The sequence below is a fragment of the Zeus faber genome (genome assembly GCF_960531495.2).
Source record: "Zeus faber genome assembly, chromosome: 1".
In the NCBI taxonomy this organism is placed as follows: domain Eukaryota; kingdom Metazoa; phylum Chordata; class Actinopteri; order Zeiformes; family Zeidae; genus Zeus; species Zeus faber.
The window spans coordinates 20,855,242-20,927,330 of record NC_137193.1 but is presented as its reverse complement, the minus strand read 5'-3'; the positions used below and the strand labels follow the sequence as shown (position 1 = coordinate 20,927,330).

Here is a 72,089-nt window from a genome sequence, read left to right as displayed (position 1 = left end):
ATGCAATGGCACAAATACTCTGTGTTGTATGCCCAGCATGCTGACAGCACGGGTTAAAAAAAACAAACAAAAAAAATGTCTCCTAGAACCATTTTTCTCTCCATAACTTGAATCTGACAAATATACAGTATCTGATTCACTGAGCTCTCCATAGAAGAGGCGTTATTTGAGTGACAAATATACACACGGCAACCCCCACCCTGACGTCCAGTTTCCGCTCCTCGCTCCTCGCGACGGACAGAGGGGATTGGGGGGGACAGGCACTGGCGGCCATTATACCTGCATTTTGACCATCTCATCATTTTTGATCAAAGGCGATGGCACCTCTTCTTCTTCTTCTTCTTCTTCTTCTTCTTCTTCTTCTTCTTCTTCTTCTTCTGCTGCTGTTTAGTTTAACAGCAGTTGCGTGGCATCCATAAATGTTGCATTAACGCCATCTACTGGAAAGCGCTTGGTCTTGGTTTTGTGACACACACGGCACGTTAGATTCACAAATACATTTCCATTTAAATGTGTTTATTATTTATTCGTTATTATTTCTTGAATGTCCCCAGATGATAAATACACTGTTGTCTTATGTGTCCTTATATTGTATATACATTTTTAGATGTAACAATATAGAGATAAAATCATTTTTGAATGGGGACAATTTTGAACTGTTTTGAATTGGCCAACTCACAATAGGTGAAAATGAATGCATTAGGATAAATTCTGAATCCACTGTTGATGCTCTGTATGATCCCCAAGAAGTTTAACATTCAGGCATTTTGATCATTCATTCATTTCATATCTCTACTGTTCGTATATCTTATCTCAAGTTCAAGAGATTATTTGTCACATACATATACATATGGTCATATCTCATAACTCCTCTTATACCCATGTGTGTGTTCATACTACAGTATTCTTTTGACAGATAATTTAAAACGGAAACGTGTTATTTTACTAGGACTATTAAGTATGAGTTGGTTTTGTTTTCCACAAGGAATCGGGAGACGATGAGTATCATGGAGAACACTCCGACACGGAGGACGAGGTGGACAGTGACTTTGACATCGACGAGGGAGACGAGCCAGACAGTGACCAGGAGGATGACGCACCTCGCAGGAAGAGTCGAGTCGTCACCAAAGCGTACAAGGTATGAGGGGGTGACGGTTCTGGAGCTCGTGGCAGTTCATTTAGTCCCAAATGAATTAACATTTGGTTTTGTGGTCCAGTTCATTTGATGTAACTTTAACGCGGGATACAGACCAGCGTTGGGTGTCTGGATGGATGTTGTGCTTATGTAGTCGTATTTGTAAAAATGTACTGAAATGTAAAAATGTGCTGAAACATAAATCAAACACCGTTATTTTTATTTTTACCCAATGACAGTTTCTTGTCTTATCTTATTTTGTTTAAACAAAGCAGTGAATCAGTGTTTTTTATGTTACATATTTAGTTTAATATAGAGAACGTGTGTTACAGCACTATAAAGGTTATGTATATATAATTGAAGTAATGAAGGGAATCATTCAGTAACTAAATCAAATAATCCAATAATAAATAAAAGGGAATTGTTAAGCAATCAACATTCATAGTCACTTCTCAACCCTAATTATAATAAATGTCTCCATTTTGTGGTTTTTGCCATGAAGATGTTGCAGTGATGTTCTATTGTCTTTTAACAACCCAAGGAACCCATCAAGGTTGCGAAGCCCAAGCCTAAGAGACCCTCTGAAGAGCTAAAAAAGACAGAGAAAGCTAAAGTGGAGCTGAAGAGGAGGATTCCACCAGAGTTCCATGATTTTGCTGAGCGTAAGAAACGTTTTCCGAGCTAACACTGACATGTTCATCCTTTAGACTGTGGAAAATGAACCCTATGTTAAAAAAAGGGAGAACTGCAGCAGCAATTAAAATGTTGTTTTTCTTCACACGGGTCTACGCAATATTGTGGAGCAGACTCAGTGGTGGCAAACGACTTAACCGTACTGCAAATTCTTCATTAGTAACAAAACGGTGTCTTCTTTAGCTCGGAAGTCAGTGCGACAGTCCACCAGCGAACACACCCGAAAGACTAACCTGCGGCTCCAGGAGCGGCAGGACGCGCCCCGGCGACGGCGAGGAGCGCACCGCGACCGGCCGCTCACCCAGGACGAGCTTCTGGCTGAGGCAAAAATAACAGCTGAGCTCAACATCAGGTCTCTAGGTGAGGAAACAGACCTGAATGCTAACATCTCCCCCCTACGTTTGGAAGCACGGAGGCGATCTCCAGGACTACGATTATAATTCTGTTCGGGTTTTCCTGTATTGGATTGAATTTTACGATTTAAAAAATATGAATAAAATAAAAACTTTGTATACAGTATTTGCCGTGTTTCAATAAGAAATATATTGTATTCAAGAAGTTCTTCCAGCCACATAGCCCCTAAAAATAAAGTGCAATAAAAAGAGTTTATATACATAATCTGATGCTGTGAGAAAGAGATGTTTTTAAAACCATACCAGTTGGTCTAAAAATATTGGATTATTATGAAATGAGTAATAAATCAAATCATTTACTCACAGAGGCTAGTTATTTATGTAAGGGGGCTCTAAATGACCTCTAAACAAGGTTTTCTAATGCTTTGGTGAAATATTTTTATCATACTCAAACTTAATAAATCCTGTGAACTGGAATGGATTATTATTTTTTTTTAATTAATAAAAAAAAATTAAAATTCCCTGAAAAAACGTTCACGTTTAGAAATTCTAATGACAAGAAAAACCTGGGATGATGAAAATCTCTGCTTTAATCTCAATTACAATATAATTTGGGATTATGTATTGATGATTTGTTCGTTCAGATGCTTGCACAATGTTAGATTTGAAAAATTCTCACAAATATCTCAAACGCAACCCACGTTAACCCATGTTTTTTTTTTTTATGTCTATTTTTTTCTTTTAAAGAGAACTACGAGCGATTAGAGGCAGACAAGAAGAAACACGTCCACAAGAAACGGCGTTTTGACGGGCCAACTATTCGCTACCATTCCGTCCTCATGCCTCTTGTCTCTCACGCGTTATTGAAGGAGGAAAATGTGGACGTGGAAGGGTAAGGAGGGCGTCTCTCTGTATTTCAGGAGGCTTCATTGAAAATGATCCTGTTATTCACAATTACAGCTGGAGAAAGCGTGTGACGTTTCTCTATGGAGGCCCGGGGCGGGTTTTCTGTGGCCCCAGAAGCCCAGAAATGGCAAAGTTTGACGTCAGCCTGGCTTGCTTAGTGCGCAGAAGCAATGCAAACTGAGGGCCTGCAGTTTGTACCCTTGCCTAAAAAAAACATCACATTTCCAGATACAAAATTCAGATTCTTGTCTTACCATGAGAAATAAGACACATGCTGTTCTCACACTCCCACCTCTATTCAAAAGCACCATCTTTCATTTTCTGGACATTTTGGAGCTATCTTGTTCTATCTTTAGAGGTGAAATTGACAAAAGGTACTCGCAGAGGATCCTGCCTGCAGCTAGGCAACCAGAATGAATGTTCAAAATGGATATGCAAGTGGGCCAGAGATAAAAATGTGTGTGGCTGTCTTGCATATTGACACATAGAGCTGGGATTCCCAACCTGGGGTTCCAGACCCTGACAGGGGGTTTCCTAATGGTCAAATATTTGTGCAAATATCCACATATTTGATAATTGTAACAAAATCCTTGAAAAATGTTATACTCTATTATATGCCCTCAAGGCCTTGCTCTCTCTTCCATGAAAATAGAATAAATTGAGACAAAAATGACCGCGAACCGCTAATAAGTACAATGTATACGTCTCATAAGGTTTGATTTAGGGGGTCTCTTAGGGAAATACATTTGGAACCCTGGCTCTAGGGGGTGAGGCCCTAACTACCTCTTTAACTATTCAAAAATGGAAATAGACTGAAAAAACATCACCTCAAAGATAACAAAACCGTCCTAGAGCGCCACGGCGATCACAATGCAGCAACGTTCACGCAGCGGCCCGGGCCTTCTCCCCTTTTCCTCCAGACTGGACCAGGACGTTCCTCCCTCGACAGCGCCGGCCAACCCCTCCACGCCGTCCCAGCAGCCCACGGGCGGCCTGTGCTCGCGGACGTACATAACGTTCAGCGACGACGAGGCCCTGGAGGTGGCTTTCCCGCCCTCCTCCCAGGCGGGGCCTCAGATGCCCGTCCAGGAGGTGTGCCCCGTCACGCACAAGGCAGCGCTGTACCGAGACCCGGTCACCGACATCCCGTACGCCAACACGCGGGCCTTCCGCATCATCCGGGAGGCGTACCGAAAGTACGTGGCCGCGCACGGGTTCCCCAACACCTCTGGCGGGGCGACGGGACTCGACTCCTCCGTCTCCAAGGGAACACGGCACAAGATGTTCGTCAAACAGAGCGCGGTCGCAACATAGAGCTTGGAGGATTTCTTTCTTTCTTTCTCCCTTTCTTTCTTTCTTTCTTTCTTTTCAGACTTTTTATACTGGATAAAAAATCTTAAATGGACTCTCGGAGAGAGAGACCCGACACACAATCACAAACACCACCACCCGTCGAGCGTAGAACTAATCACTGTAAATCAAGCGGACTGGTGAGCTCGAGCCCTGTTTGACATTTGGTGCATCAACGTTCGAATCCTGTGAATATAACAAATTCTCGGAGGTCAATTTTAACACCTGTATTCATCACATTAGTTTCTAATAAAATGGAGTTCATATGAATACCGATGTGATTACACTGTGCTTCAGGTGTTCCGAGAGGGAGAGTGTTTAATTTAAAATGGATTGTTCTTCACAGGGAGCCTTTTGACCTTGTTTATCAAGTTTTTGGATGTGCTCACATGGAATAAGTGTCAATTGAATTCAATACAAACTATTTTTGCTGCATTAATTGTGCTCTGTCCTGTTAAGTTCCTTTTGGATGAGCTTTATTTCCTCCTTGCGTTACCCGGTGTGGCATCTTGACAAGCTTGTTTCAGTTGGTGTAGCATCACAGATTAATAAAGGCGACCGGATTATACAGAGTTGGTATGCAGGTACAAATTCTGCTCACTGCACGTCGCTCCAAGTTGCCACCGTCCTGTGTTGCATTTCTTGAAGTCAAGGGTTGTATTAGTGCAGCTCGCTTTGCACGGATGCCAGCAATCTGTGTGAGAACAAAGCGTTGTGCTGTGAATTTGGTCCAATGCTACAGAAACCAATTCTAACCAGCAGAGCTGACCAGGCTGCTTTTGGTGAATGTTAGCGATGGAAACAAGACCTTATCAACATCAATTATGACAGCAGCATTAGAACTGCACTGTTGTAGAGTGATATGTATAAGTACATATAACCATATAAATGCAATCTAATACCATTGCATACAAAAATAAAAAGATAACGTCACCTCTTGGAAAAAGATTGCTTATACAGTTCATTGGTTATAATCATCATAAAGCACTAGTGTGTCGAGTTAATGTGGGAATAAAGGCGTTTCAAATGGAATATCTTAAATAGACCGGTATTCATAACTGCTCTGTATTGATAAAGCGGTGGGTGTGTGAGTAGCAGTCCACTGATACATCATTGATCGAGGGATTGACGGAGCGTTGGAGCGTTAAATATGTCCCAGTAAGGCCCCGAGACCCGTTCTTCACAGGGACCTGGACTCTTATGTAATGGGACCTCTGTCCAACTCGCTGAGCTGCTCAGGAACTGAGAATAAAGAGATTTCGATTTTTATGTGCCAAATTGTCTGTTGGGACATTATCTGGCGGACTTATTTCTGTGGGACTGTGCAAATATCAGGATTGAAGGAGAACTGCTCTATCTCTGTCTTTGCTATTTACCCTCTAGCCCTAAATATCAGGGTTGCACAACTATTGGTTTAGAACAGGACAGATCAAACAAATCCGGTTATATGTTTATAAGCATAAGCAAAGATGAGTACATTTATAAAGAAACTTTATTCCTAAGAACTTTGAAATCACAGTCTTGTTCATTGGAAGTATTTCATATTAATTGTAGATTTAATGATTGTGCACGTTATACAAGTTAATCCTCACTCCATTTTAAACAGAATACTAATATATACCACATTACACAAATACAAGCTATTGTTTACATATCCAACATTATAGAGATTACATGAATGTGATCCGATTTCATGGTTATTTTTTAATGTAGCTCTTATCTTTTTGGAATTGTGTATTTTTTGAAGCAGGACTTTCAATTGAAACAACAATAATATGTTGTGTAGCATTATATTAGTCATTACATATATTAGTATTATATAATATAATGATAATAATAATGTACTGTACAATGCACATGATGGCAGATCCCTTCGGAGCGGGGAGAGAGAGGGACTGTATCATCACTTGTTCTAGTGTGGTAGTTGCCATGGTGACGAGTGTAGGTGGTGTAGTCTGTGCTGCACTGTGCTGTGCGCTGCACTCCTTGCAGTCTGCTGTCATCTGCAACACGCATGCACCTTCCATGTCCCCCTCCACCCTGCTCTGGAAAGGGGCCAATAGCGCTTGTTGGTTTTTTTTCTACACAAATCAGGACAGAAAGCTTATTATCCCAGACAAAGCTAAATTAAATTTAGGGAATTTTGATGTCTGCTGTATATTGGGTTTCACAATGTTTCAGTGGGACCCTCGCCGTTGGTTAGGCCACATATTATCACATTAAAAACGTTCCTGGTGTGTGGAAGAGCTGTGCTGTTCATATCTCGCAAGCCCTTTCAGTTTAACGTGTAATTTTAGTTATATATAATTCCTTACATACTTGGTATATGTTTTTCACTCTGCTCTGCTGTTAGCCGCTATTCTTTTATCAGTTTCCATGGCGATGGGGCTGTGTGTGTGTGCGCGCGCGCGCGTGCGTTTTCAGTGAGTGAGGAAGCCAGCTACTGTTTTTGAGTGAGTGTGTTTCGAGGGAATGGTTGAGTGAGTGTGTCTTGTGGCGATTCAGTGCCAGGCCACCATCTCCATCTATTGTTTGGGACGTGGATGTCCTTTTTCTACATCCTACAAATGCACAATAATGCCAAGTCAAGTCACACTTTATATATAAAGCGCATTTCATACCAGGGCAACACACTGTGCCTTACAGTATTTCATTGGAAAAGACTTTGTGACAATCTGCTTTTGCGAGGCTTTGTTTTTTGTTTTTAAATTCAGGATTGGCCCTCCAGATAAGAGGATTACAGCCTGCGAGGTAAAAGCAATTACTCACAGTTCATCGTCTTTCATTGAAGACTTCTGCGTAAACACAAGCATCCTTTGGTCAGATACATGAAAAACCACCCTGATTCATAGGTTGCAATTTCTTAATGTGGGGTTCACATAATACGCTATTAATAAGCTCATATGCATTTATGTAACATGGCTCCATACCAGATCTCAAAGGGAAAGTGGAAAACAACAGAGGAGTAACAAAGGCAATGTTTCTTCTCATGTTATTTCCAATGTGTTGAATACTTCTCTTAATGGCCATTCACACTCCCTCAGTGAAGATTATGGCAATATTTCATTCTCATTATTAAGACCTGCAGGCAGGATTCACATTTGAGCCCAGGGGTCAAAGTAAAAGCCTCCATATCACAGAGTAATTATGTATAAACTATCTTCAGGATAAAGAGACATTTCCCTCGTTTGTCTGTCTTCAATACATCATTCTGAAATGTCAGTTCACTTAAGGATGTTCATTAGGATCTGACGAGAATAAAGCACGCTCCTTTCATTATGAGGGCTGGTTATTATTCAGTACAAAAGCGTGTTTTATTTTTCTGGGGAAAGGGTTGACTACGGTAGGACCAGGCGCAACACAAAACAACTGCATAATGCAACGTTTCATTGAAAATACTGGAACTAAAAAACGGTAAAGGTCATATAGACCGCCCAGTACACTAGATGGATGCTCCAGGTTTTCTTTTCGATTGTTTAAACACTTTTTTTTTTTTTTCGACATTCAACATCCTCATCAATCCCACCTTGTGCACTTGACTTCATACTGTGAAGCACAGCACTATATTCCTCCTGCAATAGGTGTCATGGTTTTGCCCTGTCCTGCTATAGTCATTCTGTCCCTTGCACTCTCTCTCTTGCTCTCTCTCTCTCTCTCTCTCTTGCTCTCTCTCTCTCTAGCTCTCTCTCTCTCTCTCTCTAGCTCTCTCTTTCTCTCAATTCAATTAAATCCAATTCAATTCATTTCAGTTTAATTGGCATGACAGTTATTACGATGGTATTGCCAAAGCTAGAAGGCAAGTAGCACTCAACAAGAATAACGACATTAGAGACAATAACAACAGATTAACCCCATAATAATAACAACAGTAATAACAGTGACAACCAGTATAATTTAACCCCACAATAACAACAACAACAGTGACTATGAACAATAACAATAAAAATAAGAATTTAGTAAATAATAAATAAAAAGTAACAGTTTATACAGGGCAGGTCACAGCTCATTTTATGACGTTCTAAGATGAAGCGTCCAGCTTTTCTTCATCAGACTGACAGGTGAATGGTGCTAATATTGAGTTACACTGACCACACCTGTCTTACACTGACCACACCTGTTTTACACTGACCACACCTGTCCTACACTGACCACACCTGTCCTACACTGACCACACCTGTCGTACACTGACCACACCTGTCTTACACTGACCACACCTGTCCTACACTGACCACACCTGTCCTACACTGATCACACATCTCCTACACTGACCACACCTGTCCTACACTGACCACACATCTCCTACACTGACCACATAATCTTTGCTCTGTAGGCAGCCAAGATTTTTTGTGTCTGCCTTTTTCAAGCTCTAGACTGTGGTCACTGAGCTTGTGCTTGGTCAGGATCTGTAACCGCTTCATATCCCTGACAGTTAATAGATATTCTGCCAATTTATATTCTCTTTTTAGGGTCAGATAGCAGTGAAGTTTGTTTAGTGTTTGGGTTTGATGGTTCCAATGTTCCAGATCGGCCTTTTTGGTTTCTTTGACTGTTTGGTTGACTCTGATATGTGTTTGCAAAGCACTGCTGGTCTGAGACAGAACCATGTTCGGTGTGGGTTTGTCAGTAAGTCTCATGACCGGCTGACTGAGAGGATTCTTTTTGGGGGTTCAGTTCTGGAGTTTGCAGTGCTTCAAATCGCAGTGCGTCTTGGGGACTTGATATTAAGATGCATCCAAAATGTTATTGTTCTTTTCTGAATGTTTATTATTAACGGATATCGATCTAATTCTGCCCTGCATGCATCAGTGGGTGTTTTTCTTTGTGTGTTCAATATACAGTACATCTGCAGAATTGGGCATGCAGAGCCTCTGTAGGATGCTTGTCCCACCTAGTGTAGTCGTGCTGATTGAGTGGAACACACACTTCACTTCCATACAGGGCTATTGATACGATTATACTATAAAATATTTTGGTCTAGATTCTGATTGGTATGTCTATTCGGTGAAATGCTCTTCTAGTTGCGCAAAGGGCTCTACAGGCTTTCTCTTCTAGTGCATTCCCTGCCAGACCAAAGTTTCCAGAGGCACTGATTTTGAGCCCCAGGTAATCCTAGAACTGGCTGTGTTCTAGCGCGATGTTTCCCAGGGTGAACGTGTGTCTGTTTTCCTGAGATCTGGGCTTTTTCTGGAAGATCGTTATTTGGGATTTTAGGGCCCTGTTGTGACAGTATTGCTCCAGCAGATCCAGAATGCGGCTGCAGACCCTGCGCTGTGGGTGACAGCAGCACCAGGTCGTCTGCATAGAGCAAGAATTTCACTTCCTTGATTAGGGCGAGGCCAGGGGCTGCAGATTGTTCCAACAACAGGGCCAGCTCATCAATGTAGACACCCTGGCGAACACCTGGCCCTTGAGTAAAGAAGGCTCTTCTTATTTTGCCAAATTTTATTCCGCACTTATTTTTTACATAGATCGATTTGATTTTGTTGTAAACTTTACCCCCTATACCCCATCTGAGTCTCTCCCGTGTTTGGTGTTTTTCTGCTTGAGGGACGGAAGTATGATCTCTGCGTATCCTGGGGGACAGTGGGTGTCGGTGTTTCTAGCAGTATCACAATAATATCCTTCCATACATCCCGGAAGATCTGGGTTTCTACTATTTGCTCCAAAAGCTGAAGTGTGTAACCCTTGAATGTTCCATGAGCTAATCAAGAAATATTTCATTTCCTTCATATATTGTATAACATAGATCTATGTACAATGACAAGTAAACAATTGAGTTGAAATTAGGATCGGGCAGTATGGTATAAATATTCTATTTATTTATTTATTTATTCATTTGTTTGCTTATTTATCTATTTATTTATTTATTTATTTGTTTATTTTTCTTTGAATAATGGTGGGTTTGTGTGTGTGTGTGTGTGTGTGTGTGTGTGTGTGTGTGTGTGTGTGTTGGGGAGGGGGGGGGTTGTGTGTGTCTGGGAGTGAAAAGTGTGTGCGTTTCTGTCAGTCGGGGTGTGTGTGTGTGTGTGTGTGTGTGTGTGTGTGTGTGTGTGTGTGTATGGGTGTGTAGGCTTTTATTTATTTTTATTATTATAATTATTATTAACCAATCATCTTACATCTCTCTCTCTCTCTCTAGCTGTCTCTCCCTCTAGCTCCCCCTGTCTCTCTCTCTTGCTGTCTCTGTATCTCTCTCTCTACAGAACCTCCCTGTCTCTCTCTCTAGCTCTTTTTCTCTCTCTAGCTGTCTCTCTCTCTATTTGTCTCTCTCTCCAGCTCTCTGTCTCCCTCCACTTCTATCTATCTGGCTCTCTCTCTCTCTGTAGCTGTCTATCTATCTGTGTCTCTCTCTCTCTCTAGCTCTCTCTCTCTCTCTCTCTCTCTCTCTCACTGTCTCTCTCTCTATCTGTCTCTCCCTCTCTCTAGCTGTCTCTGAAAAGAGATGTCTATACGCTTACTGACCGGTGATTTTCCTTCGGGTTGTCTCTTTTTTTTAATAATCAAGTTTCTGCTGCTGTGACATGACTAACTGAAAATAAAGGAACCTTAAAAGTCAAAAAGTCTCTCTGTCTCTCTCTAGTTCGCTCTCTTTAGCTCTCAGTCTCTCTCTAGCTGTCTTTCTCTCGAGCTCCCTCTGTCTCTCTTTAGCTCCCTCCCTCTCTAGCTCTCTCTGTCAAAGTCTCTCTATCTCTGTCTCTCTCTCTCTAGCTCTCTTTCTCTCTATCTGTCTCTCTCTAGCTCTCTGTCTCTCCCTAGCTCTCTCTGTCTCTCTCTAGCTCCCTCTGTCCCTCTCTCGCTGTCCCTTTCTAGCTCTCGGTCTCTCTCTCTAGCTCCCTCTTTCTCTCTAGCTCCCTCCCTCTCTAGCGCTCTCCGTCAAAGTCTCTCTATCTCTGCCTCTCTCTCTCTCCCTAACTCTCTCTGTCCCTCTCCCTAGCTCCCTCTGTCTCTCTCTCTAGCTCCCTCTGTCTCTCTCTCTAGCTCTCTGTCTCTCTCTAGCTCTCTGTCTCTCTCCCTTACCCTCTCTGTCCCTCTCCCTAGCTTTCTCTGTCTCTCTCTAGCGCCCCCTCTGTCTCTCTAACTCTCTCTGTCTCTCTCTCTCTCGCTCTCTGTCTCTCTCCCTAACTCTCTCTGTCCCTCTCCCTAGCTCCCTCTGTCTCTCTCTCTAGCTCCCCCTGTCTCTCTCTAGCTTTCTGTCTTTCTCTCTAGCTCCGTCTGTCTCTCTCTCTTGCTCCCTCTATCTCTCTCTCTAGCTCCCTCTGTCTCTCTCACTCCCTCTGTCTCTCTCTAGCTCTCTCTGTCTCGCCCTCTAGCTCCCTCTGTCTCTCTCTCTAGCTGTCACTCTCTCTAGCTCTTTCTGTCCGTCACTCTGGTTATGTATTCCTGCCACTGCACAACTGACTCCATTCAGCAACCAAGCCAGCTGTCTTCCCCTTCTTCATCACTCCACCTGTATACAACCTGTTCTCTGTTCACTTAGTCCTTGTCAGATCGTTGTTGTATCCACTGCGTCAAATCTACTTCCTACTCACCTGCGGGATAGGTTTGCCTTCACTGAGTGATCTCCTGGTTTTGACCCCTGCCGGTTTCTTTTGCAATAAAACCTTGATCCTTCCCACCTACTAGTGAGCCCCCGTTGTGTCCTGCATTTGGGTTCGCGAGACAGCACTCATGACATTACTGTGATGGAATGATCTGACCCAGTGTTTATAGCTTTCAAATGGTGATTCATCAGGGACCAGCCAGGAGATTCCCCTGCTAGCCACCAGTCTGCTAGTATTAGGCCTGCTAGTCACCAGCATCTTTCTGGGTGCAGGTTTGTGAGCCGGCTAGCCTGGTACTTACCTGTCCTGTCTTGTCCCTGAGGATCCCACGGTAGTCCCCTTTCCTCGGGTCATGCCTCATCATTTTCCCCAGGAGCCCTCAGAGGAGGTCCTCCAAGAGAATGCATGGTCTCAAGGATCCCGAGGCCGTCGGCGTTCTTCGCCGGCCAGCGCCCCAGAGTCTCCACTGCCCAGCACTGTCAGCGCCCAGGGGGGTCTCCAACGGTGGGCCAGCAGCAGTATGGGACCATCCTGCAGTCACTCTTGATGGAGGTGGCCACACTTACTATGCTCATGCGGCAGCCGGTTTCCTCCACTTTCCGGGGTTTCCACCAGCCAGCTGAAGAGGCGGCTCCACCACCGGCTGCCGTCAACCCTGTCCAGGAACCTCACCTCTTGTGGCCTGTTGCTATGCCGTTGGATGACCCTGCCAATTCTCAGCATGTTCCTGTTCCCAAGCCGTCGGCTGCCCCTGCCAAGCCACAATCGGTTCCTGTTCCAGAGCTGTCTGCCGATGCTCCAGAGCCGTCAGTCACCCTTGCCGACATCCATCCTGTGTCTGCCTGTCTGTCCGCTGCACCAACAGCATCATGGCTGTCACCTGCCCTTGCACTGAGGCCACCTCTGTTTCCTGAGCAGCAGCTGCACCTTAGATTCCAGCCTCAAGATCAGCAGCAGCCCACAATCTTCCAGGCTAAGAGACAGCTCAGATGCAGTGGTCACCTGTTTCCCTGGCTCCACCAGTTTCCTGGATGGTCACCCGGGTGACCCTCCAAGAAACTCCAAGCTTTCTCTACCATCTCCTAGCCTCTCGGCCGCCCTTCAAGGTGGCCCCGCCTATGAACCTGGTGGTCCTCTGGAGCAGCTCCGCTCCTCTCGCTCAAGGTCGGGTCGGCCTCTATGCAGTCCTGCTCCAATGCCCTGCCCCCTGGTCGCTCTCCGGAAGGAAGAGGTGTTTTGCTCCCTGAATTGTATCCACTGCCTCAATACTACTGCTTCAAATCTACAACCTGTTTCCTGTAACTTCCGTCCAAACCTCGGCCTGATTCGCTGGACCCTGATTTTCTGCCCGCTTCCTGCCTGATAAGTTTACCTTTCCCTGACCTGGTTTTGACCACTGCCTGTTTTTTTTTTTTTTCCAATAAACCCTTGGTCCTTTGCACATCTCCCAAGCCTCTGTCCTGCATCTGGGTTCACTAGACAGCACTTGTGACAATAAGGACTGAATACAATCCCAATTTTGCAACTGATCATGATTCACACAATATGCAAAAGAGGCCGCCCCAGAAAAACACGGTCTTAACATGCAATTAAAACAGGGTTCCCAAACCATTTTTTTTATTTTTTTTTTTACGGAAAGACACCCTTATCAGACTGGGCTGAGGATCTTAAATGAAAATATACTAAGCAACTTCAAAATTTTAAAATAGAAATATTTAATTTTTAATAAGAATTTCAACTTTGAAATCGTAATTACTACTGCGTACACCCGTGCAGTTCCTTTACGGACCCCTAGGGGCGCCGCGGACCCCAGTGTGGGAAACCCTGAATTAAAATAACCATTGAGGGAGGTGTGACTGTCGCTTAATCGGGGATATATTATTTCAAAGAATTTAAACGTACATACAACAACGAGCGATATTTTCAGATTAAAAACCACAGAGCAGAGGCTGGCGTGGAATACAGGGAGGAGGTGGTGGATGCTGCTGAACGCACCGTGTCTCCGCCCTGCAGGAGCATCTCCTCCACCCCCCAGTTCCCTGCAGCCCGATCCGGAGGAGGAGGAGACACATGATGCCCGATCCAGGAACCACACTCCACTCATCATCCCACTATGAATTCGGATACCTGGAGGATCCACGGGTCCACACCACGGACGCATCCCGGGATTTGTGACTCCGGCTTGGATCAGGGGGCGCGCAGAGTGCGCGTCGGTGTGGACGCAGAGGCTTAGATGCTCCCGCATCTTCTGGGGCTGGATCTAAAGGAGGGAGGCTGTAGGGACTGTGGGATGTGCACGGAACGCGCCGTTGGCTTGGAGACTTGCCCGTGTAGTGTCGTTTAAATGGACCCGGATCTCTGGTCGAATCAAAGCCGAATCATCCATTCCAGCACCACAGAGGAGTGTTTCAATGACTGTTTCAAGTCAGATCAAACCAGTAAGATGACAGGAGTCGCTCTCTGCAGAGACTCTCGGTGTTACCAAGGCAATTGCTTCAGGACCGCGGCGCATTTTTTGGATTTCACCGGAGTTGGAGGAGAAGGAGCCGGGGGAGACGAGGGTGAGAGTAGTGAGAGTACCACCAGGCATGCCCTGTCTCCAGTGACGGAGCGAACCAATCTTATTTAGAGTCTCTTCACCATCCAGACGAGACGATGAAAGGCAACAGGAAGTGACCCGATGAGGAGGGATACAGCTGTGTCTTTCGGAGAAGATAGCTCCGCTCTCAGGTCTGTGTAAATCCCATTTATTTTCATCCTGAAAAGGAAAAAAAAAAAAAAAAAAGTTAACCAGGAACCTCAACCCATTCCCAAGTGCCGTGGACCTCCCTCAGAGTGGCTCTCCATCCCCCAGATGTGACTCCATGGGGAAGTGACCTGGACTCCATCCACTGGCAGCCCTGTGTTTCTGGGTAAGTTCTGCAGCCAAGTTCACAGTGGGGAGGGAGTGGGCTGGATTCCTCTGCACAGCCTTCATTAAGTTGGGCACAGAAATGCAATAAACCAGCATTTGGCCACTCGAGGCCTAAAATCAGTTGTAAAAAATAGACTGGATGGAAGCCAGAGGTTCAGTGCCCAGTACAAATCCCTGCTATAGGAATATGCCCACAGTGCTGATAAGCTGCTAATTTAAACAAGGATTCATTGCAGGCTTTGAGAATTTTTACACAAGGATGCACTTAGATGCAATTTGTCTTTGTGCATGAATGTAAAATTACAAAATGGAAATGAATTATCTCGCAACTGTCAAAATCCGATTTGCTTTTCATCGTATCTCATTTGTTCGCAATTTTGCATTCTTCACGTGTTCCTGCTTTGGCGCTTATTTTGTGTAGGAGCCGGCATGAGCAAATGTTGATGATTTGGACACTGTAATTTGGGGCAGGTACGAGGGTGGGGGCATCTCCATGCACCTGCACCAGTATTGTGCAGTGTGCATGCACCCAGACACACTCTATCTCACCCTTAATACCTGTACATTAATACACGCTTTGCTCTCCTCTGTTTGATGACTATGAAGCTGCTTTGTCTTCGTATCATGGTTTTCAAGGCTGTGGCAAAGTTTACAATATTTGGCAATGTATCCAGTTGTTGAACCACTCACTCAAAGCCAAACATGGCATATAAAATTTACATACGGTAGTCACTTCTCCTAGGAAATTACAAGATCCCTTCCACACATCCTGAGTTTAATGAGTTGTAGAAATTCCTCCACTGATGTGATTGTACCTGAACTCCCTAACTCGCCTTTTTTGTGCTGCTCATGATGTCCCCCTCTTCCTCCAAGAGAGAAATCCCAAAGTAACATACGAACCAGCCAATACCTTTCTAGTGGGAGTCAATTATTTGTTAAGAGTGTGCTGAAAAATGGACGAACGCATGAGTCATGGGCTTGGTGTGGATGTTTTTGGTTCCGTGTCAAGAATCTGGACTCCACCTCACTAACCACGGAGCTGATGCTAGCAACCGGAAGCACACATTAGAATGTATTTTAACAACCCGTGTATCAAATTTAGCCAAAATTTGCTAATTTAGCAGCATTTGGCTCTGGCTCCTGGACATAGCGAATAAGCCACAATAAACCAAAATAGAGCTTTTCCTCCAATGCCGAGGTGCTTCGGCTGCCCTACAGTTAAAGGTGTACAAATATTATTTTTTTATTTAAATGTGGAGTGACAGCTGACGTCTCTCTCAAGCGGGATGGAAATTTACGGCCAACCCATTTGCATTTCACTAAACAGGCCTATGGCAGAATGGATTAAGAGCTTCTAGATTTCAATCCTTAGATGTGAAGGCATAGATTGAGTCAGAATAGGGACCCTGTAGGCAATACGTACACAAATATGGTGCTAGTTCCATTCAGGCTATGTTCTTATTAAAGTGGTAATCCGTAACATTAATCCATAAGACCATCCGTTCAATTTTGTAAAATCCCATGTTTCATGCTTGATGTAGTTAGCGTTATTTAAGAAATAGCCATTTCATATATTAGCATGATGCATGGGCTCCTCTATATGCCGTCTCCTCCGCTGTTCAGGCACACACATTTTACGGATCACCACTTTAACTGGTGGGCGGTTGGGTACCCCGCGGTGTGTTGAAATCAAATTACACCACCGTCCAGCACCACGCCATTCTTCTCTCGCTGACATTTCCTTTCAACCTTTTACAGTGCATGCTTAAGAAAAAACCAGAGTGTTGTCAGCACGTCACCTCCTGCATCCGTTTCCCTCTGCCGCTGGCCTCTTGTTTCCATCCACATTCTGAAGGCCGTGGCGTTCGGCCTCTGGCTCTGGAATACAACTCTCGCCAACCCGACAATTGGGGAGTGTGACAAATTTTCTTCTTTTTGTCCTTTTGTTATTATTTACTTTGCACTACAACTCACATTCAGGCCTTGAAGCAACAGATTGTGATAAGAGTCTTTCTTACTGCACTTAATTACAGGTCAAAGTGCGGATATTCCACAATGCATATTAGGGAACTGTTTCAGAGAATCAGCGACTACTTTTATGACAACACGGAAAATGGAGGGAGCTCCAAAGCGATTGTGGTATATTGATAAAAGATCTGTCAGTATATCAGTCTTAGTAATGACCCGCGACCCTGTGTGCACATCAAAGTGTCCCCACGTGGGGCCACGACCCCGAGCTTGAGAACCCCTGTTCTAATGTCTCACCGTTTTGCAGTTAGTTGCAGTGACACCCGCGCTCAAGGACTTTTCCTTTTCTAGACATTTTCCGTCATGTCAGAACCTCCATTACCCTCCGCTCGGTTTGTGTCAGCCTCCCTGTCATCCTCACTAACCCGCACTTCCACCTCACCCCCCTCTCCCTCCTTTCTCTTGGCGGGAGCCTCCTCGGGGTCGCGCTTCACTAACTCCCCAGACGCCGCCCGGTTCCTACCTCGCCTCCTTCTCCCGGGAGAGAAAAATAACCTGCCGTTTCACCCGCGCTCTTTAGTGCTTTGATGAACGTCCCGCTCTGACCTTTCGGTCGATCGGCCACATCTTTCTTTGCCTTCTCAGGCGACGGACTTCGCCGGCTCAGCGTTTTGGCGCAAAGTCCGTCTTTCTAAAATAAACTGGACAACGAGCTGTCTCCGTTTTCTCCCTCCGTCCTGACCTTTTAGTCCTCTGCGCCGCCGCCGCGGAGCTTGACAGAATAAACCGTCTCCACCGGTTCTTTTTCTTTTTTAGCACACGAGCTAACCCCCCCCCCCCCCCCCCTCGCTGGTCCACCGCGTTCTCACTTCTCCCACAGTTTCATGATGACACTCTCCACATTTCCTGCAGTATTTGGCTCTTTTTGACGCTCACATGAGTGTCAACTCTATCTCCCTCTTTATTACCTCGGTTCAAAGCGACCGTGTCTCTCAAGAGGAAGTGACAGAAAATAATTTGTTTTCCGAGTGGCTTTCTAGTGTTATCGGGACGTTTCCCCCCCCCTTCCTTTTCCGATGGTTCCACCTTTTATGGAAGGAGCTCAAAAAATAGCGCCTATTTTTCCGCTTGATTCATGTGGACCTTCCACACTTAACGTGATGTTTTGACGGACTAAAAATCAAACCCAGCGTTCTCCGCCTCGCGTTTCCGATTCTATTCCGCCGCGTTCTCGGTGTGTTTCCGAGGGCGACTGAACCGCGTTGGCAAAAAATAAAAAATAAAAAAAAAGTCACAACCCTCAACAGCACATAGTTGATGTGGAGAGAGGCACCATGAGAGAGAGAGCAGCATATAAGGTACCAACCACTACGTTCCCATGGTAACTAGGCATCGCTCCCATTGGCTGTGGCCGGGCCGAGGGACCCGCAGGTGGAGAGCGAGGGAGTTGAGGAACAGAGGGAATCACAGAGAAAAGAGGGAACTTTTAAAACTGTTGTGGTGGGTCTGTCACCATCAGGATATTTAAGTTGGCGATTAGTTGTCGTACAAATAATTGATCGTTCAACAACTGAATTGTATTTCATGTTTATTTTATGCCTCTATCACAGCATAAGCCTAAAACTGTGCCACACACCCACCTTATGGTTATCATTGTAACGTAAAACTCGGATCAGACAGTTCATTTCCCTCGACCCACCTGATGAAAAGGAACCTCGTTCGCTTTTCTATTTGTCGCGACATTTTCTAACATCGGTACAAAGTTTCCGTGAAATGCGGATGAAAAGGTGATTGTGGAATCAAACAGTTTTACAAAATGATTATGGAATAACCTTCCTATTACTAGAGGACCTGCTCTACCGCCTGAGCCGCTGCCTCCTCAACGCATTATCCTATTGAGTAAGTGGCCATGTGCTTCATGATCATCATTATCGCAAAAGGACCCCCTTCAGAGATATACACACTTTGCGAGAATGCGCACTATCCCTCACGTAACGGATTCTGAATTTTTTTTACTTCAAACTTGGATCTTGTTTAAGTAGTTTCATTGCATTTGGATCACGTATAAACCCCTTTGTATTAAATTTTGCGGTGGCGCACTCCCGGCCTGTCTGTCAAACTACACGACGCAGGCTGAAACAACACGTCGTCCTGTCTGTCAGCCATGATGCACGCCGCCACCTGTCAGACCGCTGGTCCTCCTCTGTTCTATTCTCAGATTCATATTCTTCACTTGTTCTTCTTCTTTTGTTCTCATCCAAGGGCACCGCTCTATACCCCGACTATACTTCAGCAAACCACCCTGTGACAAAATGGACCCAGTAGCGTCCAAATCACAACCTTAGGAAGTAAAGTAAACCTGTGATGCAGATTCCACCTCCTGGAGCTTCATTTCATCTGCGTAGATGTCGTTGTAGGCATCCCAAATCCGCGACCAGATGCTCCTCTCTGTTCTTGGGTTTTCTCTTAGGGCAGCTTTAGCCAACAGCACCAATGGTTCCGGGGCCTTGGGAAGTAAAATACAAAGTCAATTAGCGAAACGTAATTTCAGCAAACAGACTTTATAAAAGATTTGCATTGTGTGCACATGAGAAATGGATCTTATTATCGATGTGTTTCTTTGAAGGAATAAGTCATTTCACCTGCTGCAGTAAGGACTCAGCCTTGTTTACGGTACTCTCTACCCGATGAGCCACTCTTTGCTTTTTTAAGATGGGTCTTAATCATTTGCCACGTGAATAATGCATAAACTCCATAACCACCTTCCAGCAGGTTTAAGGCTGGCAGCTCCATTTTCTCCATTGCACTCAGTAAAAACATCCCATCTGCCGCCCATTGACAGTGCAGTAACACGGTGCTGTGATGTGGACACAGAGAGAAAGACAAAGTCGTTTTGAATTTGCGTATTTTATCATATTTTGTTATCTCGTTTAACAATGTTTGTCTGAGTAAAATGAAATTGTCTCTGTTGTGGGGTTAGTATTCTCTTTGTGATGTAGTATGGCAATTTTGTAGTCCAAAAGATATTGTGCGCAAGCGTAGAATCACACATGGGATAAAACTATTATGGCTATTTTGCCAACCAGTAGACGTTTGGAGAGAGACTGCTCTGGGATTGTTCTTCTAGAATTTGGACGGTGAACAGCCCATATTGCATCATGGATGCTGCTCGTGCCTCTTTTGTTTTTCCAGGCATCAGGAAAATGGTCACATATAATTGATGCTATGGAATTTATATCCGTTTGCAGACATATTCAACAGACTGTGGCTTTCGTACAGGATGTATTAATAGCCAACCGCCTGTCTTACTTGTAGTACCTATTCCGTCCTGTATAAAGCTTCATATTTTAAGCAATTTCTTGAGAAAATCTTGTGTGTGTGTGTGTGTGTGTGTGTGTGTGTGTGTGTGTGGGTGTGTGTGTATATATACTGTATGCTAAGCACTGAGTATATTTCTCAAACACCCACTCGCAGTCTCTCTTTTTCCCTTTCTGTCTTATCTCTTTTCCTCTGTATCACAGTTCGCTACAGGCTGCTGCCGCCCACACACTCCATCCTGACATCCATTTACATTGGGAATAGCCCGTGAGCACGCACACACACACGCACACATACATCCATGTGTTCCGTCACGGCACGTTGTCTAGAAATAATGTGACTACCAGTGATGTTAAACAGTCCTGTTCCCCCAAATACACCTTTGATGGTCATCCGATTTTAGAATTTCATTTCCAGCTCGTCCTTTGAGAGCGAGCCGCCTGCAAAGACGCGGCGTTGCAGGAAACGGAGGAAAGGGATGATCCCCCAGTGAAACCAGTCCTCCCAGTCAGATTAAAACATGCATCTCTCCAGCCTGCACTGTTTTTCGGGCCTGGTAGAGGTCTCGATCTTTTTTTTTTTTTTTTATCGTGGAGTCCTGTGCCAGTTTCTGCTACAGTTCAAGTAGAAGCCCTTTGAGTTGTTTCCATGGATACCAAACAATTAGCTGGGATTCAGAATAGAACCTGGAGAGTTTACTGTATATTTACAGGCTTAAAGCAGAGCGGACACCAGAGGACAGCATACATATTTTCTGTGTTGCCATCCGACAAAAGAAAAACCCCCCAGCTCATTTAGATATCAAGCCATTTACCATGTTTTACCTAAATGATCAGAAACAAAGAGAAATAAAGAAAAATAACATTCGACACGGAGGGTTCTTTTTTTTTCTTTTTTTGAGGAACCTGGGAGGATCGATACAAAGCTGATTCATAGTTTCTAGACAGAAAAAGATAATAGTGTATTTTGGATTTTGACCCTTTCTGATCATGTTCTTTACACTGTTGTGCGTTTCTAGATCGTGTCAATAGATTTTGGTTCCACAATGGTTCCGGGGAGCTATTTCTTGGTTGAACTTGTGTGATTTACGCATTAAATATAATTGCATTTAACAATGAATACCTAGCAGATGAATAGTTATTATCCCCGTTCCAATCCTTGTGGGTTTCTCTGTGGATTGTGGTGCGGGGCGGGTTAATTGCTAAGTTCCTTTGTGTTTTATTTCGTGGTAATTTAATGCACGGTGTCCAGCGGGAATTAAAGAAAGGGAACAAAGAGCTGGAAACTTTGGCTCCTGACGTATTGTAACATTGTAGCCTGATTTGGAAAGACTACAACCAGGAATGTGTACTCATCTGTAATAATGTGTACTACTTGAAATACTGTGTACTACTGTGTTCTACTCTGTACTACTGTGAAACACTGTGTACTATTGTGTACTACCCTGCACTACTGTGTGCTACTATGTACTACTCTGTACTACTGTGTAGTACTGTGTACTACTGTGTAGTACTCTTCAGGATTCAAGAGGTTTATTCCTCACATACATATACATACTTTCATACATATATGCAGTGAAATGTAATAGCTCTGTACTACTGTGTACTACTGTGAAATACTATAAAATACTTTGTACTATTGTGTACTACTGTGTACTACTGTGTATTACTGTGAACTACAGTATACTACTGTACTATTGTGTACAACCCTGTAATACTGTGTACTACTGAACTACTGTGTACTACTGTGTATAACTGTGAGCTACTGTGTACTAGTGTACTACTGTGTACTACTGTGTACCACTGCATTCTACTGCAAAATAATGTGTACTATAATTGATCTACATTTGGAGCATATATTAGTGAAACTAACAGTAACTAACTGAAACGAACAAACTTAACCGTTGCAATTTTACCCGTTATAAGAACGTTGGCGCGAATTGATTGGTTTCAGAAGCGGTGCGCTTTGTGACATCATCATCCGAAGTTACTGTATATCAGTCCAAGCTTCGTTTCTCGGAAGTCATTCGCATCCAGCCACTTGCACCCTGTGGACTGCATAGTGGTTGCCACACGTAGACCGGTGATACTCAAGCCGCGGCTCATTAGTTGCGGCTCTTTAAAGTGTTATTTCCAATTAAATCAAAAAATTCTAAAAGAGTATTTCAATACATTTTGTCTGACTGCAGTATTCAGCTTTGAGAGAGAACGCGTCTATAGAGATCTGTATCCTCGTAATGATGATCGTGCTGATCAGTAAGGTCATATGCTGATCACATGATTACCACTGGCAATTTTATTATTAATTATTCATATTTAATTATATTATTGCCTTACATAAGTAATAACCTGGAGCTGTAACTTATCACCGGATCAACCGCTCCACGCGAGACCACCGTGTTCAAAGCCTCCATCGACTTCCACGCTACAAGCACCACGACCGCCTCCCTGAAATCGATAAGTAGAAAAAACAACTTTTGTATCAATCCACAGTTTTTATTTAAGTTATTTCATTTAATTAAAATGCGATACTCCAGAGAACACGACATCTATAGACATGTGCAGTAGAGTCCGTTCATCGCTTTCTCTACATAACTTCCGGTTTGCCCTCTCCTGTAATCCATGTGAATGCTCTGTTATTGTGGGAGAAGATCCTTCTGGTAGTGGGAAAACGATCTTAGTAAGAAATAATAATAATATGGTAATGGTAATAATAATAAATTGCAATTATTGCATACATCATGCTTTTCATTCCTTAATAACATATTACTTGTAGCCTTATTTTAAAATGCATAGTGGTTTATATGAAGGAAAAGGATGTTTCAGAAATTTGGCTCTTGCAAAAACGTATTTTGTTAACGTGGCTCCTGAGCTGGGAAAAGTTACCACTTTTAGAGTACCACTGGCATAGACAGACAACCCGAGCCCATGTTGCGTTAAATGGAAACTCTGAAAACTGTAACTCATGCTCTGTTTCACAAAACCCTGAAAAACTATAATCGGCCACAGAAGGCATTTTCGCACCGCGGGGAGTTCTAAGAACCTCGTACGGTGATTGGTCCAGACGTAAGTCCACGTTGATTGGTCAAACACATGAGCCAATGACGCAACGGTTACTTACGTACTGAAATATGTTTAAACGTTGACAGTAACCGACAAAATTAAGATGCTTCATTTAAAGTGAACGTGTCTTTACCACTATTTATTTCCAAAACATAAAATCTACGTAAAAAAAATACAGCATCCCACCGCCTAACCTGGACGTGGACCCAGCGGATTCGGCGCGACCCTCGATCACAACAGATCTTCCTCAGTGTGATGGAACCTGGGAAAACTGTAATACATACCTAACATAACTAAACTGGGCCCAGCGTATCGCTGAGAAAATGACCGCTGGCCAGTTTTTCAATGGCCATAAATTCGACAATTATTACAAATTCATGGTACCGGGTCACATTTACGGAACAGATGTAATGCAAATGTGTAATGTAAATGATAGAATCTCTTCAATAATGATATACCAGTAGCACCAGTAGCTCCTTGTCACAGGAAGTAATGGACCGTCCACTTTTGGCCACCCCGCTCACAGCAGCTGATAAAGTCACCAATACACAAAGTGCCTCAATGCGATCATAGTGGACCACCAATATGAAAGGTTTTAACCAGAAGCTAAATAAGCAGATCTTACTGTTGTTGTGACCTTAATAAGGGATTCGCTACGACGAGGACGGGAAAGGAATCATTGAAACAAGCAGGTGAAGCTCCTTACCAGCTGTAAAATAAGCAGCAACCTCCTCCAACGCGTGAAAAGGTCAGATGATTGGCTGATTGGCCGACCAGATCACATTGATTTTCACCCCCTTTTTTTCCTCAAGGTTCAAACGCGGCCAAATGTCAGTGAATCAAACCCCTCTCATCAGCTGCGGTTGAATGATCATAATGGGGGTTTTGCTGAAAAGTCATTGGCTTCCTGTGTATTAATCCCTCGTTGTTCCGTGTTTTTGTCTGCACAGACCACCCTACAGGGCAGCTTTTGCCCCGACAAGAAAGTCGAGGATGGAAACCCCTCCGAACGCCACGCCCCAGCCCTTCAGACAGGCGGTGAGACGATGCAGCTTCTCATAGCCGACGGCAAAATTCCTGCATTTCTGTCTCGAATAACTTTCATTTTCCCTTTTTGTATTCCCTTCTCTCCGCTTTCCCCTTTCTAGAGTTTCCTCAATCGCAGGCTGAAGGGCTCCATTAAGAGGGCGAAGAGCCAGCCCAAACTGGACCGAACCAGCAGCTTCCGCCAAATGATCTTACCTCGTTTTCGTAGTGCCGACCAGGAGAGGTGAGGGACCGCATTGCACCCGTTTTTCACTCAAATAGTAATTGTTTGCTTTATTCAGATGCGTCTCCAGTCCCAGCGCCGAGGACGATTGCTTGTGTGGTTATTAATAATGGTGTGTATGTGTGTCGTCAGCGTAAGCGCTCTTCAACTTCCACAAAATACAGCGGCTTGAATTTCAATTTAAAGATATTTTTTAGCGTGAATAAATTGACACAGGGGACAGGATGTAACCATCTATACATTCAATATCTCATTTCGGAGTTGATCACAACATGAGCTTGTGTCACGTGTGTGTCAAGAACTTGCATGTGACCTTCTAAAAGAATTATCCAAACCCAACTAACGCTTCACTTGTTATTTAGATGAGATTTCAAATGACTGAGCCCATACGGATGCAGTAATGGTCTTGTGTGTGTGCTGAGGATTTGTTATTCTGATGAGACAAATTAAAAACTGAGGCAGACTCGCTGTTAGAAATCGCACACGACCCACTCACATTTTAAGCAATGTAGTCTAAATGAGTTGCAGGGTGGGGAAGGCCGATTAAACAAAAAACAATCTATTTTTAATGTACACCGTGGGGCTAGAAAGTTTGTGAACCCTTTGGGGTCTTTGAATTTTTGCATAAATAAGTTCTAAAATGACCTAAAATGTGATCAGATCTTCTTCTTCACAAAAATGGATCACTGTACAATATTGCTCAATAAATAAATGAAAAAGTATTATGTTTTTATGTGTTATTTCTTTAAATGGGTTCTCTTTATATATTTCATTACTTTTAAATCGCATTTGTGGTCAAGTTTATGCAGAAATTCGAGATATTCTCAAGTGTTCACAAACCTTCTAGCACCACTATATACTATATATAGAATTATTTATTTATTTGATATTTGATGTATAGTTATTTATTATATGTAGTAGTTTATTTGATTTCACTTTTTTAAACCTCACATTGAAATGGCATGTACCACGTTTGAGTGGTTATTTTCTTGCGAGACCAGTCTGTCAACCTCCCCTCCTCCCTCGTCCCGCCAGGACTCGGCTCATGCAGAGCTTCAAGGAGTCCCACTCCCATGAGTCCCTGCTCTCCCCCAGCAGCGCCGCCGAGGCCCTGGACCTCGTTCTGGACGAGGACGCCATCATCAAACCCGTCCATTCCAGCATTTTGGGACAGGAGTACTGCTTTGAGGTGTGTACTTTCTCACAGCGATACTGATGACTCTGCTCTCCTCCTTTTTATAATTCCACATTTCTTTTTCTCTGTCCCTCGATTTTGCGAATATCACGGACAACAAATGAAATTGACACGGAATGCAGGTCTTATGGGAAATTTTGGGGTATTCTGGGCATTCCTCGCCCTTTGTCATATTTATGTTTTCACAATTTTGTTTGTTTTTGATATTTACTGGGTAGCTTTGACCAGTCCATGCTATTATTAATCTTCTCATAGTGAATAATGGGAGTAATAATATAATTCTCAGTCTAACTTTCTTTTCCTGGATTTATTATTTTATTTTATTTTGTAAAATCATAATTTTATTTCATCACGGTCTAATTATTGTAATTGTTATTGTAATTCGATATTTTTGTGGATCAGGAAGTGCAGCTGCTGCGTGGGTAGTAGCGAATCGAGAACCTTATAAATATAAATAAATATAAGCCAAACTAAAATGAAGCATGCATGAAAAAAATTCTTGATTTAGATTCATTATAAAAGTCTTGATAATAAGTCATAATAATATTCTATATGAATACTACACATAGTACCACATCATTCTATAAGTGGAGATACATGCATAGATTAAATAATAATAATAATAGTGCAGTTATGCCATGTCCAACTTTCCAATGCATTGCATGTTATTCTGATGTCACATCTCACTGATTTGATCTCATATACAGTAACATCTGTGTTGTACTGTATTCGGCCAAAGTGAGTTGTGTAAAAGGTAGATTGTAAATGGCAAATCAACATATTTTCAATATTGTAAAGAATATCATAAAGAGTTATTGTCTATTGTCTATCTATAGTTTTTGTCTCTCTTTCCCAGATTCAGAATCGAAAGACAATACCAATTTCGTCTCTGTGTGTCCAGTACACAGATAGCACGGGTGGCATGCTGACTGTGTTAGCTCAATGCAAGGCTGCAGGTGGGATCGACTAGTGTAGCTCCTGTGAAATGAACATAATACGCCTTCCAGCATCTGAAAAGCTGAGTTATTTAAGCTATACTTCTGTGACAAGAATGAAATTGGTTGGGCCTGAATCTGTGTAAAGGACGAATAGGGAATTTCCCCTAAAAACTGAAAGCGACTGGAAAATGACCTTCTTAGTTAGTATTTATCAACAGTGCTTGATCAGCAGAGCCATCAAGCAGCATTAACACCAGTTTTACTGGTGTTAAATTTAGTAATATAATTTAGTGATATAACTTGAGCGTTTCCTCAAAGCGGGGCCAGCCGCTGGCATAAACTTTGGGGAGCTGCACCATCAGTGTGGTGGGGGCCACACAATCATAATTAAGTGAACTAAGCATCCGCTGCCCGTCGCCGTTTTATTTCACATCTCTTTATTCTCCTCCGTTTCCTAATTGAATGAAACAAAAATAAAGACTGAACAAAAGTGCGTCCTGTGCGCCCCCTTCCCACCTCCCACAGGCTGGCCCTGCCTGAAAGCTTCACACAAAAAACAACATAATCAAACACAGAAGTGCATCGTAAAGTGTAGATGAGCGTGAAAGACTATAAAGAGGAGCCTGGATCCCTGAAAGCGAAGGCAAAACAGCGGCTTGCTGTCAGGCGGTGGAGTCCAGCTCCGGCGGAAGCAAACCCTCCCGTGCGACAGAAGGACGCCGGCTCGCTGCAGCCGACTCCGCCGTGTTTTTTCGGATGCCCTTCGGGAAAGCTCGGCTCACCTTGCGAAACGCACGCGTTGCTTCTCTGAATGTTTTTTCCCGCGTCCGCAGGTCACCACCAATTCAGGGACCAAATGCTTCGCCTGCCGATCGGCCTCAGAAAGGGACAAATGGATTGAAAATCTGCAGCGAGCGGTCAAACCCAACAAGGTAGAAATATATATATATTTTTAAGTTGATTATATTTGAAGTGTTTACGTTTTTAATGTTAATAAATGTCAGTTGGGCTGATACTTGTGTAACTGAGGTCATTTAATAATGACTCTAAATGAACTTAATAAGTTTTAAGGAAATACGTCGTGCAGCCAAAAATACTAATATTTAGTGAATATACTGCACCCTCCAATCATGACCTCTTTTAGGACTCAAAGGGATCAAAGTCATTGATTTTGCGATCTCTTTTCCTCAGGATAACAGCAGGCGGGTGGACAACGTGCTGAAGCTATGGATCATCGAGGCACGGGACCTGCCCACGAAGAAGCGCTACTACTGCGAGCTGTGTCTGGACGACATGCTCTACGCCCGCACCACCAGCAAGCCCCGCACGGACACCGTCTTCTGGGGCGAGCACTTCGAGTTCAACAACCTGCCGACCATCCGAAGCCTGCGGCTGCACCTGTACAAGGAGACGGACAAGAAGAGACGCAAGGTGACGGGGTTTAGGAAGTCAGTCATCCAAAAATAACCTCTGGTGTTCGGAATTCTGGCTTGAACGACGCCATAGTCGGCCAAAATTTTTAATTTGTAGCTTTGAAGTCAGTTTTATACTGATTAGTATTACATTCCGCTTATATAGACTTTTTCCTCTACTTTTTTTTCCACCTTTTTCGACCTTTCACATTGTTTGGCGTGTTTTTCCCTGTTTTGAATCAGTTGAATTGGAATTCTCTCCCTCTCTCTCCCCCAGTTTTTCCTGTCCCTCTTCATTACACATAAAGGCAAAACTCGAAAAAACAAAGGCTTGAGGCAGCACTGTTAAAATGATGTCCAATCATCCATCTTGAAGCCGACTTTCCGATTCCTCTTACGGAGGCCTGAAGCTGTCTCCTGAATCTGATCAAAAATATGAAGGTTATTCACCGGCTGTTTGTCTTTTATCACCGTTAGGAAAAGAGCACGTACCTCGGCCTGGTCAGCATCCCCATCTCCAGCATCACGGGCAGGCAGTTTGTGGAGCAGTGGTACCCGGTGATACAGTCCAGCGTTCTGGCCAAGAGCGGAGGGGTGGGAAGCGGCAAAGTGATCAACGCCTCGCTGCGGGTCAAGTCCCGCTACCAGACCATGAGCATCCTGCCCATGGAGCTGTACAAGGAGTTTGCAGAGTACATCACCAACAACTACCGCACGCTGTGCGCCGTGCTGGAGCCGCTGCTCAGCGTCAAGAGCAAAGAGGAGGTGGCCTTCGCCCTGGTGCACATCCTGCAGAGCACTGGGAAGACTAAGGTACAGTAATACAGTTCACAGCTTTGATATTATACCTATAATATACCTACCCTGCTACTGAGCATACCAGCTGTTTTTATTTTATTTTATTTAATTTTTTTTTCACAAAAATATTGTTTATTTTTATTATTTTTAACGATTATTGAATACTGAAAATAATAGTTGGATCCTAGTTTAGTCTTATTAGTCTTTTTGTCACATTTTAGTCTTAGAGTGTACATTTTAAGTAATTTTCCCCTGGGATTATTAAAGAATTTCTGATTCTGATTCTGATTCTGATTCTGATTCTGATTAACTGTCTTCCTCTTTAATTTTTATGTAGACTATAATGTTTTTGTTGCAGTTTACAATACAAGAATATATATCGGATGGATAAAAGTAACAGAAAATATTCGGTGTCCAATGAAGTTTTAAAATTGGATCAAATTGACTTAACCCATCATGCCTTCTGTTCTGTCTCTTCCCTTTGAAAAAATGAACTTATGTATAAAAGGTAGAAATTGCCATTTCTATTTTTATGTCTTTAAAAGAGCGCCCCCTATTTCATCGGATCTCTATATTTCTCTTTATATATCTCTACATTTTTTTCTGATTGAAGTCATTTCATCATATTCACTGATTTGCATCCAGCCAATCAGATCAAAGCATTTCATCAGAACGCTAGCGTTACAGGAACTTTTTCAACTTTGTACCTGTCAATCAAAGGACAACTCGTGAATAATAATGCGGGGAAGCCAATGTTACTGATTGGTTTGTAAAGCCTTGTTTATGTCTTCTCAGGAATTCCTGTCTGACATGGCCATGTGTGAAGTGGATCGGTTCATGGACAGAGAGCATTTGATTTTTCGGGAGAACACCCTCGCCACCAAGGCGGTGGAGGAGTACCTCAAACTGATCGGTCACCGATACCTCAAGGAAGCTATAGGTAAAAAGTACATAGTGGTACCACCATATGTCTATAATGACTTGGAAATGCATTTGCAGTAAGGGAAATTTCTGAGGCGGAAGGCGTCCTCAACCCACTGGGTTTTGTCCCTTTGAAACCTGTAGCTGACCAGCTGACACCTGAGCATGTTTCTGTTTCCCTCTTGCTCATAAGCACTTTGCATTCAGGGAAGGTCTTTGCTCTGTCATACATAATTAAGGTCAACTACACAAGTATTATCGCTCTCTTCTTTTTTTTAAACCAAGCTATTCAAAGGCTTTTGTAAACGCCAGACTTAGTTGTGTTTCATCTCCTGTCTTCGGGGAATTAAGGCTTCACAGTTTGGTTTGAAAGAGAAAAAAAAAAAAGAAGAAATGATGATGATGATGATGATGATGATGAAATGATGATGATGATGATGAAATGATGAGTGCCATCGTGTCCCGTTGGCCCGCTGGCAGATTGACCCACATAAAAGGTTACAACCTCTGTTATTCTGTGGATAAACCAGTGAAGTCACACACCGGGGGACGACACGTCCAGATGGTGGGCGATGGTTTCTTAAAGCTATCGACTGACTGAACCCAGCGGGCTGGAATTATGTCATTATTTAATGACATTATTTAATTATTATGTATAGGTTTTGCCCAATTGAATTTATATCCCAATTTATATGTCCACCAAATGTGATGATTAACAGATGGATTGAGTTTACTACAATATCACTGTACTTGTCCATGTTTGAATAATATGATTATCTGACTATGTAGTTATATTATGTAATTATATAAGCATTATCTTTCCTGTTTTGACTTTGAAGTTATTGCATTTTTTACCAGAACTTCTCTGAAAAACATGAGATGTTTTAACTGGCAAGATAAAAACATAGTATATTAATCTAAAATTGAAAGGCCCTTTTTTTCCAGATATTTAGTCAATTTTAGTAAAATTATTTAGTAAATAAACATCAAGTCAGGTCAAGTTTATTTATATAGCCCTTAATCACAGTACGGTCTCAAATGGCTTCACAGGCCCACATTTCAAATAGATATAAATAGCATCCTGTAGTCTTTTATGCATGTACAGTATATAGATACTAAATATCAGAGGGCCAAGTGCAGAACCCTGAGGGATACTACAAGTGACATTGCAATACTCAGGTCACATTGCTGTGAAATACACAGTATCACCATTTTCAAATATGGTAATGTTAGTAAAATTTTGTAGAGTTGTCTCATGTCTCTTGATACTTGGCCATATTAATTTACTGTTTATATCGTGCTGTCTTGAATCTTATCAAAATATTGCATTTCACAGCCTTGACATAATGCACTATCAACATATGAGTACGTATCTTATTGCACTAACATACCAAAAAGATATTTATTCAGAAGATAACACAACTTTTATTCTGTTTCCTTAAAGCCATATTGCACGTGTATCTGGTTGCATTTAGAAACTGGTGCTCAGGCACATAAATTCGAAGTTGCTCCAATGTCTGCTTTGATTGTTTCTAGCCTCTCATGCAAGTCGCTTTGGACAAAAGCATCTGCTAAATAAATAAATGTAGATGTAATGTAATGTCCTGCATTAATCCCTTCACCTGTTCAATGTTAAAGCCAAACTTCTGATTCTTCTGTGCACATAAGCATTCAGATTCAAAATGTACTCAAGCATGGCTATAACTGTGTGTTGATAGAAACTCTTCAGGTGACATCTTATACAGTTTAATAGACATACTTTCCTGTTCGTCCCTCCCAGGCGACTTCATCCGAGCCTTGTATGAGTCTGAGGAGAACTGCGAGGTGGACCCCATGCGCGTCCCCCCATCGGTGCTCGCCGACCACCAAGCAAACCTGCGAATGTGTTGTGAGCTGGCACTCTGCAAGATCATTAACTCACTTTGGTCAGTAGTCACTAAGTCCCGTTTTAAAAATTTGTTTCTCCTGTGAAAGAATATTTAAACCAAGATGTATTATTAGGGGTCCACCACTATTGTTATTGTTCAGATTTTTATTATTATTATTCTTCTTGGCATTTTTCTGGCTAAAAGTGTCTGGAACACGACAACCCCTGGACCCACGGAGGGGTACAGCGGGACGGTTGAGGTCTCGTTTGGACCGGGAAGCCTCAGACATCTCGTGGCTCAAATTTCGTCTATATGGATCTACAGTCAGAGCAGGAATTAGTGAAAAACCGATGCAATCTGACCGGAAGGAGCCGAACGTTTGTGCATCGCCGATACGCCAAGGTTCTAAAACTTCCGGTTGGGTGGTGGAGAGAGATGAGTTTGTTGAGTAGGATGCTTTCTGACATCATCAGCTCATGCATTATATACAGTATGTGCAGGTTGGGGCTCCGGACGCCCATTTGCATCGTGCGTGCTGTGTGGTGTAGACTCCATCACTCTGTAGTTGTTACAAACTGCGTGTGTGTTGGTGTCTGTGTATCGTCTTACCTGTTTGACGTTGGCAGGGCTTTTCGTTTGATATTTCTCTTTTCTTATTTCTATTCTCTTTTGCTCTTTTTGTAAATAAAGGCATTCTGTTGGCATCTAACCAGTGTTGGGTGCAGCGTTGTGTCCTTTCTTGCTTTGCGGGTTTCAAGGAAGTCGTAATATACAAACTGCAGGAGTCCATGAAGCGTTTCATGTTCTCGAAACGCATCGTCCGTCACTGAGAGCTCTATTTCCACAGACGGTGTGTTATAACAATGAGAAGTTCTGGTTTACAGGCAAACATAGTCAGTTGTTTTAAAGACAGGAGGGTTGCTGTGTAGACTGCATAGCGGTTGCTCCGTGAGACGAGCAACCAGGAGAAGACAGACCGGGTGGAGCCGATGTGGCGTTCATGTAAACTTGAAAAGTCGTGCTGCGTTTCAGAGAACCCAGGAACTAGACCCAGTGTATTGCTGCCTGCAGCTTTCTTCATTATTATTATTATTATTATTATTATTATTATTATTATTATTATTATTATTATTATTATTAGTAGTAGTAGTAGTAGTAGTATTATGATTATGATTATATTATTAATAATAATAATAATAATAATAATAATAATAATAATAATAATAATAATAATAATAATCATCATCATCATAATAATCATAATAATAATAATAATAGTGGTAGTAGTAGCAGTAGTTATAGTAGTAGTAGTAGTATGTAAACGTTATTATCAATATTATTATTTTTATTATGATATACAGTAGAATATGATATCTTTCATATTATATTGTTGTATTAGACTATATTATATTTTATATTGGTATTTTACATTCCTTTCTGTCTATCTGTCTGTCCTTCTGTCTGTCTGTCTGTCCTATTCTTTATGCAGCATATTTCCTCGGGAGTTAAAGGAGGTGTTTGCATCGTGGAGAGCCCGGTGCGCTGAGCGTGGGAGGGAGGATCTCGCCGACAGCCTCATCAGCTCCTCGCTCTTCCTGCGCTTCATGTGCCCCGCCATCATGTCCCCGTCCCTGTTCAACCTGACCCAGGAGTACCCCGCCGAACGCACCTCCCGAACTCTCACGCTCATCGCCAAGGTGATGCAGAACCTGGCCAGCTTCTCCAAGTGAGTCCAGAGTCCCGGTTAATTCACTAGTTCATAGCAAGGTATTATTTCTATCTCTATTTCCACAAGTGGGTAAAAAGGGTCTTTAAACGAAGCCTTATTTATTAGAATATTTGGTTTTGGGTTATATTAATTTATTAGGATTTCGGAGTTTCTGACAAATAAAAACTGGGGTGAATGAAGTATGTTTGGAATAATTTTTTTCTCACTTTTAAATACATTTTTATCAAGATTATTTTGTGTTTGTGTTCTCTATAATCAAATCATAGTATGATTATAACTCGATGCACTACTTTTAAAATAGAAAAAATCTTTCTTTTGGGTCAAATCTGAGTTAAATTACAAATGTATATAATGTGATTAATCGCGAGACATTATTTAATTGTTTGACAATCCTACATATACTGTATATAATACAAGTAATGAATCTGTCAGAATACTTCACATTATAGGGCAATAAACAAAACATTTTTCTTGGACCGCAAGTGTACCAACTTTAAATCCTTGAGATGAATGTATGCAACATATTCTGTCCTTCCTAATGTGCAGATTCGGGCCCAAGGAGGAATGCATGTATTTCATGAATGAGTTCCTGGAGATGGAGTGGGGCTCCATGCAGCAGTTCCTTTATGAGATTTCCAACATGGAGACGGGAGGAAATGCTGGAGGGTTTGAAGGCTACATTGACCTGGGCCGCGAGCTGTCCATGCTGCACAGCTTGCTGTGGGAGGTCATGGGTCAACTTAGCAAGGTAACTGAAGTCGAAAACCCCGTTGAAATGTGAGAAATAAGTTGAAAAAGAAAAAATGATTTCAAGAAAAAACAACAACAATGAAGTAATACTTTAGAATCAGAACCTGTTTATTTTGGCAAGTACATTTTTATATACAAGGATATATTTGTCGTGGTAGTGATTGGTGCATTGTCGTACAAACAGCTTAATTGTGTGAAAAAAAACAGCAAAATATGCAAATTATAGACAATGAGACAAAATGCGATGCTTATTGCTCTTATTGCTTCTTGAAATACAAGTTTGTCAAATTGTTTGGGGGCAAACCATGAATACATTTTTAAGCTTCATTTATTTCCACATTATTTATACAATTTGATGATAAATATAGAAGTGGAAAATGCACTCAAATATTTAACCAAAACACTGCGCACGAACAAAAAGCAAACACTTATCTCGTAAATGTATTTCTTTCAAACAAAAAATGTATTGCCCTTCCTCAAAGTGCATTTTGAATAGGAATGAGAAAAAGCATCAATCAATCAGTCAATCCGTGTTCATGGAAAATAGTCTGTAAAGACGCATACTGTACGTGCATAGCAAGCTTTCTTTCCCTGACTTCCTGTCTCTTTGAGCCCTCCTCAGGATGCGATCTTAAAGCTTGGCCCTCTCCCCCGGCTGCTAAACGACATCAGCGTGGCTCTGAGGAACCCCCAGCTCCACATGCCAGCCAACCACCAGCCCGACGCCCAGAAGGACCGGCTCTTCTCTCGGCCGTCCTTCAACCGGGGCATGTCCTCCGACTTCCAGAACCTGATGATGCGCGACCTAAACAGGTGCCTTCTTGTTCTGGGAGGTTAATAGATGTTCCTTCCTGTCATCGTTAAAGTGGTAATCTGTGAGATTATTTTGTAAAAAAAAAAAATTCAGTATATGCTGTTTTCATTGTTGGTGGTTTGGTCCACCTTTCAAAGATCGGGCACGCACAGCAAGTGAAAGAAAGCTGAACAACTTCAAAATGATTTGACCGTCTTAAAGGAAAGACCGTAAAGGGAAGTGTAAACCTGGATGCTGAAAAAAAGTTTCTGCCAAAAAAAACCTTTTCATTAGATGTTTTAAATCATCTCCAGTATATAATAGGGTTAAAAGAGATAAATTGCGAGATATCAGCTTCATCCGCATTCTATATGTATGTATACTGTATATCAATGCCTTCTATGTAGTTGTCGCTTGCCTTGTCACAAGAATTTCACTGTTCAGAATGACCCTGTGTTATACTGTGCATCTGATAAATAAAAGACTTTGACTTTGGTATGTTAGAAAAAGTTTGGACCATCTACGAAATCCCAATACCTACCATACACTTTAAATGGCCCACGTAACGCTGACTTCCACTACTTGCTTGAAAATGAAATCATAATGATAAAAAAGCTAATGTTCCCATTTATTTATTTATCCCAGTACAAGGCTTTGTAAAACAACCTCCATTCGTAACCAACTCTTCCTTCCTCTCCGCTCTGCAGTTCTATAGACATCTCCCGCTTGCCTTCCCCTACTACCGGGGTGTCGGCAGTGGAGGCGCTCTCCTCCCACCTCAACATGAGGCGTCACGCCGAGCGAGACCTCCGCTCGTCCAGGGAGGTGTTCTACGTCACGCGGCCGCCACTGGCCAGGTCCAGTCCCGCCTACTGCACCAGCAGCTCCGACATCACCGAGCCCGACCCCAAGGTATGCATCCCAAAGTGTTCTCAGTGTTGATGTGTTAGGTGTTGCATATGTGCGGAGGTTTGTTTTTATTTATTTGCTACGATCCCCATTAGCCGTGCCCTGAAGCACAGGTAGTCTTCCTGGGGTCCACATTTAAAAACACGTAACATACGTTAAACATTCCAGTCCGCACAAGTCAACACATTTGAAAACATACATTAAACATTACAGTCAAGACAAATGGCAAACATAAGTCATATATTAGAGATAAACGTAAATATGTACGAGTACAATTTAAACTGATGTGTGTGTGAGTGTGTGCTTGTGTGTGTGTGTGTGTGTGTGTGCGCGCGTGTGTGTGTGTGTGTGTGTATGAATAAAAACTTACACTGATGACTCAACAGAGTTCCCAGCAAAAACAGTTGCATTTTTACACCATTGTCGTAAAACTCGGTCCGGTATCTGAAAATAATTTATTTTACCGGACAAATCTGAAGCTTATCGGTCACGTTTCAACAACAGGCTATGTTAGGAACGCAAATGTAATGTATACCTAGGTTACAGCACCCCTTGCACGGAGCACTCGATCCACGGCTCCCCTGGATCCTCTCTCCCAACGGCTCCCCGCGCTGTCGGGGAGGTGGAGCGGCTATGTTTTGTGTGAGCAATTTAACCAGACGTTTTGACCAGCAAGTTTTTAATTAACCTTTTTTTTCATTAATAAAATAAGTATTTACCGTGGACAAAAATCAAGGAAATGACGTAGTGCTGTAATGCGTAACGCACTCTTCCCGTGGTTTTGCACACAGAAGTTACATAGAGCAAGTACAGGCATTCGGGGGTTGGATGGGAATGGAAGAGGTGTCATTCTCCATATTACGAGTCAGTTATATTATTTCAAGGTAAAAAAGTTACATAGTGTTGCTTTGAAGATCAAATCAGTTTCATTTCTGTGTCAGTTTAGTCAATCAACAGTGATAAAGAATTCCACGTTTTCATTGCTCTATATACTACTGTGCGTTCCAGGAAATTAGTGTTTGCCTTGGGAAGTGAAAACCGGCCTTCTGTTGCCTGTCTGGTGCCATGATGAGATGACTCTTAATTGTCTTTTTATTGACTGTACTGATATGATGGAGTTTTGGATTGTAAAACTTTCCGTGTGGAAAGTAGAAGCACAGCGATCACTCTATCTTCATCTTTTAGCCATTTAAGGTGGAAGTGCATGCTATTGATGTTAGTGCAATACGGACACTGAAGAGCAAGGCGTGCCTCCTTGTTCTATACTAGCTGGAGTTTGCTAAAATCTTTTTTTGTGGCATTCGCCCATATTATCTGACAATAATCAAGCTGCGAAGGGCTTGACAGGGCTTGACAGTAGCGCTTGCTCTCGGCAACCGGATTGAGTCAATTGGCAACCATTTCGTGGCCTCTGGTTGCTCCCTTTGGCAAACACTTTTTAACATATACAGTGGGGCAAAAGAGTATTTAGTCAGCCACCAATTGTGCAAGTTCTCCCACTTAAAAAGATGAGAGAGGCCTGTTATTTTCATCATAGGTACACTTCGACTATGAGAGATAGAATGAGAAAAAGAAATCCAGAAAATCACATTGTCTGATTTTTAAAGAATTTATTTGCAAATTATGGTGGAAGTATTTGGTCAATAACAAAAGTTTATATATATGGGTATATAACTTTGTTATATACCCTTGTTTGCAATGACAGAGGTCAAACGTTTTCTGTAAGTCTTCACAAGGTTTTCACACACTGTTGCTGGTATTTTGCCCCATTCCTCCATGCAGATCTCCTCTAGAGCAGTGATGTTTTGGGGCTGTCGCTGGGCAACACAGACTTTCAACTCCCTCCAAAGATTATCTATGGGGTTGAGATCTGGAGACTGGCTAGGCCACTCCAGGACCTTGAAATGCTTCTTACCAAGCCACTCCTTCGTTGCCCGGGCGGTGTGTTTGGGATCATTGTCATGCTGAAAGACCCAGCCACGTTTCATCTTCAATGCCCTTGCTGATGGAAGGAGCTTTTCACTCAAAATCTCACGATACATGGCCCCATTTATTCTTTCCTTTACACGGATCAGTCGTTCTGGTCCCTTTGCAGAAAAACAGCCCCAAAGCATGATGTTTCCACCCCCATGCTTCACAGTAGGTATGGTGTTCTTTGGATGCAACTCAGCTTTCTTTCTCCTCCAAACACGACAAGTTGAGTTTTTACCAAAAAGTTCTATTTTGGTTTCATCTGACCATATGACATTCTCCCAATCCTCTTCTGGATCATCCAAATGCTCTCTAGCAAACTTCAGACGGGCCTGGACATGTACTGGCTTAAGCAGGGGGACACGTCTGGCACTGCAGGATTTGAGTCCCTGGCGGCGTAGTGTGTTACTGATGGTAGCCTTTGTTACTTTGGTCCCAGCTCTCTGCAGGTCATTCACTAGGTCCCCCCGTGTGGTTCTGGGATGTTTGCTCACCGTTCTTGTGATCATTTTGACCCCAGGGGGTGAGATCTTGCGTGGAGCCCCAGATGGAGGGAGATTATCGGTGGTCTTGTATGTCTTCCATTTTCTAATAATTGCTCCCACAGTTGATTTCTTCACAACAAGCTGCTTACCTATTGCAGATTCAGTCTTCCCAGCCTGGTGCAGGTCTACAATTTTGTTTCTGGTGTCCTTTGACAGCTCTTTGGTCTTGGCCATAGTGGAGTTTGGAGTGTGACTGTTTGAGGTTGTGGACAGGTGTCTTTGATGCTGATAACGAGTTCAAACAGGTGCCATTAATACAGGTAAGGAGTGGAGGACAGAGGAGCCTCTTAAAGAAAAAGTTACAGGTCTGTGAAAGCCAGAAATCTTGCTTGTTTGTAGGTGACCAAATACTTATTTTACCAAGGAATTTACCAATTAATTCATTAAAAATCCTACAATGTGATTTCCTGGATTCTTTCCCCCCATTCTGTCTCTCATAGTTGAGGTATACCTATGATGAAAATTATAGGCCGCTCTCATCTTTTTAAGTGGGAGAACTTGCACAATTGGTGGCTGACTAAATACTTTTTTGCCCCACTGTAATACAGGGACAGCAGAACGTGCACCCCAAAATAAATAACATAAATTTGGGTGAGTGACTGACAGACTGAAACAACATTGTCAACTTACAAAACAAGCGAAAATTAAATAAAAATATACGGGAAATGTCTTTATATTTAGTCTTTTTTCTTGTCAATGTCTTCAAATTTGTCAACATAATAACAATACAATAAGCGGTTCTTATCTTTGTAGACAGACATCATTAATAATGAGCATGGCTCAGACCTCTTCTGGTGAAGAGCTACTTTAAAATGGGAAGATGCAAATTTGAATTTACCATTGTTAAAAATGAGGGGACAAACAGGTGTGGTGAGCATATACTGTAAATGTGGTTGTAAGAAAGAGGCAGAGACATAGGCTGAGTTTTGATCAGGTGAGTGCGACCAGAGGAGTAGTGTTATCACAGCTCTTGTCTGTCTTGACTTGATGTGTTTCTTCCCTTCTGATTAAAGCCTACTGTAATAAAGCTTTTTTATTTAAATTTGAATCTTTTATGTCACATTTTTATTATTCAGCTGACGTAATACTGTATCTTAATTACTCAGAAAAATATATATATAAATATATAAATATATCATATTTTCAGCTTCGGCCACCAAAAGCTGATGCCGGGTTGCCAGCCTGGCAACCCCTTTTAAAAGTTAGTATTGAGCCCTGAATGAGTAAGAGTGCTTAGTGCAAGTTCAGTTAAATCAGGTGTAAAATAAATAAAATATTTTCTGCATCACCTTACTACAGCTGATGCCTTGCCCGTACTATTGACAATAGTGTCGATGTGTTTTGACCAGGACAATTTGTTGTCAAGGGTAATGCCCAATAGCTTATTTCCCTTTTTATGGGTTTGTTATTTATAAATAGTTTAAGTTCTGGCTCTCGCCTTAGAGAATGATTTGAACCAAATACTATGCTTTTTGTTTTGGATGTGTTAAATAACAGTTTGTTGTCAAGGATCCATTTTCAGATAATGTCTAGCTCCCTGTTCAAGATGGCAGTCAGATCAGCAGATGTTGTTGCCATCTGTGTACATCGTTAATTTAGCATTTTTTGGTACGAGGGGTAAATCGCTTGTAAAAACGCAATACGTAAGTAGGCCTCGGCAGCACCCTTGAGAAATTCCACATTCCACAAACACACTATCTGAGTAACTTCCATTAACGAAGACTCTTTGCGATCTGTTTACCTGATAGCTTCAAGCTTTTCAAGAAGAAGCTTGTGGTCAATAACGTCAAATTTTGCTGTAAAATCTGGACTGCTCCACAGATCATTTTTTTGTCCAGGTCTCTGTACCAGTCGTCTGTCATTTGCACTAGAGCTGTGCATGTATAGTGTCCCTTTCTGTAAGCATGCTGGAAGCTTGTTACCAGAGTATTTACCGAGAGGTATTCTTGTATTTACTTAATGCTGGTATCAAGCTTATGGGACAACTATTAGGGCCAATGAATTATGTTTTCCTATCTTTGAGCTGTGGAGTAACTTTCCAAGCCTATAGAAAGATTGATCGTTCAGGCTGGTATAATGTATGTGACAAATTGGGCCTGCAATATAGTCTATAGCCATTTGAATCAGTTAATCATCTATATTATCAATCCCTGGTTGTTTGTCATTAAATGTTAACTTAACTGACGGCTTCAACGATTTTACAAATCGACTTTTAATTCACTAAACTCAAAATGGCCGGTTTTATCCCTCACATAATTTTTTATGTTAAAAATGCATAATCTATCATCCGTCCCATGTGATAATTCTTTCCTTAATTTATATACCTGGCTTCTGAAGGAATTATTCAAGTAATTTGCAATTTCCTTGGGTTTTGTGATGAAGGTACCTCCACAATCAATAAAGAGGAGAGGTGTTTCGTTCCATTAGTGTACTCCACTTTCCCATCATTCTTTGTTCTGCTTAACTAGAGAGCGTAATATTGTTTCTTTTTCTTTTGCTTAAGTTTTTAATTCTTCAGCTTACTGTATTTTTGTCCGTCAGTTACACAACCACTTTTTTGTGATAGCACTTTCATTCCTTGTCAACCCATGGCGCTCGACAAGTCCTCACCGTCAGTTTCCCAACAGGTGCATGCTTGTTGATAACTGGTTGAAACTTTTTAAGAAATAGATCTAGTGCTCCATCTGTGTTTTTGTCATTGTAAATGTTTGACCAACATACACTACTCACAAAAAGTTAGGGATATTTGGCATTCAGGTGAAATTTATGGAAAATGTAAAAAGTTCACGCTACAGTGATATTATATCATGAAAGTAGAGCATTTAAGTAGAAGCATGCAATGGTGATTTCCTCATCTCAAACAATTTATTGAAAAAAAAGTGGTGGGTATACCACAACAAAAAATGTCAATGTCTCAATAACTTGTCATGTGCCCTTGAGCATCAATTACAGCTTGACAACCACGTGTCATGCTGTTCACAAGTCAACTTTTTGTCTGCTGAGGCCTGGCCCCCCACTCTTCTTAAAGGGCGGCCCTCAGGTCATTGAGGTTCTGGGGTACAGAGTTACGAGCCTCTACACGGCGACTCAGCTGATCCCATAGGTTTTCTATGGGATCCAGGTCTGGAGAAAGTGCAGGCCACTCCATTTGAGGTACCCCAGTCTCCAGCAGCCGTTCCCTAATGATGCCACCTCCATGAGCTGGAGCATTGTCGTCCATGAAGATGAACTTAGGCCTGTGTTGTTCATGCAGGGGCACAATGACTGGATTAATGATGTTATTCAGGTAGTATGGGCTTGTCACTGTACCATTCAGTAAAAAAGTGTAGGGCAGTTCTGTATTGACTAGACACACCTGCCCACACTGTAACACCACCACCACCACCACCAAAGGCTCGTCTGGTGACAACAGTGGCTGATGCATAGCGCTCTCCTTGACGTCTCCAACATCGTTGGCAGCCGTCATTTCTGCTCAACGTGAATCGACTTTCATCAGAGAACAGCACTGAGGCCACTGGTCCCTCGTCCAGCGTAAATTCTCCCTGGCCCATGCAAGACGATGATGCCTGTGCCTGGTGGTGTGGTCAGGTACCCTTGCAGGTCGTCTAGCACGCAGACCACGCTGATGTCAGTGGTTTTGAATGGTCTGACGTGACACTTGGGTGCCTCTCACCTCCCTTAAATGTGCCTGGAGTTGAGTGGCATTCACCATCCAGTTCCGCACAATGAAGCGCTCATCAGTGTGGGATGTGGCCAAAGGTCGTCCACTTCTATGCCTTTCTGTGACTCTTCCAGTCTCTGTATCTCTGTTGCAACCTGCTGATGACACTCTGTGACACTCTAAGCTCAGTGGCCACTTCCCTCTGAGAACATCCTGTTTGAAGCCTCGCAATGGCGAGGTACTGTTGATCAGTTGTTAGGTGTCGTCTTGGTCTCATGATGTCAAAATGTGAACAGCATGATGAAGAGGACTGTTTAAATACCAATTCTAATTGAACCAGGAAATGTATTGGTCGATTCATGGATCAAACACCTGTTGTGAATTTTGCCGTTCAGCTCCTTGTGAGAGAACAGCAAGTTGTGCAAAAAGCACTGAAACATTGAACAGTTGGACATGTGCGTTCAAAAGTTTAGAGAAGGTCAAATTAAGTTCACCTGTCAAGGTTATAGTGCATTTTATCTTCATCCTGAAATTTCACCCGAAAGCGAATATCCCTAACTTTTTGTGAGTAGTGTATATTACTGACATCCTTCAAGAAAGCATACTGAGAGAACCTCCTATAGGACCTTTTGGCTCTCTTGGCTTGGCTTTGGGTACTTTACTTTTTCTTTCAGTCGCTAATACAATACACTGTGATCGCTACAACCTATTGGGACTGATACAGCCTTGATATAAAAATCATCTTGACTCAAGTAAGATCGATACAAGATGACGTGTTGATACCCTTGTTGTTCGTGCTAAAGTTAGTTGGTTGTGTCCCCATTTGTTTCAAACAGCATGCGTCAGTTATGGTAACCAGTTGATGTTTTAAGGGACATTCAGGCAATAGCCAGTCAATATTTAAGTCTCTTGTAGAAACAACTTCCATATTCAATTCACATACTTTATCGGGCATCTCACCCATAGCTTCTCTATAATTAAAATACTTAAGGTTTGAGCTTGGTGGCCTATAGCAGCTGCCCACTAAAATAGATTTAATGTGAGGGAAATTAACTTGAAGCCATAAAACCCCAATTCAATTACACATAATGTCCTCCCTAACTTTCATCAGAATATGATTTTGCACATAAAAAGCTATTCTACCCTTGTATGCAGACAGCGCCATCATCAAATGTCTCACCCAAATGGGTTTCAGATATTACACTTTGTTCCTTGAACAACAATTATTGGAAGTAAACAACCTTCAATATTTATATCTCCCACTCCAATTTCACCTTTATGTATTGTGTGTGTGTTTATGCGTATTGTTCATGTCATCGGTTAGAAGTTTCCTTTCTTTCTCCTTAATGCCATTTGTGGACGATAAGCTTGTCATACCTTAGAAAAGCAATGTCAAGTTGCAGCTTTATCTTAGGTATGAACTCCTTTCTTCTATGCCAAACTGAATCAGGATAATCATTATTTATGAAAATGTATGCATTGCTCAAAACTATGGCTCTGTCCTTAAGCCTTAGAAACTTCACCATTAGTGATCGAGGTTGAGGTCTACCCAGGATGCCATCTGATGCTATAGATACCTTTCCAGCCCATTGAACTTGTGTTATCCCAATGGTGTGGGGATCCGGGTCCAGTTTGTCCTTGAAGAAAGTCAGCACCTTCTCTGATTTTGACCACCTTTCGTTTTCAGTCTCAGGGATGCCATCGATAATGGGATGTGACCAAAAAAAAAAAAGAAGAAAAGTTGTAAGATTTGCACTTTTTGCCAGCAAGGTTCAAGATTAATGTTATATTTGTGTAGCCTAATTTTACACTCCACACAATCTACAGAGCAATTTTATAGGCAGATAATTTATACATTGACTATATATTGCTTTTTCTTTCCTCAGCTAGAGCCTATTGCCATATCTTTCTTCTGTCTTTTAATTTTAAGGTCCCATTATCATTTGATTCAAGTTTTTCTCAATGCTTCATCAGTTTTGTTGTCTCAAGAGTCCGGATAGTGCTGACAAACAATAATTCCCATGCAGACCATGTGAGTGAGATTTAGCTCAAAATATGACTCAAGATATGCCTAATCTTTGACCCATGAGCCCCCAGACAATGCCTACGGTAGCTTGAGTGACGCTACTACTCAGTATGACCAGGCATGAAGTGGGTGGGGCATCTACCCGTCACTCACAGTGTGATAGCCAAGTTGGTTAAGGCATGAGAAAAAATGGCGTGGGAACAAAACTGCCCACTCAGTTGAAAGAGAGAGAGACAGTTTATGCATAGTAACTGGTTAATACATTTCACCAGTAAAAAAAAATGTACTGGAAACTTGATTAACATATAGTAATTTAAAAAATTCCCTAAATTGTCTCATAATTCTCTAGACAAACAAACTCTTCTGTGACCTCAAGATAGTTAATAAAAAAATATATAATTTAAACATAATACTCCTGGTTTTGATCATAATAATTTTTTTATGTTCATTGATTGGAGAACTAAATTAAATTTTACCTGTAAATAGATTGTTTCCAACTCTTATTTTATTATATATCTTTGTAACATTGAAGGAAGGACTTCTATGGTGATGGAGGTCAGGCAAAACAACATGATTATTTTTAGACGCACGGTATGGCAGCCATGTAAACAGTATTGTCTTCTTCCTCGAAGGTCCACAGCGTGAACAAAAGCGTCTCCATGATGGACCTCCAGGACTCCCGGATGAACAGCATCTCCAACCTGAACTCAGTGGGGGATATGCTCACCTCCTCACAGGCCTCCATTGCCGGACTGGGCCACAGCTTCGGGAACCTGGGCGGTCCTCTCCGCATGGGGGGGCATATATCTGGGGGCTCGGGGGGCTCCGGCCTGCGACTGAGCCAGATGGGCCACATCGGGGGCCCGACCGAGTCCCTCTCCCAGCAGCAGCAGCAAGCTGCGGCGGCCATGCACTACCCACTGTCCTTCCAAAACCCCCTGTTCCATCTGGCAGCGCAGAACTCCCCTATTCAGCCTCAGCACCAGCCCCCTCCTCCCCCTCTCCTCCTCGCCCCCGAGCCCGAGAACGGTCACCACGACTACGCGCCGGCCTTTGGCAACAGCGCCTTTTCCCGCAGCGAGGACCTATCCGCGCTTCGCTCCCAGAGCAGCCTGGTGCAGCCCAGCATCGTGCACTCGCACAGCTACAGCGACGACTTCACCAGACAGAACCAGAACAACGACTTCGCCTGGAGACAGCTGTCCCTGCAAGTGCAGGTAGGCAGAGGTTTCTGGTCACGTGAAATATACAAGATATAATGATACAAAAAGCTAATGTTCCCATATATTATATTTTTGTATTGTATACATTTGTATTAACCTATGTATTCTTTTGTTTTTTTGTACATATTTTTATCTCTTGTATTTTTTATTTTTAGCTTTTTTATTTTTTATTATTTGTATTAGATATTTTACATTCTTTTCATATTGTTTGTGCGTTCATTCGTATGAGTTATGTCTATCTATACCAGCCAATTGAAATGCATCTCAAACATTTATTCTTTTATTTAGACATGATATTGTCAAAACAGAGGAAGAATCTATATTCCTTATTATTTCTCAATCTCTGGTATTTGCATGAGGGTTAGTGATGTAATGGGAAATGGACAATAGAGAAATCAAACTGCTGCTGTGACCTAATCCAGCTTCATTTATTCCCGCACTTACCTGAAATAGTGTTTTCCAGACTGTGTTTTGATAAGGAGAAACACAGCCAAGTAATAACTTTTTTATCTTTGCGTGCGTGTGCCCACTCTTTATCCAACATTTGGACTTTTTGCGGCATCCAATTTTTTCCTGGACCGCATTTCTTAGAACATTTGGGGCTTTGTTGTCAGTTCTTAGTTTGATTTGACAATTCGCCTGCCTGGAAGTGTGACCAAATTGTACAAAAATAGTAAAGTCATATCCCTCCTTAGCTGATTCATTCGCGGTTGGTCATACCTCCTTTGTAGCTCTGGTCCAACAATTTGACTCACATAACACATTCAGAACTTTACCGAGAGCTTCTCTCCCTCTCTTTCATTCAGCTTACTCTGTGACGATGACGCAAACTCAAACAACTCATCCACTCTGTGCTGAGAACTGTATTTTATTAGTAGTAAAGGACAATTGTTTTAGCCCAAAACACATAAACTTAATTGTAGAATGATAATACATGATAATACTTTTAACACTGATATTATCAGCCTTGTAATAAACATTATGAAGACTCTATAATATAATATAGTACGTCATGTTAATGCAAATTCCCACATTTTTATATACACTCAATCTTCTTATGATATACATATACATAAGCATCCATCACAAACCAAGTAGAAATAGAAGTATTAATATTTGTAGTCATATACTTTTAGCTAAATTAAACAGTTTGCAGTTTAACTTCCAATGTCCAGGAAGATGTAATACAGTCAATAGTGATCTAGAACTTATTTTCACTGTGTTTTCACTTTTCAGTTTAGTGAATTGTCTTTTTCTACACAGAATCTTTTTTCCTCGTTGATGTCCCGCCGTGAATCCCTTGTTTGCCTTTGATATTTGCAGTTTATTCAATCGCTTTCTGAATAACTATAACTCAGAGTTTTATTAACTAGACAGTTGAGCTGAATAACACATAAATATACTGTATAATGTGATATTCTCCCCCCAGGAGTCCCTCCAGCAGCAGCTCCTAATGGGAATATCAGCTCAGACGGGTGGCGGGACCTGCACCCCGGCCTCTTTGGCCACGCCCCCCACCACGGTCCACCACGTGCGCCAGGCCCCCGGAGCCTCCCAGCATCTCAAGTCCCAGCGCTCCATGAACGTCTCGGCCACCGCCACGCCCCCCAGGGCCCGGCCTCAGAGCCGGAACCTCCTCCTCGAGTCCCCGGAGACCAGCTTCCCCGGCGGAGGCCAGCACATGCCACGCCCCCTTCAGCCCCAACAGGCACACCCACCACCACACCAACAACAACAGCCACTACCGCCATCGCAACAGCAACAACTGCAACAACAACAACAACAACAACAACAACTGCAGCAACAACAACTGCAACAACAGCAACAACTGCAACAACAGCAACAACTGCAACAACAACAACAACAACAACTGCAGCAGCAGCAGCAACAACAACAACAACAACAACAACAACAACAACAACAACAACAACAACAACAACAACAACAGCAACAACAGCAGCAGCAGCAGCAGCAGCAGCAGCAGCAGCAGCAGGATCCCCACTCGTCGGTCACAGACAGTCCGGCCCCCGGGCTTCCGTATCAGAACAGCTCGGTCCGGGAGAATCAGGTCCTGGCGGCGGTTGCCGGGACGAACACGCCGACGGACACGCCGACGAAAAGTGGCAAGAAGTCTGTGCAGTCACAGCTGCAGCCTCCGCAGCCGCATCTGCTCAAACCGGTGGTCAACAAACAGGTCAAACTCAATTATTTGTTTGTTTTATGTGAACGTAATCGCAATGTGTATCGATACAATGTGGAGGGGAAAACCGGCCAGAAGGGTTACGAGTGACTGCGAGTCTTAATTTGGATGCATCATAGCTTGGATTGTTTTTTTGCATCTGATAAGAGTGGTTTAATTGTATTATTCTGAGGCATAATTCCTTTAAGAATATACAGGACTCCAGCCCTTTTTGAAAACTGGATTCATAGTGAGACCAATGGATTGGCCCATTCTCAAATGTCACCTCCTTCTGTTCAAAATCTATACACAAAATAAACAATTAAGTATTTTCCTGGCCATTTCACCCAAAAAGTGATCATGACGTGAACAAATTATTGTTATTAGAAATACAGTCTTTAAAAGTGAGTTGCGCAAGTCTTTTAAACCCACATAACTTCCATAACTCAGCAGATTCGAAAATTTACCCCTAAGTTAACTCAGTGGGTACTTTGGCCAGAAGTGGACAACCGTAGTCCATCTTATCCAAACTTTCCAGCACCACACACAAGTTCCCGTCATCCAGTTACGCAGAAATCCAATGAAATGACTCCCTATTTCCTTTCCAGGGTTCTTCTCAGTCACCCTCCAACCTGAGCACCACAGCTCTGAATGAGCGGACGGTCGCGTGGGTGTCCAACATGCCCCATCTCTCCGCTGACATTGAGAGCCTGCGGCCGGACCGCGAGGGTCAGCTCAAAGAATACTCCAAGAGCATGGATGAGTCACGGCTTGAAAGGGTAAGCAGATGTGTTGGCTCCCACCTCCTCACTCAGTGAGTTTGCTCATCTTGAAGCTCAAGCCGTCTATGGATATTTTATTTATATGCAGCCTGAGAAACCAAATAAAAAATCAAAAATACTTTTGCTCCCAAGCACAACCTATACCCTCTGTCTCCAAATGCGTCTCTCTGTGCGCGACACATTTCATGAAAATCCAGGCTTCGTCTCGGCTTCTTGAAGCTATTTATTTCCTGTCTGGGTATTTCGAAATTTTTGCTACCGGAGGGTAAGAGATTATCACAACTTAAATTTCACCACTAGGGGTTGACATAAAGTGTGTATTCCTTTGGACAGTTTCAGTTTTATGAAATGTATTTCTGGATCTTTTTTAAAGATCGCCCTTGAGTTGTGGGACGCCGCGTTCGGGCCATCACATCAGACTTGTTAAGCTCTAGACTGGGGATGGAAAATAACTGAGCATTTTTACTCGAATGCTGTACTCGAAGGAAAACTATTTTTAACATAAGCTTCAGCCGATGACCGATGGCAACTGTAAGTTTTAGGGGGAAAAAGAAACAAAAACAGATTTTTCTTTTTAATGCTAAACCCTGAAATCCAAATGCAGAGACAGCGCCCTCTCTGGTCAAACATGGGTTATTGCAGTTGTTGTATCTGATGCGTTCAAATAAGTGCAGGAATGTGTTTCCCCATAGGAAACATGGCAAGTGACATCACTTGGTAATAATTTGAGCCAACTCTTTACGTTTACCTCACCAGAAAGTAAAAGGGTTTTTCATAGTAGTGCACTGTCAAGACTGGCCTTACAAACAGCAGTTCATGCATTAAGGTTGGAATGTGTCTTTGAACCAAATGATGAACTCATGAACTTGTGCGAGTACTTTAACGTACAATATATAAATCGCGTGCATTTCATATCAGGTGGTCTTAATATTGATGTTTTCGAGTAGAATACTACGTGGGAGGGCTTTAACCTTCACTTTCATTGTTACGTTCACCCTTCCTGTTCTCCTCGTCAAGGTGCGTGAGTATGAAGAGGAAATCCACTCCTTAAAAGAGCGTCTGAAGATGTCTCACCGCAAACTGGAGGAGTACGAGCAGAGGCTCGTCTCCCAGGAGCAGACGACCAACAAGATCCTGCAGCAATACCAGAACCGTCTGGATGACAGCGAGCGCCGTCTGAAGCAGCAGCAGGTTGAGAAAGACAGTCAGCTCAAAGGGATCATCAACAGGTGGGACACTGACAGATTCAGCCAATGTTCCCCAGGCGGATCAATTAAGGGATTCAAATCTTAACTCTTAAAATGTGCTGGCAAACTAGGACTGTTCAAAAAATACTGTTTACTTCTTGATTTTCTGAATTTTTGAATGTAACTTACAGAGTTGCGTAGTTGTAAACAAAATGTCCAATGTTACATTAAAGTGGAAATCCATAAGACCATCTGTGTTTGCTGTATTACACTTGAAGTCACCAAATTCCATTCAAAACTTCCTTTCTTCCCTGAAAAAAATCTGGGTTTATCCTCGTCTTCGCTCTAACACATAGCGGGACGTAAGGCATGAGTCATGGTTCTCGTCGTCAAAGGCGGACTCTGCCACCAACAATGGAGAAACGCATATAGATGAGGACATAAATAACGCAAATGCGTTGAATGGATGTGCCTTATAAAGTGCCAGTTAAATAAAGTATAAAATATGGGATTTCCTTTTAACAAAATAATCTCACGGATTACCACTTTAAAGTAATTCAGATTCCTTTGTAGTGTGAATAACCTGCAGGCAACTGAAGATGTGTGTGAGTTCGATTTTCCTTTTCTATGTCAGTCGGTCAGCTAGATTAGTGATTTGATAAAATGTGAACCTATCTATGTCCAAGGCAGTTCAGTTTTGGGGGATACCAGTCAGGAGAGCAGTAAAGTGAATATAGCCAGAAGTAAGTAAAAGATCTCAACTTCACCAATGACGGCACAATTAGTCCTGCACGTTAAATTTAAACATGACCGGCGTCGTCATGAGCGTTGGCCTCTGTTCTCCTTTTCAGACTCATGGCAGTTGAAGATGAGCTGAGGGGGGGTCCCATTCCCGAAATTAAGTCTCGAATCCTCACCGACCAGGTTTGTTCCAATTTATTTTGAAGACAAAGGGTTGGAGAAGTTCCCGCCCCCCAAAAACACAATCCCCTTAAATGTGTTTCAGGGGTTGTTCCCTAAAATCACTGGGAACCGCAGCCCTCGTTCTTACCAAACACACCGCTGCTTTACTGTTCGGCAGCGACAGCCGAAATGAAAAATTTCACTCTGAGCTTTTCCAAAAAACACGTCTCAAATCCAGCAGGGAACTAATTTAGCCTGATGCAAAACGAAAGAGCAGTAAAAATCACAGCTATTAGCCGGGAAAAGACAATAACAGCGCATAACGACAGAGCTGCAGCCATTACCGCAAAAACAACTGCAGCCTATGATTTGGAAATGAACGACCTATATCAATGTGGATGTTGTATGACGCAGACAACCTTAATAAATACATGAAAAGCCTTCATCACCACCCGGCGTGAGTCATGGGTGTTGATGTAACAAATCTCTTAAGCAACCGAAGACGTCCATGTTTGTGACGCAAATGCTTCCCGGTGCTCGTCCCCATTCTGAGGAGGCCTGCAGCGGAATGCAGGCCTCCAGTTTTTGCAGTCCTTGAACCCCCCGTCGTCATAGTCAGACTTACCCTCCCTTCAATAAAGAATGCTAAAAATAGAATCACGTACGTATTTACTTCATTGTGGGTTTTTTTGCCGTTCTTTTTCGTTCATCATAGGTTACAATTTGAGCATAATAAATATTGTCCTCGGCCATTTGAGTATAATATTTACCATTTTTTTATGAAATGCATTTTGCTTGTTTGCTTTTATATTATGGCTATTTGATTGCCTTCTCTTAATAGAAAGCACTCTGACTTACATGTTGTGTTCTAAAGATGCTATACAAATAAAGATGATGATAATTATTATTATTGTTATTATTATTGTTATTATTAACAATATTAATATAGGTGATGATGATAATAATAATAATTTTCATGTAAAATCAGAGTGTCCATGTTCTATTTTAAAAACGAAAATCATAAAGCTGAGACTCCATTTTCAAGGACTAGATGTAATAGAAATGTTCCCAGAGGCAGCTAGCCCGTTGAAGACTCCCTCCCTTTCCAACAGCAGATAAAGAAAATAAAACCATCTTTGTGAAACATGATTATTGTAACCGGCATCTTTTCTCTCTTCAGATCGTCAACCAGAGCTATGGATCCTGACTGACAACCGGCAAATAAACACCCTTCAGGCCCTTTTTTATTTTATTTGATCTTTTCAAGACTTTTACAAGATTTTTTCCATGTTTTTTCCCCCCCTGCAAAACCCAATCAAGCTGAGATCTGGAACGACTCCCCTCTAAGTTCTTCCTCCGAAAAACAAGTGAGAGAACCCAAGGGTTTGTTTGACAACACTCTCCAAAACTTTTGCACATTTACAAAAAAACGAAACAAAACAAACAAAGGCCTGAACCAGAAGTTGACAATCAGTTTAAAAAGTGTTCTGTACATCGTCTGCGTATTTCTAGCCAGAGTCACACCAACGGCAATATTGAACTCACTGCTATTCTGGTTTTTTTTTGGAAACTGAAACAATAAGGAAGGTTGTGTGTAATGTTTGGGGATGTTTAAGTGAATTCACTTTGGCTTCATTTCAGAACAGGGTTTCTACACCACCTGACACATGCATCCAGTGTGTTTTTAAACAGTCAGTGTTTAGAGAGAAAGAAATAATCTCAATTAAAACAACCTTTTGTCTCATTAAAATGCAATTGATAGGAAACTGTGTTTTACATCATCATTAACAATATTCTATGCCTATAAAACATATACGGTTTGTTACCTTATGTCATCAAACGATCGACCCATTGGCCAAGATTTCAAGTCCCCATTATTCTAGAAGGCACTGCAGCCTCCACTGACAGTAGTAATGTAAGATTTTATTCGAGAAATTCTCAATTTAAAATCCAGACTCATAATAAAATATGGTGACAATTGCAATTCCCTGCTCGTGTACCAATTTTCCAAACAACGGTACCAAGTAATTTTAGATACTGAAACAATACTATGTTTAAAAGGGGGTATTGTACCGAAGAATGAAACACAGCAAAGTAATAGAATGCATATGTCAATGATTTAACACAGATCACTCAGATCCTCAGGTAGGGCGGCTCAGCTTCTTGACTGGTTTATTCCAAACATAGAGAAATAAAACAAAGCTGGGAGCCAAACCTAATGTAATGACTAAATCATAAATCTAATCGAAATGTTAAATTAGGGGCTCTGAGATAAAGTGTATTATTTAGTAATGAATTAATTTGTTTGTTTGTTTGTTTGTTTATTAAGTTCTTCTCAGATTTTTTCTTTTTGTACACATTATTTTACAGCCTTGTTTCAGAAGTGTCATATAAATAGAGGAATTATCATAATTATTATTATTATTGTTATACAAATTGTATTTTAGCAAGTCGTGGATTACTTATTTGATGGGCTCAATGTTTATTCTCAACATAGATGTGCGAAACCTCTGCATGTGCTTTTGAGGTGTGAGGAAAAGCAAAACTGAGAAACGTTTCAAAGCGTCAGTGGTCAAGAAACACTGGCCTGATGGTGTGTGAGTATTTGCATATTATGCGACTGTACTATTTTGAAATTTAACATGTCAAGTCAAGTTTATTTATATAGCTCTGAATCACAATACAGGCTCAAAGGGCTTCACAAACTCACATTTCACATAGAAATCAACAGCCTCCCCTAGTTTGAACCCTCACCTGGGCAAGGAAAAACTCCCAGAAAACACATTGGGAAAAAAAGGAAGAAACCTTGAGAAGGGACCACAGCAGGAGAAATCTCCCTTCCAGGATGACCAGGCTACAGTGGATGCCGAGTGGGCAACATTAATATTTTATGACAAATCATAGGTTTGTCAACATGTGTTTTTATTATTATTATTATTATTATTATTATTATTATTATTATTATAATTATTGTTATTATTATTACTATTTATGTATTTATCTTTGTATGTATTTATTTATTTGTTTGTTTGTTTGTTTGTTTGTTTGTTTATTTATTTATTTGTTTGTTTATTTATTTATTTATTTATTTATTTAAAAAAAATCTATTTATTTATTTTGAATCCAGCCTGCTGGGGTTTTTTTTTTCTGAGAGCCTGGACATCTAGCTTTTGGATCAAAGCATGAAAGTATGTAGAGATGGCGACAGAGGGATGGTGTGAAAGTGAAGCAGGAACAACAGCACAACAAGGGCGTTCAGCAGGGACGTGCAGTGTGTGCAATGGAGTCGACTGCCTTATTATAGTCTGTGCCATATCGGCCGATACAAAATGCCAATACAAAAAACATGTAAGCTATAGTAATTTGTATATTTTATCTGTCTTTTTTTTGTAGTCAGGTGCGAACTAAACAAGCGGTGTGTTATTTAGCTCAGTGTGTATAGGCTTGAATCATTTATATTGCAGATTTCAATATTGATAGTATTTAATCCTAACCATCTGCCTTTAAAAGCCAAATATAAGTTACACAAGGTATAAATGGTTATGTATGAAAATAGTTTATAACAAATAAATAAAAAACAACATAATGTACACCTTTTTCTTCTAAGTAAACTGTATTACATTCAAGAGTAGGCCTTTGGCATGCTGAATCAGTGGAATAGATAGTATTTAAAATGTATCCTCAATTCTGTAACACAGAGACAACAGTGATCACCCGTGAATGTACTCATGGGACACAGTGTGAAAAAGAAACTTATAATGAATGATTGTATTCCAGAAGTAAATATATTTACTTTTCACTTTATATCACTGGATTGCGGTTATAAGTAATCCTTAGAAAATAGGCTTATTTTTGGCTGCTTCAATACAGCCAATAATAACATTTAAATGTAAAATGTTCTTTAAATTGTATAATTTCAAAATAAATATAATATAATTTCAAATAAATTTAAATTGTACCTCTGCACAGAAATAGACATCCTCTAGTCTCAAAAGCATTTTAACAGATTTGTTATATGACGATATAATATATTTTCATCCTGAATCAGTTGCAGTGGTGCGTACGCTACCTCTCAAATTATAGCTTCATCCCCTCTTTTTTGTTGGGTCCTTTTTTCAAATTATTATTATCGGGGCTTTAATATAGTTTCTTCCATTACCTGTAGGATAACTGGATTCATCTGATCTGATCTGTTCTGATCTGATTTAATTATGTTCAGATTTCCACAGACACAAAGGCTGACTTGTGCTCTCATCATTCTCCATTTCCAGATCATTTGCTATATTTGCCAGATTAGTATGGAGATATTTCTGTTATTATTATTTTAATTTTTTTTGGTGAGAATATCATCTTTATTATAGGATTGGACTGGTTGTTTCATAGGGTTTGGTTTTATAGACTCTCAGGAGTTACCAGGCACATTCTCAAGATTAAATGCCAATGTGATATATGGTCACCGTGTCACACATTTAAATTTGATGAATTATTGACCTCGTCAGTTATTAGCCTTATCCATGAATGGAGTCAAGAGTCTAATTCCAAGATTATATACCGATGATCTTTAAACTGTGATATTCATTAGTATATAAAAAAAAACCCACTATGGAATATTACCGGAGGCATTTATCTGGCGTTCTTCACCTACAAATATGTAATTAACTCAAGATGGTATTATGACCTGTATATTCTGAAATATGAAAATAAAGAACACCGGTCAAATTTTTTTTTATTTTTCTAAAACGACTCTCAAGCACTTTGGAATGGAACCCTTCAAGTATTCGGCAGCTATTCTTCAACAGATAGATTGTGTCACAGCTCAGAAAGTGAGTCAGGCCTACTGGATGTAATACTTTAAATTACTTGATGTTGCTTTTGAAATAAGCCATGCCCCCGCCCCTTCCCATCCCCCCTTGAATAAGCCATATCCTCAAATCCCTGATGTTGTGTGGTGAATGTTCTGTAGCTGTGGGTAGTTTTATTTCACAATGAGAAGCTATTAAAGGTATTATTACTCTTGTAATTATCACTAGTGTAAGTACATATGATAGATATGGTTTGTTATGTTTGAGTAAAGGGAATGTATTCATTATTCTGGTTATTATTTACCCAGTGATTTGAATAAATGAATAAATCCCTAAGTGAGGGTCTTTATTTTACTGAGAATATAAATTTATTATTTTTCAATCTTTTTTTTTTTTAAATTGGTCAAGCGTAGCAATAAATGGTTCACTCAAAGGGACACTAGATGGCAATAGTGTTATTGTACTCTATCTATCTATCTATCTATCTATCTATCTATCTATTTATCTACCTATCTATCTATTTATTGTGTGATGTAGTATAGCGCAGAAAATGGCGGCTGATAGAAATGACAGGGCATTTTACTTAAAATGGCGCCCAACATAGAAAATGTCTCTTTATGACATCTCTCATCCAAAGAGCCTTTATGACGACTTGCCTATGAGGAACTATATAGGAGTGTGTCTGAGAAGACGCTCTCTCTCTCTCGCTTGGTCGCTCTTGCTTTGGGCTCGTCTCTTGGTCTTTGTCATTGTGCCAATAAAGGATCCATTCTGCAACCTCGGTCTCCATCTTATTGAAGAATCTCTCGAGATCAACCAACCTGGGAGGGATCGGTTCCTAGATCCCAACAGTTTTGGGGGCTCGTCTGAGATTTTGAGGAGATTCTAGAGATTGACGGACGGAAAGTTGCCCCGGACCTTTGCCTAAGGATGACTTTGGTCGCCCACATCTAAAGGTAAGCACTGGCCTGTTTCATCGAACCCGTGCAAATTGGACTTTGTCAAATTTTGAGTCGGAAGTGAAAGGGGGTCCGGGAGAGAAAAACTAAAGCTAAGCAACAATTGAGATGGATGCATTGTATGCAATGTACGTTTTTATGCAATGCTGTGCGCTGGTTGTGAAACACACGGACATGTATTAAAACTATTTGTGGGACTGGGATAGAACCCCCAGTAGTCGGCCGCAGTTTTCTCTAGGAAGCTGTAGAAGCTTGTCGATTAGGTCCCAAAATAGGGCATTGCGTCCATACATGGTCTGTTGATCACGTGTAAGAATTTTGAAGTTTGTGGCGGTTAGTACACATGTGGTGAAGTTGTAGCCGGCCTGTTCCCTCGTGCCTCTCTGGTAATACATGCATGTATGAGCCTGTATACGGACCTTGATAAAATCGCCTTTTAAAGGACGTTTATAAATTTGCCCCCTAATCGATTGATAATAAATCTGAGCCTTCCCCAGGACGTTTATAAGATTGCCCCATAGTTAATTGATAAAAATCGATGAGCCTTGCCCAGGACGTTTATAAATTTAATTGATAAGTATATGATTTACAGGACATTCATGAAAACCTATATGGGAAACAAGGAACTTGGCCTTTTTTTCCGCGTTGCAGAGGATTGGGGGTCTCTCGTTTGCATGTGCCCATGGGGGTAGCACAGACGTGTGGTTGAACTTGGCCTTTTTTGTCTGAGTCACAGAGAATTTGGGGGGTCTCAAATCCCGGCCGGGTAATAAAACAATCGAGATACTGTTATACTGTACCAGGCGGACAACAGATACCGTTATACTGTTAAAATTGTTTAAATAGAAGAGGCGGACAACAGACATCGTTTTACTGTTACAGGCGGACAACAAAGACACCGTCATACTGTAGCAGGCGGACAACAGATACCGTTATACTGTTAAAATTGTTTGGATAAAACAGGCGGACAACAGAAATCGTTATACTGTAGCAGGACAAACACTGTTACAGGTGGACAACGGATGCCGTTATACTGTTAAAATTTGAAACATTAGGCTAAACGAGATTCCTGTTTTTCTGTGACGTGGATCGAGAGGTGGGTTTTGGCCGAGTGTCTTGTGTGGCCTGTGCGCGTGTGTGAGTAGAGCACCCCTAATTTTTTCGGTAGTGGGGACAGAGATTGAAAAGTTGAAAGTTTTGACAATATGTCGATGGCAGGATATAAACCGATTAATGTACAAGTGGAGTTGTTGTTGACGGCTCTGGAAGGGGCCAAAAAGACTGAATGGGGTCCTAGGAAGGACATGAAAGACTAGTTAATAAATCTTGCATTGCGACCACAGGGAGTAAACCAAGATGACGAATTGCCATTGGGGCCAGTGTTGTGGAAGAGGGAAAAAGAGTAGAAGCGGTAGAGTAGAAGAGTAGAAGTTGTGGTTGTCACAAAGGAAGTTGCAGAAGGTCAGCGACAAGGAAGAGGGACACAGATGCAAGTGGTTTTCGTGGGCCATGTTTTGGCAGGGGATGGATCATCAGATGAGGAATAAGAAACAGAGTAAAATGGAGGAAGAGGCCTCTTTGCAGCAGAAGGCTGAAGCGGCGGTGACCGCGCCTCCGTTGCCCAGTGCGATGTATCCAATATTGGAAATAGACTTGGGCAGATTCCAAATTGAGGTAGAGAATGGGCCCGAAAGGGGGTCTGACGGGTGTGGGACAGGTACTCCGCCGATGAGGGCCGAGGACTGTCCACCGGGTGGGCCAGAGCCGGCAAACCGGCTGGGCGCTGAAATGGAGGCCCCTGCCATGCACTGTGACGTGGGAACAAATGGCGTTGTATAGACTTAGGAATAAGACACTGGAACACCAACGGGAAGTTGAGGACCGCGAGGGGGCGCGTCGCAAATATCGCCCGATGGGAGGGATTAAAACAGGAGGCCGACCAGTCACTGTTCAAGGGGTTTTGACGGGCATTTATGACGACACAAAGGACACTGACGACGGGAAACCGAGAAGGATAAAAAGGGGAGTGACGATCGGAGCCCACGAAGGGGCGGTGACGGTGATGAACGGCTCCTCCCAGGAGGGCAGTTCCGATGACGACACAGAGGTCAAGGAAAATAAGGTGTTATGGGAAATAGCGGACTTGGGAAAAAAGCTGGTGACGTTGCGCAAGCTAATACCCGCCCCGCGACCCGACGACACTGATACAACCCGACGCCAGGCCGAACTCACGGATTGTACCCGACATCAACCCGGGGGAGCGACCAGTCCGGCCCACACTCGCACCGGACTACCCTACGGGCCCGAACCGTACGGGCTGAGTGACCTCCAGGCCCTAGCGGACAAATTACTGCCCATATACGAGGGTGGCATGGTGTGGTTGGAAAAATTAAGTGGCCTAACGGCAGGCCACACCCTAGCGCTGGGCGATTACCACAGGGTGGCGTCGCGGTGCATGACTCCGGGGGAGGCGCGAGAGATCGAATATGACGCCAAAACCACGCACACGACCGATCAGGTACCGTTACACATGATTGCCCAACCACTTAATGACGGCATACACAAGCGGTTTCCCCCTACTGTGCCCCCCACCGTCCTTAAGTTTCCCTGGAAGGAAGGACGGTCCTCCAGAGAGCACCTGACGGCATGTAAAGATGAATGGACTCGCCTGACCGGCAGTCACCCTGAAAAGGACCGAAACTCGATCGAATGGTATCGGAGGGCGGTGTTAGAGGGGGCTCCGGGGACAGTAAAGGACGCCATGATGGCCAATCCCGACATCCCAGGATGCCCCTCCATGACCTGGGAAAGACATTTTGTACACCACATGCAGAGAGCGCTCGACTCCAAAGAGGAGGAAGCCTCCACGGTCAAGGACCTGCAGCTGCAAATACTAAAATTAGAACTAAAAAAGGCCCAACGGGACGCCACCGATAAGAAGGCGGGGGCCGCCAAGCAAATGTCCGTGCAGGCCGGCCCACCAGGGCCAGCCACTCCGGATTTGTACCCGATCCCACTATGGGAGGAACAGGGCCCCTACCCTCCAGGGCCTCAAGGGCGTGGGTGGGGCCAGGGGCGGGGCTATGGGGCTCGACCATGGGGACAGCGGGGTATGAGAGGGGGACCTCCGGGGTGTCCAAGGCAAGGAGGATGCTACACGTGTGGAGAGGAAGGCCATCGGGCAAGGAGATGTCCCCAGCGAGGCGGATGCTACGCGTGTGGAGAGGGAGGCCATCTGGAAGGAGATGTCCCTACCCAGGGCAGGAGCCCCCACACCCGCGGAGAATGCTTGGGTCCAGAGGACCTTACAGAGGGGGTAGAGTGGCCAACCCACATCGGGCACCTGGCCCTGAGGCAGGAGCCTTCCTGCTCCGGGATTACGGATGGGAAGACCCTGAGAACCAGCAGTGACACACCCCACAGAGAAAGCCAACAGCAGGGGGCCAGGCAGACCCCACGCTCCCGATGGAAGTGCTAGGCGACTTGCTGCCGTTCTTGGTAGACACAGGGGCCACCCATTTGACTCTCAACCGGCCTCACCATATGTCTTGAAACACCGTGAACGTTGTGGGTTTCTCTGGGGTAGGACAACTGCCGTTACCAAGCCATTACCAACAAGACTGGGGAATCAAAAACTACTTCATCCATACGTCATGTCTCCCCAAGTGCCCGTTAACCTCATGGGCCGTGATCAACTAATACGATTGGGGGCCAGCGTGTTGTTCTCTCCAGATGGACTAATTGTGACTCTCCCTGATGGAACTGATCTGGCCTGCGGCCATGCCCTGACAGCAGGGGGGGCCAGTGGCTATTGGCCTCGCCCAACCATAAATGGCAGATATCTACTGGGGTTTAATTGTAACCCCCGGCAGACCACATCCTGAAGGGATCCTTGCCCAGTTCGCCCGGTGGAAACCCTGGATTTCTCTGCTGGCACCCTACCTCGTTCTCCCAGACCCGCCCCATGGCACATTATTTTACGATCGAGACCAAACTGAAGTATAAACGGATTTGTTCAGAGAAATTGAGGATACTGAGTGGGAAATTGTCACTCACAATATTTACGTCCGCCCCCTAGGCTCCCACCGCGGTTCCCCATGTCTCCTTAGCCATAGAGACTCCATATTACATCACGCGCGCCCGCAGACGGTGAAACAAATGCTATCATTCTTAGGATTGACAGGATATAGTCGCGCCCAGACTACGCAGGCTGCACACGCCCGCTCCGTGCGCTCGTTAATGCACAAGGCATGCGCAATTTGCGGTCTCCGTTGGTCGTTTATCGCACTAAAACAGGCTCTCGCGTGCGCAGCCGACCTGGCCGTTCCAGACTACACCCAGCCGTTTTTCCTCGATGTTTCTGAAACACCAGGCATTGCTAACGGGGCATTGCTAACGGGGTGTTTCAGAAAAAAGGGAGAGGGAGGAAAGTGCTAATGTACGCCAGCAGCATGCTCGACGAAACCGAGAAACGCCATCCACCGCGCACAAGACATGCCACAGGTGTCGCGAAGATACTACAGAAAACTGCGCACCTGGTAATGAGCCACTCGCGGCGATAGAGTGGCGATAGTGGCGCCGCCCCTAGCAGTCGCCTGTGCCGGCGCTCCGTTTACTGGAACAGCTGACCATACTATGCCGTCCATTTTATCTCCCCCGGGAATTCAGCACGGTCATCATTACAGCCGTTTATATCCCACCGCAAGCGGACACCGACGCAGCTCTGTCGGTTCTGCACAATGTGTTGTGCGGATTTCAGAACAGACATCCCGACGCGGCTGTGGTGGTGACTGGGGACTTTAACAGGGCCAACCTGAAAAAAGTTCTGCCGAATTTCCACCAACACATCACGTGTGCCACCAGGGGAGACAGAACTCTGGACCATTGTTACACTCCTTACAAGAACGGATACAAGCCCGTGTCGCTTCCTGCTTTCAGGAAATCAGATCACGCCGCGATCTCGCTGCTTCCTGTTTACAGGCCTCTGATCGCGCGGGATCTGGTGATGACGAGGGAAGTGAAGCGGTGGACGGACCAATCAGAGGCTGCGCTTCAGGACGCTCTGACTGACGTAGACTGGGACATGTTCCAAGCGAGTTCAAGTGACGTCAGCGAGTTTACGGAGGTTGTAGTGAGTTTTGTGGCTACGCTCGCGGATGAAATCGTTCCCACGGTGAAAGTTCGGATATTTCCAAACCAGAAACCATGGGTTGATAAATCCATCCGCTGCGCTCTAAATGCGCGCACGGCCGCTTACAACGACGGACGTGTATCTGGCAACATGGACAATTACAAAGCGGCGTCGTACAATCTACAGAGACACCGTGGAGCTGCAGATGGAGCGGGGGGACACAAGACGCTTGTGGGAGGGGCTGCGAACAATAACAAACTACAAGAGCAGCTCCTCCCCAGCCACGAGTGTGGACGCCTCCCTGGCCAACCAACTGAACTCCTTTTATGCGCGGTTCGAGTCTGGCAGCAGCACCGCTAGCTCGCCGGCTAATTGGAGTTACACCGCTGGGGATGAGCGTGCCCTCTCAGTGTCCGTGCATGAGGTCAGGAGGGCTTTGATGCGGGTGAACACCAGGAAAGCTGCGGGTCCAGATGCCATATCTGGGCGAGTACTGAAGACCTTTGCTAACCAGCTAGCTCCGGTGTTCACCACAATGTTCAACATCTCCCTGGCTGAATCAGTGGTCCCATCCTGCTTCAAGAGGTCCACCGTCGTTCCTGTCCCGAAGATCGCCTCTCCAGCCTGCCTGAATGACTACTGTCCGGTGGCCCTCACCTCGGTGGTCATGAAGTGTTTCGAGAGGCTGATTAAGGATTACATCTGCGCCTCCCTCCCCCGCACCTTGGACCCGTTGCAGTTCGCGTACCGGCAGAACAGATCCACGGATGACGCGGTCTCCCAGGTACTGCACACCACGCTCACGCACCTGGATGGCCAGAAGGGGGCCTATGTGAGATTGCTGTTCATTGATTATAGTTCAGCTTTCAACACCATAGTCCCCACCAGACTGGCTGTCAAGCTGATGGAGCTAGGATTGAATGCTCCGCTGTGCACCTGGATCCTGGACTTCCTCACAGGCCGCCCCCAGGTGGTCAAGGTGGGGAAGTACATGTCAAGCTCCCTCACCCTGAATACAGGATCCCCCCAGGGCTGCGTCCTCAGCCCCCTACTGTACTCCCTGTACACACATGACTGTGTGGCCAGGTCCAGCTCCAACACCATCATCAAGTTTGCTGACGACACCGTGGTCGTGGGCCTGATCACCGACTGCGATGAGAAGGCCTACCGCGAGGAGGTGGCTGACCTGTCACTCTGGTGCCAGGACAACAGCCTACACCTGAACGTCAGCAAAACCAAGGAGCTGATTGTGGACTTTAGGCGTGGATCACAATCGAGGACGCACGCGCCCTTGTGGATTAATGGGACTTCTGTCGATAGGGTGAGCAGCTTCAGATACCTGGGAGTCCACATCACAGAGGACTTAACATGGACTGTTCACACAGACACTCTGGTGAGAAAGGCGAGGCAGCGTCTCTACCACCTCAGGCAGCTGGGGAAATTCCGGGTCTCGGTGAGGATCCTCAAGTCCTTCTACTCTGGAGCAGTGGAGAGCATCCTGACAGGCAACATCACTGCCTGGTTTGGGAACTGTACTGCCCAGGACAGGCGGGCCCTGCAGAGGGTGGTGCGTTCAGCTGAACGTACCACTGGAACTACCCTCCCCCCCTTGCAGGAGTTATACACCAGGAGGTGTAGTAGCAGAGCCCGTAGGATCATGAAGGATCCTCATCACCCCAACAACGGACTGTTTCAGCTGCTGCGGTCAGGCAAGCGCCTCCGCAGTCACGCAGCGAGAACAGAGCGACTGAGACGGAGTTTCTTCCCTCAAGCCATCAGAACTGTCAACGCTGACCTCACCAGGGGTCCTAACTGAGCCATGCACTAGGCTCCACTACCTACTGTACTGTATGTAGCATACTGTACCGCATACTGTGTCACTGTTCAGGGTTGTTCGTGATGCCGTATTGCTGCGCCGTACTGTTGTATACTGTGCTGTATTATCCCAAACACTACCTCACACTATTCACATTCACATGCCACTTTAATTCACATGCCACTTTAATTGCACATATCTGTATATACATAGGCATATTACTTCAACCATTTTATTTCGATTTATTTTTTATTGTATTTTATTCTATATATTCTTTATCTTATTCTATAAGTATTCCACTTACTGTATTACGTTTTAGGAGTCAGTTAGTCGGTCTATTAGAAAGGAATTTTCTACTTTTTATTTTTATTTTATTTTTGTACTTTTTCCTAGGACTTATTGTGTGCTATCACCGGGTGCGTTGCATTACATTTCACTGCATATATGTATGGAAGTATGTATATGTATGTGACAAATAAAAAATCTTGAATCTTGAATCTTGAATCTTGAATCGCTAACAGTGTTATCCATGCACAGCGTCGTGGCATACGTGAATTTGGTAAAATTCACCCTCTCCGCTAAGACAACATCGATTGAGCCGTTTTTTGACCGAACCAAACTTACTGTTCACGCACGGGGGCATCAATATGGCAGACCACATGGATGAAGAGGGAGGGAAGCCCCACCCACCATTGTGAGGCGCTGGTACCGACAGAGCTCAAAATACGACCCGACCTGGAGACCGACCCGATCCCCGACTCCGAACAACTGTTCACAGACGGCTGCTGTTACAAACACGATACCTACGGACTACAGGCGGGATACGCGGTAGTCCGACTGACTCCGACTGGACACGAGACGATATGATCAGTTAAAATGGAAGGGTAGCAATCATCAGAAGTCATGGGACTCATTGCGGCCCTGGAGTGGGCAGAGGGGACAGCTGGAAACGGGGAGACAAGCAGCAGGAGGAAAACCCATCAAACATGCTCGCGAAATGCAGGACTTACACGGTTAGTGAGACCCGGTTAGTGAGACCCAAAAGGGGGCGACAGACCAGGAGAAGACATTGGCCCAAAGGGGAGCAACATTAGGGGGAGAATTGTGGAGAAGCCCGGATGGTCGGGTAGTGTTACCACCGGGACTCCCAACAGAGTGTGGTGGGAGAAGCCCACGGGCTGGGACATGTGGAAGTGGCTCATGTGAAACGGAACCTTTGCCACTGGTGGCACCCCTATTTGGATGACATAATCAAGGAGTATGTGCGGTCTGCCTGTCGTGCACCAAGTACAACCCCCGGCCGGGGATCCGGCCGGAAATGGGAAAGTTCCCGACAGCGGTACCTCCTTGTGTGTGTGGATGCTCTGACCGGCTGGCCAGAAGCATGCCCCACCAAGAGGGAGGACAGCGCCACGGTGGCCAAATTTCTCAATACATCCCCCGGCACGGATTCCCGCGAAAAGTCCGAAGTGACAATGGGACCCATTTTAAGAATAAAGAGCTCCAGAAATTTGTTCAAAACAAAGACAATAACATAATTACAATTTGTTTTAAACAAAAGAAACCCCTAGACAACATCCCGACCTGTCCAGACACCGAGAGCGCGCTCATGAAAACAAGGTGGGCACAAACCTTTTTAACAGAACTGTGCATATTGACTATATGAAATTATCGATGTCTGGATAAGGAACAGATGTTTTAAATAAAAGACAGAATAAAAAATCTGCATAAAATTACAAGACAAGCATGCATTTTAGGAATAACGCTTGGCATAAAATTTTAGCCATTAAATTTTAGGTAAAAGATTCAATCCAAAATGTAGGTTTTTTCTAGGTAAACCGACTCCTAGATGAGCAGGTAGAAAGGGCAAATAGAACGTAAGGCCAAATTGGCTAGGATTTGCGCAGACTCAAAGCTAACTTGGATAGAAGCCTTTCCGATAGCTCTCATGTCAATAAGGGCATCCACTAACCGGCCCCATTTAACTTATGCACAGGAAGGAGGTTCGAGAGTCTGGCCACGGTGGGTCTGAGGGGGACGCCCCTGGACCTCACCTGCTGGATCTCACCTGCGTGGATCACGCAGTGTATGATGGTATCCTAACTGCTCTGGAAGAGCCTCTCTCGCTCTCCTCAAAGATACAGGACGACGTTGGAGAGCGAATTCACCCACTGTCGGGTAAGGCTGTAAGAGTCTCCGACTGGGTCTGGCTGAAAGCGGTGAAAAAGAAATGGCCCTGGGCAACGCAGCAAGTACAAATGATATGGACAATGACTCCGGGGGGAAATAATCCCCGTGGAGTGTGTATATATTGCAATTGTTTTGTTTGCTTCGTACCTCCTACAGAGGTGATGTCCCTCCTGGGGCTACGCATTCGCCTAGACAGGGCTGAGCTGGTACAGGGCCAACAGTGTGATAAGGGGCCATGGCGGCAAACTGCTCCTTCGAAGCGGTGGACCCCACCTGATGCAGTCCCTGGAGCTGGTCATCTACGTTCCTGGTCCACCAGGGGGAGGCCCGGGTAACTCCGAACTACCCATGGCCGAGTGGGTCCTGCTGAGGGTCATCAAGTGAAAATGGCCGGACCCCCGGTGGACGGGACCACATCGGGTCACCGAGCACACCTCCCGCGCCGTCCGGCTCGAGGGAGAAGGGGACACGTATCACTGGAGTCAGTGCGCCGCAGCCTCCAACCCCGGCAGCCAACGACCGGATCCTCACAGCACCACGACACCGCCCGACCCCTGAGGAACGGGTGACAGCCGCCGATTCGGGGCACTCATTGTTAGCTGCGAGGGTGATAGTGCTAGCAACCGCTCCCCTAGGTCATAGAGGAGCGAGGGGGGACGATCACCATTCCCCGCCCAGAAGCAGACTGTCCAACTGGAGGGGACCTCAGCTGCTTCCCCTACTGATTTTTTTATGGTTTATTGTGTGTATGATTTTTGCGCTGGATTTAGTTGACCAGGGTTCAAGAGAGAAAGATCAAAACAGCGGAGTAAGCCCACCTCGCATGAGGTTAAGAGCAGAAAAGCTGTGAGATCCAGTATCACACCCAGGGAGACAGTGTTCCATAAGAAACCACTAGGTACTTTTTGTTTGCTCATTTAGGATGTTTAAGTTTAGTATAAGGTTGATAAGTGTTTAAGTTTAGTATAAGGTTAATAAGTGTTGTAAGTTTAGTATAAGGTTGATAAGTGTTTAAGTTTAGTATAAGGTTCATAAGTGTTTAAGTTTAGTATACAGTTGATAAGTGTTTAAGTTTAGTATCAGGTTAATAAGTGTTTAAGTTTAGTATCAGTTTAATAGGTGTTTATGTTTAGCATAAGGTTGATAAATGTTTAAGTTTAGTACAAGGTTAGAAAGAGTTAGATCGGTGCAGTTTGTTGAAGATTTTGTTATTAATTCTTCCAGGGGGTGAGCGAATGCCATCCTCGCGTTCAGTAATACAGATGTTGGTAAGGTTTTCCCGCTAAAAGACAAATGGGGTTTTTCCAGTAGGTTTTCCCGCTAAATATAAATGGGGTTTTTCCACCCAATCACTCCTGGTCCAATGCACTGTCAAGAATTGTTTATCGTTGGTTTTATGTTTTATTTACCTTCCCCTTGATTAATATATGTTGCGATAACTGTTATAGAGTGACCTCATATTTGATGAGGTCAAAAGGGGGATTGTTGGATGTAGTATAGCGCAGAAAATGGCGGCTGATAGAAATGACAGGGCATTTTACTTAAAATGGCGCCCAACATAGAAAATGTCTCTTTATGACATATCTCATCCAAAGAGCCTTTATGACGACTTGCCTATGAGGAACTATATAGGAGCGTCTGAGAAGAATCGCTCTCTCTCGCTTGGTCGCTCTTGCTTTGGGCTCGTCTCTTGGTCTTTGTCATTGTGCCAATAAAGTATCTATTCTGAATCGCATCCGTCTCCATCTTATTGAAGAATCTCTCGAGATCAACCAACCTGGGAGGGATCGGTTCCTAGATCCCAACACTATCTACCTCGTTCGTTGTTTATTTTAGAGTAATCTAACAAAAAGTGGAACTACCACTTACCATTACTAATAGAACAACTATTGCTGACTTCTAAAATTATTATCTTTTCGCTCGACTTCACCCCTACTGCATTATCAGTAATCTTAACACCATTAAACATCCATATTCGTTCAACACTTTTATTTTTTATGGAATAGTAATTATAACAGCAATAACACAATAAAAACAGCAATAATAACAATAATTATAACTGCAGGCAGCAATACACGGGGTCCAGTTTAGTCATTTTAGGTACTTATTAGTTTTCTGGGTTCTGTGAAACGTGTGAAACGCAGCACAAGTTACAAAAGTTAGAAACCCTGTATTTACGTCTTGACCACAATCAATGTGTACTTACGTCACTGCATGTTGCTCTTCTGGCGTTCAGGTTAAATATCTCTGAAAAAAAAAATCGTTACCGGATGACTCAGTGCGGACACAAAAAAGGGTTGGTTCCTCCAATGGTTCTTAGAACTTCCTGTGGTGTGCTAACGTCTTCTTTAAACCAATATAGTTTTCTAAAACGCAGCATGAGTTAGTTTTCTGCATGCAATGACGCATGACATATGACCTTGCAGAGTTTTACAGCACACCCACGATGGTGGACAGGGCTACCAACTTATCAACTAATTGTGACTTTTTTTTTTGCGTTGATACTCCATGTATTTGGATGTATCTGTAATATAAACTAAAGAGTATAAAGGAAAGCAGAAAGGCGTACGAAGCGGCTGTATAAAGGAAAGCAGAAAGGCGTACGAAGCGGCTACACTTCTTCACCCTCGGCGTCAAACTCACAAGTGGTTGGAGAGAAATGGGTTCCAGAAGACGAAGCTTGAACTTATAGAACTTCGGATGACAATGTCACAAAGCGGCCCACTCCTGAAACTAATGAAACGAAACAAATTGAATTACAAATTTTCACCAATTTCTGCTCCAATTGTAGATGGATATTTATCTAACTTGAAGACCTCAACCATATGTGTGCATTCTGCAGTTGTCGTGTTTGAGATACTTTTAGCCTGAAAAACGCCAAGAAGATTATTAATAATAATAATAATAATAATAATAATAATCTCAGCAAAAAAAATGACATGCGGCCTGGACCCCGATTGTTATAATGATATTCTGTGACATCAGGTATTAGGATTTATGATGAAAATTTGAAGAGGCACAAATACACAAAACAATTCAGGTTCAGATTCCCAAACAGTTGAGTTGAAATTCCTCGACTCCATCTTTCCACACTTCTCTGGATCTAACACCTAAGAATAAAAAACTGGCCTTAGCTTAGGGAGGAGAAATGTAAAATTATTTTTGAATAAAGTAGAATGGTAAAGATGAACATTATTATACAACTTCCGTCACAAAATCTCGTCATTGCTTGTTGCAATCCTTAACAATCTCAACACATGAAGCGAAAGAAAAACGGTGGATAGAAGTTTTAACGCTATAATAACAAGGATCTCGGCTTTAACAGGAAGCCTGTGATGGGACAGAGGAAGGCAGCGGCAGTCTCCAGGTCTCAGAGTGCAATGTCTGGCTGTCCATGTTGTCCAGAGGAATGGGTAGCTGTCCCGCCGGCCCCTGCACTTCACCGGAACCCATTTTGGAGAGACAGATGGACATGACAGCCAAGCTGAACTTCAGAACCAGGCCGCGCAGGCCACGCGGTACTCTTTGAGGACAAAGCAGTAGATGACCGGGTTGAAGCAGCTGCTGGAGAAGGCCAAGCAGTTTGCTAGAGGGAAGAAGTAAGTCTGGACCAAATAGAACGAGAAGCTGAAGTCCACGATGTCCAAGTGGATTAGGACGCCCCACAGCGTGATGATGTTGTAGGGGAACCAGCAGAGGCAGAACGACAGCACCACCACGGCCACGGACTTGGACACGTGGGTCTTGCGTCTGGGGTTGATGCCCTTCATGTTGTGGCGGCAGAGGAAGCGCAGCAGCAACAGGTAGGAGAGGATGATAATGCCATAGGGTAGCAGGAACCCCAGCACCACCCTAAGGAGGTGGTTGATGCCCAACCAGGTCGTTCCATTGGGGAAGCGGAGGAGGCACGCCGTGTCGTTGCCCAGTCCCACTTGGCGCAGGTCTGCGAAGATGGCTCTGGGCACGGCGGCGACCAGTGCTCCGGTCCAGATCAGCGCAGTGGCCACCTGGGAGCAGCAGAATCGGCTGCACACGGAAGCAGAAGGTTTGAGCGCCGTGGCCACGGAGCAGTACCGGGTCAGGCTCATCGACGTCAGGAAAAAGCAGCTCGCATTGACGCTAAGGTACGTGAGCAAAGACACGACCTTGCACGTGGCCAAGTCAAAGGGCCAGCTGTAGTCCAGCGCACTTTCCACCGCCCAAAAAGCCAGTGCCAAGGAGAAGAGCAGGTCGGCCAATGCCAGGTTGAAGACGAAGAAGTTGTTTGTGCCGGTTGTGATGGTGCGGGTGGAGTACAACAGGAACATCACCAGCAGGTTCCCCACCATTCCAGCCGTGGCCACGATGAAGTAAACCACGGAGATTATGATCCTGAGCCAGGGAGATCCATCACCAGGGAAGTCCAGGCCATGCTCCCAGCTGCGGTTGTCAAAATTAAACAGGGAATTATTATCGCAGGACGGGTTTTCGCTGCAGAGGTTGATCATGATGTCGAGGAACTCCAGCCTCTTCAAATCAGTTTTAGACATTTCAGATCCAGAGGAAGGCATCCTGTTTGAGGTCAACAGTTCCCAAATTATCGTCAGAGATACTTGAGATCATGAGCAGTCATCAATCCCTGCAGAGGAAGAGGAAATTATTATTACATAATAGACACAACAATCCAAAGTTGATTAAGTCAAAACTCCCATCAGAGAAAACAAATTCAACTTAAGTGTTATCCATCAAAGATAATCTAATTTAAATCAACAGAATGAAATCTGGCAAGAGGAATAAATACTATACTATATAAATACTATAAATAAACACTTTATATTCAAATGGCTTAGAAAGAAAATATCGATATTTACAGTAGCCTAGTAAAATACCAAACAAAAAAAAAAAACATTTTTCAATCCATTTCTGACTTTGATTTAATTCTAGTATCAACAGAATGTATGTAAACATAGCAATTAATTGTATACCTCAAAAATTGGTTATGCATTTTTTTATTTTGTTTTTGCAAGAAATCTTGCAAATCTAATAAATATTCTAATAAATACTATAAAATAAATAATAATGATAATAATAATCATCATCATCATCATTATTTAGCATACACAGCTTGCATAATTAATATAATATTAATGTTACCACTTCATGGGCCACAGAATGTCTTGACGACTTAAATAATACTTTTTATCACACTTGCTGTCAAGCTTTACAACAGAATGGCATTGTGGGGAATCAATTCTTTTCTCGGACATACAATAATATTCAAAAAATGTGTGACCTATTTTCTCTAACCATTCAGAGCAAACTGAAAATGTGTCATCTAAAACTAATGACTGAAAAAATGAACTATTTTAATCATTTTTAAAGGCAATTACAATTACAAATGCCTTCAAACACAAATGATCAGCTGAACGCAATATTCACAAAATAATAACTGTCCCTTTATGTTTGAATGGTTGGTCAGTTGTACTGATTTACAAATTCACACAAGACAATCATTATCCTTTGGATAGATTGCTATTATATGCTGCTATTTCCTCTTTCTAAGCATGACTTTAGTGTAGGAGCATCTGTGGAAACAATCTTTGAGTCCATGGTGAACTGGATAAATGACACAGTCTGAACCCTCAAATAACTATTAAGACTCCCCAAATTTATATTAATCACTCAAACAGCAAGAGGAAGAACTGCAACTTGGACAAACAATTCTACTAGAATGACGTCACAGCATTTCCAAATACATTACTTTATAATAATGGCACAAATATTCCAGCCTATATTTTTCTCCTTTTTACAATTAAACAAAGTAAGCATTTCAGTCCTTACCTGGTCTCAAATAGTGGGTCGGTGTCTGGGTTTCAAAAGTTATTTGAAGCCCCCAGTTGTCTTCCACAAGATAAAACACATTTTACTTGAAGGCGGACAGCTTCATTAGCATAGATGTCACAAATCCTGAAACCAGGCTCCACCTCCTGGTTGATTTACTGTGTATTCAATGTTTGAAATGACCCAAAGTGGAAGTGCTGGGAAACTGACGTAACGGGTACGTTTGACGGTTAAATTATAGTAATTGAACAAGACTTCTACTATCAAAGTGGCGCTTGAGCAGTATTTTATGTGCTTGAATAATTTGTGCTGATATTATAACATCATACATTGATTCTACAGAAGAGTGAGAGGGAGAAATGCCCTAACGTGAGAGAAGATAAATTGTGAAGCAAATGTGATTTGTGCCCTTCTATTTATGTCAGGGGTGTTGTTCCAAGATTAGATTGAGCAACATAGATGACTGTGATTGTAAACCGTTGATAGCGGAAAGATCATCAGCGCTGAATGAGAATATTAAATTATTTGGGAATGGGCGGAAGAGTGGGCCAGCTGATAGATGCTTCCTGGTCCAAATGGAGCCATCTTCATGAATAAGTGTGGACAAAACATGCATTTCCCTCGTATGTTTACTTTTTCACTGCCAGGAACACACGCGGCTAATCTCATCAACCTGCCGCTCTACCTCTTCTGAGCAGATAACGGGAGGTGATTTTTATAATTGGACTTGGACATCATACCTTCTGGAGGAAATACTCAATATCTATGTGATAACAAAATCCTCTGCCAATTTTGAAGAAAGAAAAATAGCCAAGGGAGGTGGATGATGGGTGTAGGTTTCAGTGCGTAAGTGTCTATTGTTAATCTTGTGCAGCGTCTTGTAGTAGACATCCCCTAGTCGTGCGGGAAAAAAACAGGTTTTCTATTTTGAATCACTGTATTTCTTAGACAAATCATGAAAACCATTAAAATGAGCGGCAGCGGGTGGAAACTGAGGAGAACTCACTGATGTGGTCCTACCAGCAATGATAGACTCTAAAAATAACTTCCACTTGTTCTCTGCTGTTTAAA

At 43.1% G+C, this 72,089-nt stretch overlaps 3 protein-coding genes across 3 annotated transcripts in view; 2 read left to right on the top strand and 1 right to left on the bottom strand.

Moving 5' to 3' along the window:
* vps72a (vacuolar protein sorting 72 homolog a) overlaps positions 1-5,556 on the top strand; it is a 10,317-nt gene extending 4,761 nt beyond the window's left edge. The window contains exons 2-6 of the mRNA XM_080005312.1: positions 986-1,138; positions 1,677-1,797; positions 2,012-2,188; positions 2,929-3,073; positions 4,008-5,556. Of these exons, the coding sequence (XP_079861438.1) occupies positions 986-1,138; positions 1,677-1,797; positions 2,012-2,188; positions 2,929-3,073; positions 4,008-4,401 (990 nt within the window). The 3' untranslated portion in view covers positions 4,402-5,556. The remainder of the gene's footprint in view (positions 1-985; positions 1,139-1,676; positions 1,798-2,011; positions 2,189-2,928; positions 3,074-4,007) is intronic.
* Positions 5,557-24,233: 18,677 nt separating this feature from the next.
* LOC307241053 (ras/Rap GTPase-activating protein SynGAP-like) lies at positions 24,234-57,900 on the top strand (the record flags this gene model as incomplete). The annotated part of the gene is made up of 19 exons (XM_080015018.1): positions 24,234-24,278; positions 24,389-24,510; positions 25,546-25,699; positions 27,477-27,575; positions 27,835-28,074; positions 28,533-28,868; positions 29,649-29,793; positions 31,555-31,699; positions 33,132-33,368; positions 33,918-34,119; positions 34,744-34,934; positions 35,622-35,826; positions 44,659-45,243; positions 46,679-46,990; positions 47,078-47,443; positions 48,037-48,207; positions 49,228-49,439; positions 50,249-50,321; positions 57,583-57,900. 19 exons carry the CDS (start codon positions 24,234-24,236, stop codon positions 57,898-57,900), a joined length of 4,158 nt encoding a protein of 1,385 aa, XP_079871144.1.
* Positions 57,901-68,516: 10,616 nt separating this feature from the next.
* On the bottom strand, positions 68,517-69,748 carry LOC307240967 (relaxin-3 receptor 2-like; the record flags this gene model as incomplete). The annotated part of the gene is given in 2 exon segments (XM_080014897.1): positions 68,517-68,710; positions 68,713-69,748. Coding segments are annotated over 2 exon segments (1,230 nt in total).
* Between the last annotated feature and the right edge of the window lie 2,341 nt (positions 69,749-72,089).